At 39.7% G+C, this 65499-nt stretch overlaps 3 protein-coding genes, 2 long non-coding RNA genes and 1 other non-coding gene across 12 annotated transcripts; 3 read left to right on the top strand and 3 right to left on the bottom strand.

Annotated features, from left to right (window-relative positions):
• Nucleotides 1-9098: 9098 nt before the first annotated feature.
• On the top strand, nucleotides 9099-9207 carry LOC125592156. The gene has a single exon (XR_007328004.1). It is a non-coding gene; the product is annotated as a small nucleolar RNA R71 (small nucleolar RNA).
• Nucleotides 9208-14253: 5046 nt separating this feature from the next.
• On the bottom strand, nucleotides 14254-16165 carry LOC106384708. Its single transcript, XM_013824634.1, has 3 exons — nucleotides 15443-16165; nucleotides 14431-14999; nucleotides 14254-14344 (listed from the first exon to the last, which is right to left on the bottom strand). The coding sequence occupies exons 1-3, from the start codon at nucleotides 16163-16165 to the stop codon at nucleotides 14254-14256; spliced, it is 1383 nt and encodes a 460-aa protein (XP_013680088.1).
• Nucleotides 16166-21060: 4895 nt separating this feature from the next.
• Nucleotides 21061-22869, top strand: LOC106384707 (uncharacterized protein At4g06598-like). The gene is made up of 5 exons (XM_013824633.2): nucleotides 21061-21221; nucleotides 21349-21924; nucleotides 22124-22199; nucleotides 22307-22433; nucleotides 22527-22869. The coding sequence occupies exons 2-5, from the start codon at nucleotides 21359-21361 to the stop codon at nucleotides 22688-22690; spliced, it is 933 nt and encodes a 310-aa protein (XP_013680087.1). The 5' UTR covers nucleotides 21061-21221; nucleotides 21349-21358; the 3' UTR covers nucleotides 22691-22869.
• An 11271-nt stretch (nucleotides 22870-34140) lies between these two features.
• On the top strand, nucleotides 34141-36999 carry LOC106389891. 7 transcript variants are annotated; one of them, XR_007327470.1, is made up of 11 exons: nucleotides 34154-34478; nucleotides 34569-34628; nucleotides 34729-34864; nucleotides 34931-35028; nucleotides 35397-35519; nucleotides 35625-35839; nucleotides 36023-36071; nucleotides 36193-36280; nucleotides 36384-36465; nucleotides 36561-36668; nucleotides 36749-36999. It is a non-coding gene; the product is annotated as an uncharacterized LOC106389891 (long non-coding RNA). The 7 variants fall into 7 exon arrangements; XR_007327471.1 differs by having other exon boundaries at nucleotides 34163-34478; nucleotides 36193-36465; XR_007327475.1 differs by having other exon boundaries at nucleotides 34165-34478; nucleotides 36193-36465; nucleotides 36663-36668.
• A 3780-nt stretch (nucleotides 37000-40779) lies between these two features.
• Nucleotides 40780-42176, bottom strand: LOC106386147. Its single transcript, XR_007327476.1, has 3 exons — nucleotides 42041-42176; nucleotides 41680-41962; nucleotides 40780-41310 (listed from the first exon to the last, which is right to left on the bottom strand). It is a non-coding gene; the product is annotated as an uncharacterized LOC106386147 (long non-coding RNA).
• Nucleotides 42177-46585: 4409 nt separating this feature from the next.
• On the bottom strand, nucleotides 46586-50150 carry LOC106384704 (uncharacterized protein At3g43530-like). The gene is made up of 4 exons (XM_048765717.1): nucleotides 49597-50150; nucleotides 48809-49507; nucleotides 48573-48734; nucleotides 46586-48489 (listed from the first exon to the last, which is right to left on the bottom strand). The coding sequence occupies exons 1-4, from the start codon at nucleotides 49762-49764 to the stop codon at nucleotides 46684-46686; spliced, it is 2835 nt and encodes a 944-aa protein (XP_048621674.1). The 5' UTR covers nucleotides 49765-50150; the 3' UTR covers nucleotides 46586-46683.
• Between the last annotated feature and the right edge of the window lie 15349 nt (nucleotides 50151-65499).

A 65499-nucleotide genomic window follows, 5' to 3' on the forward strand; every position in this document is an offset into this window, starting at 1 on the left:
TGCAGCCGCACAAGATGGTAATTTTCAGATATTTCTATTGGCTTTTGTGATCGTTGATGGTGAAAATGATGAATCTTGGGAGTGGTTTTTCACAAAATTGGCGAGTTGTGTATCTGGTCAGTATCCTCTGGTGATAGTTGATACACTAAAAATGAATCCTTGCTACTGTCAAGTTAACAGTGGTAATTATAATATTTGAGACTCAATCCAGAGGACCAGTTTACTCTTTACTCTTATGAGTTCAATATTAAGCTGGGAAACAAGTGGAGTTTTAAAATCAGTGGTGACGCAAGTAACTAGAATACCTAGAGATTCAAATTTGATTTAAATGAAAGCCGGCTTAGGGTTGTTCATCGGGTGTCAATGCGGAGCTAAATAACTATTCAAGTGCAATGGGGTGCGGTCTAGAACTCGGATCACTCGGCTAGAACAATCCACTATCGTGGACTTGTTCCCTTTGCTGATCGGTCTTGATACCTAAGCTCTCACTTGGAACAGGACGCGATAGCAAGCCTTAGAGATCAGGTCCGATTAGTTCACTTAATACCCTAATATCTACTCTCGCTGATTAGGGATATGAAGCTCATTCAATATATGTCGATTTATCTCCTAAGCGGTTAGCTAGGTGATTAAACTAGAGATCGAACATTAAGTGATCAATTCAATGCAAGCAGTAAGAACAATATGAATGAAGAACAATCAAAATCACTTATTTGCGTTTAGTTCATGCGATCGACACCCTAAAACCCTAAGCAAGCTTAGCCGACTACTCAATCATAAAGCAAGATGACACATACATGATTTCTGAATAATACTGCATATAAAATAGAGTAGAAAGACAAGGGTTCAGGATGATCTTCTCGTGAAAATGAGAGATGAAGCCGTCTCCCTTACAAGTTGCTCGATCCAAAAATCGTTCTAGGTCTCTTGTAAAACTAGCGTCCTTCATTAGAAATGATAGGATATGATTTTTATATGGAGGCCCCAGTGGTAAAGAGAAAAGGACAGAAAATCTAGGGCAAACCCCTGAAATCTTGGAGGTTTCCTTAATAGTCGGGAACAGTCAGTCGCTTGCTCTCTTTGGGAACAACCTTCGGATTGATCTGACTGGCGATTCTGCGTTAGATATTCCAAAATTGCATCTTCCTTCATGGCACTCTCTTCTTTACTCTTTCACCTGCTCCAAACCTGGAATGATATCGAATAAGCACGAATTATGACTGAGAATTAACCCAAAGAACACATATAATGGTATTAAAAACACCATATATCAATTCCCCCAGACTTAAATCCTTGTTTGTCCTCGAACAAGGCCAAGCCTCAAGAATAGGGAGAAAGGTTTGAAAGAGTGGAAACTCGCTTGACCCCAATAACCATACTCTTACCAAACATCTTTGAACCATACAAACTATAGACTCAGACCACACACCCTTACCAGAACACCCGCGATCGCTGTTCGAAAATCAACTTCATACTCTGTATCTCATACCTGAAAAAGGGTACACTATCGAGACAAAACTCCTTAAATTCAATTAAGAACAGCGTGAGCTTCTCATCACAGGCACTACTCAGGGTAGACGGGCTAGGTAAGGAACAGACTATTTCATGGTGGAGCTAAAAGTGTTTATGGGCTACCAAATTTAAGTGGATGCAGGATATCGCGCAAAATAGTAGGAGAGGACGAATCCATTGATGTCCACAGCCCTTACTCGTTTCTGCTTCACGGGTGCAGTTGTTCTCTCCTTCGGATCAACCGTGGGACAGTTCTTCAGTCCTTGACTTCCTTTGCCTACTCCTCAAAAATTGGTACCAATTCCTTGCCCAACCTTCCCAGTGGTGTGTATTTTTCGGATTCGCCTTCCCCATCTCCATCACCATAAAATAGATAAAAATATATATTCAGAACTTTTTTTTTTTAACAAGGTGATTGGGTTGCGAGGGTGAAGCAACAGGGTGAATGTTTTGCAGCCACTGGTGGTATATTCTTTTGTTTCTCAGTAGTCGTCATTGTTCCTCTGGTTAGAACATACGCCCATAGACTGTTCTCTTGTTAGAGCATGGTCTCATCGACTGTTCTCTTCATGTTTGATCTCTCTTCTCTGAGTGTATGGCATTAACGAGTAAGAGGCTGCGTCGATCCTTTCCTCTCTGATCCTATTGCACATATCTGCACATATGACATTGAAAAACAGAGCGCATGAGGGTAAAAATGAAGGCTTAGGCGCAAGGTGGGAACTAGCTAAAGATGAGCCAGCCACTCATGATCAGCAAGATTGGCAAAAGGAGTAAGAAGTCCTGAGTGTAAGTCTCGTTTCCGTGATCTAGTGCCCATAACAAGAAGAATTTCAGTCAAGATTAAGTTCAAGTTAGGTGGAGTTGAGTCTACCCAGTGTAACCTGATCGGTTGAGAGCTTCTGGAGAATCAAATGAGATAAGGCAGGGGTGTTCCAGGGCCAGGTGTGGGTCTTTCATTACTGTTAAGGTCACTGGATAAGAGTGTTAGGGCACGAGGTGGTTAAAAGATTATCACAACACAAGGTCCTAATTCCCACAAGAGTTTTAACTGACTCGATCCTAAACTGATTCAATAAAACATCCAAATGACATAAGGACTGACTCAGAAATAAAAACATAGAGTATTAGCACATAACAAGTGCTTCCCCCAGACTTAATTTACACCATCCCTGGTGTGAAACCAAATCGAGGTCAGCCAAATAACAACACAAAGCATAAAAATAAAGAGTTCAGATGGATGGAACAATGGATAGAGAATAGTCCTTGCGGACTCAGTCGGACTCGCCGCTCTCGGCCGGATCAAAAGAACGCATGTTGCGCGAGCGATGAACCTTCTCAGTTGAAGGGCCTGTTCCCATAGGCGCCTTTCCTGGACGGTGCGATCGTGGAGTCTGCTCTGCTGGTGACTGGCGCTGGTTACTTCCGCCAATGCAGCCGCCGGTAACGAGATGGAGGATCCTCCGCATGAGACTGTTGTTCTTCCGCTACGAGTCAACCATCCAGCGTCGGTAAGCCTGGTCATCTGTCACATCCGCCAGCTCTCCGAGGTCGTATGATGGGTCAGCTTCTGGGGTAATGTCCTCGACATCCTCCATATCCGCGTCAGGTGCAGCAGCACTAGGATCAGTGCATAGGAGCTTGGGCAGTGGGAGGAAACGTATGTTGTCGAACACGCTGAGCCTGGTGATCTCGGGGTGAGGCCGCTTGGTGAACAGCTGGGTACCCTCCTTGTCGAAGAAGCTGTAGGTATCCTCATCTCGCATGATGTGGCACGCCATAAGGTACTTGATGTCGAGGTACTGAATCTCCGTGTTCACCTTGTATTTGCTGAGATCAATGCTGAAATGCTTGAAGAGCGGCGTGAGCAAGCTACCGCTTCTGTCCTTCATGTTCGTGTTGTGCATCAGACAGAGCCTCCTCTCGCAAAGCATGGTGATGAAATGAAAGCTTGGGTTCGCTTTGACCTTCTAAATTTGAATGCCAGACCCTGAAGCGCGGATCTCTTCCTCAATACTTGCATACAGGGTTTGCAGCTCCCCGTTTGTCACTTTGGAAGTCTGATCCTTGGCGAACAGGAGGTTTGAAATGATCTTTGCAATGACTCTAAGTGCCGGGTTCCTGATCTGCGACTGGTAGGCTTTGCCGGGTGTGAAGTTCCCAGTCGCGATGAAGTCCCAGAAGGTGTTTGATGGGGCGAACTTTTTTGCCACTGCTACCCCTCTCGGCTCATTCGGGATCTCATAGATTTCATTGAGTTTGTCGAGGGACAGTGAGCAATACTCTCCATCAGCCATGAATGAGCAGGGGCAGTTGGCGTAGGAAGGAGCAGAGAAGTCCTCATAGCTGATAGTGGCAGTGGCGATGAGTTGTTCTTGGGTCCGGGACACTTACCTGGAACAGGCGATGAGTTGTTCTACTAGAAGAACAGTCCTTCGGTTGTTCTGACTGAAGTGTTTGGTTTTTCTTGTTTTTGACCTGCAAACTTAATCTGAAAAGAAATAAAATAGACTATAGAAAACAATATATACACTCACCAGTGGGTTGACTCCCACCAAGTGCTTAGTTAAAGTCATTAGCTTGACTTGGCTCAGCCGATCAGGTTGATGGGGGATAGCTTAGGGGAATTTCTTCACCCTCTGCGATAGTGGAGTCAGCATGGTAATGCTTGATGCGCTGACCATTGACAACGAACTCGTCTCCCTTTCGGTCCAGCAACACAATTGCTCCGTAAAGTTGGACTTCCTTAACGGTGAAGGATCCGGACCATCTAGACTTCAGCTTGCCTGGGAACAGCCTAAGTCTGGAGTTGAAGAGAAAGACCTTATCATTTGGTTTGAAACGTCTGGCAATGATTCTCTTGTTATGGTAGGCTTTGGTCTTCTCCTTATAAATTTTGGAACTCTCATAGGCGAGGTGTCTTATCTCTTCCAGCTCATGGACTTAGATCATGTGCCTCTCAGTTGCTGGCTTGATGTCAAAATTCAGTAACTTGACCCCCCATGCAGCCTTATATTCGAGCTTGATAGGAAGATGACAATCCTTACCGTAGACCAGGTGATAGGGAGTGGTTCCTAGCGGCGTTTTGTAGGCTGTTCTTAGGCCCAGATAGCATCGTCCAGCTTAAGCGACCAGTCCTTGCGCGAGGTATTGACAGTTTTCTAGAGAATGTTCTTGACCTCCCTGTTGGAAACTTCAACTTGTCCACTCGTCTGGGGATGATAAGCGGTAGCCACCTTGTGTTTCACACCATTTTTCTTCAACAGGCCCTGAAATGCCTTGTTGATGAAGTGTGTTCCGCCATCGCTAATGACCACTCGAGGCACCCCAAATCTCGGAAAGATGATGGAGCTGAACATCTTAGTCACCACTTTTGCATCATTAGTGGGACTCGCCACTGCTTCTACCCACTTGGAGACATAGTCAACGACGACCAGGATGTACTCGTTTTTGAAGGATGGAGGGAATGGTCCCATGAAATCTACTCCCCAACAGTCGAACACCTCAACTTCTAAAATGTAATTCTGAGGCACCTCATTCCTTTTGCTGATGTTCCCCAGTTGCTGGCATGCATCGCATCGAGCTATGTAGGTGTGAGCATCTCTGAACATAGTTGGCCACCAGAAACCTGCCTGGAGGATTTTGGAAACCGTTTTGAATGTGGCGAAGTGCTCTGCGTAAGAGGAACCATGGCAATGATGTAGAATCCCTGGAATATCTGCCTCTGGAACACACCTCTTCAATATGACATCCTTGCAATGTTTGTACAAGTACGGTTCATCCCAAACATACTTCTTCACCTCTCTTAAGAATTTCCTCTTCTCGTTTCCAGTGAACTTAAGTGGTTCCTTTTCAGCAGCTAGGAAGTTTGCAATCTCAGTAAAATAGGGGAGGTGAGAGTACTGCTTTTGGATCGCGGATACTGGTTGTTCCGGTACGCGAGAACAATCGGATGTTATGCTCAGGGGTTGTTCCGCGAAGCGCAGACCAATCGCGTTGACGTGTTCTACTGTGTGTTCTTCATCGAGAGTTGTGTTGTCCTCAATATTCATTCTGGACAAGTGGTCTGCAACCCCATTCTCGACTCCCTTTTTGTCTTTTATTACGAGATCAAATTCTTGGAGAAGAAGAATCCACCTCAACAACCTCGGTTTTGCATCTTTCTTTGTGAGCAAGTACTTAAAAGCAGCATGGTCTGTGTGCACAATCACCTTCGATCCCACCAGGTAGGATCTGAATTTCTCGAAAGCAAAAACAATAGCCAGGAGTTCATTCTCAGTCGTAGCATATCTGCATTGAGCTTCATCCATGGTTTTGCTTGCGTAATAGATCACATGAAGTTTCTTATCCTTGCGCTGCCCAAGGACTGCTCAAACTGCAAAGTCGCTAGCATCAGTCATGATCTCACAGGGGAGATCCCAGTCTGGTGGTTGTACATCAGGTGTGCTGACTAGAGATCCTTTGATCGTATGGAACACAGCTAAACACTCGCTGTCGAAATCAAACTTGATCTCCTTGCAGAGCAGTCTGGTGAGTGGTCTAGCTATTTTTGAGAAATCCTAGATGAACGTCCTGTAAAACCCCGCGTGACCCAAGAAGCTTCTGATAGCTTTCACAGTTGTTGGTAGTTGCAAGCTCATCATCACCTCGATCTTTGCCTTATCCACCTCAATGCCTTTCTCGGAGATCTTATGCCCTAGAACAATCCCATCTCTGACCATGAAGTGGCACTTCTCCCAATTGAGCAGCAGATGTTTCTCCTCACACATTTTGAGTACCCTGCACAAGTTTGACAAACATACACTAAAGGAGCTTCCATAGACATTGAAATCGTCCATGAAAACCTCCATAATGTCTTCAATCAGGTCAGTAAAGATCGACATCATGCAGCGCTGAAATGTTGCTGGCGCATTGCACAGGCCGAATGACATTCTCCTGTACGCATACGTTCCGTATGGGCATGTGAACGTCTATCTTCTCCTGATCGTCTTGATGGATAGGGATCTAAAAGAAACCTGAATAACCATCTAAAAAGCAGTAATATGGGTGGTTAGCCAATCTCTCAAGCATTTGATCAATGAAGGGAAGTGGAAAGTGATCATTTCTAGTGGCTGCATTTAATTTTCTGAAATCAATGCACATGTGATGTCCTGTCACTGTTCTAGTAGGGATCAATTCATTCTTTTCATTTGTGATAACAGTGATCCCACCTTTCTTAGGTACTACATGAACAGGTCTAACCCACTTACTATCAGATATGTCATAGATCACACCCGCTTCAAGAAGTTTCATTATCTCTTTCTTAACAACATCTTTTAGATTCGGGTTTAACTTCCTCTGATGTTCAACATAAGTCATTGATTCATCTTCTAGGTGTATTCTATGCATGCATAAATCAGGTGAGATGTCAGGTATGTCAGCTAGTGAATATCCTAATGCCTTACGATACTTTCTAAGCTCACACAAAAGCAATGCAGTTTCTACATTATTAAGTTCAGCGTTCACAATGACTGGGTAAGTGGAGTTCGGACCTAAGAAAGCGTACATGAGCCCCTTGGGAAGGGGTTTTAGCACAACCTTGGGAGCCTTCAACTCGCTCCAGGGATCATCAGGTAGGTTCGGCAGAACAGGCGAGTTCGGTAAAGGGGTCGCTCCAGTTGGAATGTTCTCGTCCTTGTTGCTTTCTTCCCCCAGATTTAGACTCACCACCATTCTTCCCATACTCCTTGCGGAGTCAAGCATCTTAGCATACCCGTCTGCGTCAATGTTCTCGATACTCCGCTCGGCCTCAGCTCTTACTAGTGCGAGCTCGAGTGGATCTTCTGTAAGAATCTCCTCGATCATCCCGTCGCAAGGTTGCAGCGGATCAATCCCTTCATCCACTTCGAAGGTTTGTCCATCCAGCATCGGTTTCTTCAGCAGCTCATCCATCTCGAACTGCATGACTATGTCCCCCAGATTGAGATCAATCTTCCCTTGCCGCACATCAATGATGGCTCCAACAGTACATAGGAACGGTCTTCCTAAGATGAGAGGATCTTTGGATTCCTCTTCAAGCTCTAGAACTACGAAGTCTGCTGGAACAGAGGTGTTCCCGACTTTTACTTGGAGATCCTTTAAAATACCAACCGAGGACTTAACTGATCTATCCGCGAACACCAAGGACATCTTAGTTGGTTTGAAATGCGTGTATCCCAGACATCGTGCCACAGAGTAGGGCATGAGGTTCACGCTGGATCCCAAATCAACCAAAGAGCTTGAGAAAACTGTCTTCCCGATCTGGATAGAGAGGACGAACTTGCCAGGATCTCCTCGCTTCTTTATCTGCCTGTTCTGAAGCACTGCGCTGCATTCCTTAGAGACGGTCATGAATTCGCTCTCCTCTGATATTTTTCCTGAGATCAATCCCTTCATAAAGCTGCGCATGGAGGGCATCATCTGGATTGCATCCATCAAAGGGAGTCAGACGGTTAGGTCCTCCAGCATCTTTCTGCACTTCATCTCCTCTCGGTCCTTACGAGTGGCCTTTGCTGGAACAGGGTAAGGGACGTTAGGAGTATATTCGCGAGGAGGAACAGGCTCTGGGATCTGGCAAATTGGTTCCAACTGTTGGTTCCCTTTCCTTCTCAGCTGCCGGGGTATCGGCTGGTGGTTGTTCCGACTCTTTCTGCTTCCCCTTCTCAGCCGCAGTGAACCTATTTTTTACCGGCTCAGACAGTTGCTTTCCACTTCTCAACTCGACTGCATTGCACTCCTTAGAGTTTTTGTCAGTTTTCCCAGGTAGAGTACCTTGTTGCCTCTTGACGCTCTCAGCAGTCTGAGCAATCTGAATGTCCATCTGTCTCATATGACTTGCGACATTGTTGTATTTGGTGCTCAAATCGCTGAACATATGGTTCATTCTGGTATTGATCTCGGTAGTAACCTGGTTTAGAGCCTTCCCTTGGAGCTGTTGTCCTTGGAGCAGCTGCTGCAACATAGCTTTTGTCTCATCTTACGGAACATCGACAGGAGCAGAGGTAGCTGGCTGAGTGTTCTGGTGTTTCTGCATCTGAGGTGGATTGTTCTGCGGTTGGCTTAGAACATAGGTCCGGGGTTGGTAGTTCTTCTGATACCCGACATACTGACCTTGGTTACTCTATGCAGGATCAGCTGGTTTGTCTTGCTTAGGCCAGAAAAGCTGTGGGTTGTTCCTCACGTTAGGGTTTGGGTGGTAGTTTTTGAGATGCCATCCTTGCCCATTCACGTAGCTCACCTCTTGCTGATCGTCTCCTGATATTTCAGCATCAAACCCCAGGTCACCGGCACTCTTCTCAGGAGCTGTTTCTTCCATTATGAACACTTGGCTTTGGTTTCCCTTAAGCAGTTGGTCCACCTTTGCAGCGAGATCATCTATGCTGTTCACACTCTTCGAGCGGTCATGCTCCTTGTTCTTGTTTAGTGAACTTGAAGCCATGTTCTCAATCAGCTCGAACGCACCACGTGTGGTTTGAGTCATGAAGTCTCCATTACTCGAAGAATCAAGGGTGTTTCGAAACTCATAGCTCACTCCATCATAGAACACCTCCAATATATAGTCATCGTCAAACCCATGGTGCGGGCACTCTCTCTGGTACTCCTTGTACCTCTCCCAAGCTTCATGAAAAGGTTCATCGGACTTCTGCTTGAAATTGGAGATCATGTACCGTTGAGCCGCAGTTTTAGACTTCGTGTAGAAGTGGCTCAGGAACGCTGATCGGACCTTGTCCCATGAGGTAAGAGAACTGGTCGGCAGAGATTGGAGCCAGCGAGAAGCTTTTCCTTCAAGAGAAAATGGGAACAGCGTGCTTTTGACATAGTTTTGACATAGTCTGGTGGCACTCCGTTAGAGCGAGAGAAATTGCAGATTCTCTCAAAGGCTTCGATGTGGTCCATCGGGATGTCACTAGTGAGACCGCTGAACGTGCTCTTCTGTACCAGACTTATCAGTGCAGGTTTGATCTCATAATCTTGCTGAGTGCAAGGAGGAGGGTTGATGGGGGGAGCGGTTAGAAGCGAAGTTCCGCGGAAGGTTCCGCTCCCCAATAGGAGCACCACGCTCTTCTCGCACGGCGTTCTCAGCTGCTTCTTGAGCAGCTTGTTGCTGATTTTGGATGGTCTGCTGCATCTGCAACATCTGTTGTTGCTGAGCCTGCATTTGTTGTTGAATGATTGCCAATGCCGCAGTGAGGTCATCCTGATGGCCGTGATCACCCATGTTGGTGTCGGTTGTTCTCGGTTGTTGACGATTCTGTCTTTCTAATCATGTGAGTTCGTCGTTGGTCAGTTGACGTAGTGGTCCTTGTGCGTTGCTCCGGGTATGTCTCCTGGTCATGCACTTGGATCATCTGTTCCAACAATGAATTAAAAGCAAGTTAGATATCTCAGACTAAATATTAAATCGAAAAATAAAGGTAAAAGCCTGGTCCCCGTTGCAACGGCGCCAAAACTTGATACACTAAAAATGAATCCTTGCTACTGTCAAGTTAACAGTGGTAATTGTAATATTTGAGATTCAATCCAGAGGACCAGTTTACTCCTTACTCTTATGAGTTCAATATTAAGCTGGGAAACATGTGGGGTTTTAAAATCAGTGGTGACGCAAGTAACTAGAATACCTAGAGATTCAAATTCGATTTAAATGAAAGCCGGCTTAGGGTTGTTCATCGGGTGTCAATGCGGAACCAAATAAGTATTCAAGTGCAATGAGGTGCGGTCCAAAACTCGGATCACTCGGCTAGAACAATCCACTATCGTGGACTCGTTCCCTTTGCTGATCGGTCTTGATACCTAAGCTCTCACTTGGAACAGGACGTGATAGCAAGCCTTAGAGATCAGGTCCGATTAGTTCACTTAATACCCTAATATCTACTCTCGCTGATTAGGGATATGAAGCTCATTCAATATATGTCGATTTATCTCCTAAGCTAGGTGATTAAACTAGAGATCGAACATTAAGTGATCAATTCAATGCAAGCAATAAGAACAATATGAATGAAGAACAATTAAAATCACTTATATGCGTTTAGTTCATGCGATCGATACCCTAAAACCCTAAACAAGCTTAGCCGACTACTCAATCATAAAGCAAGATGACACAGACATGATTTCTGAATAATACTGCATATAAAATAGAGTAGAAAGACAAGGGTTCAGGATGATCTTCTCGTGAAAATGAGAGATGAAGCCGTCTCCCCTACAAGTTGCTCGATCCAAAAATCGTTCTAGGTCTCTTGTAAAACTAGCCTCCTTCATTAGAAATGATAGCATAGACATTTTATATGGAGGCGCCAGTGGTAAAGAGAAAAGGAGAGAAAATCTAGGGCAAACCCCTGAAATCTTGGAGGTTTCCTTAATAGTCGGGAACAGTCAGTCGCTTGCTCTCTTTGGGAATAACCTTCGGATTGATCTGACTGGCTGTTCTGCGTTAGATATTCCAAAATGGCATATTCCTTCATGGCACTCTCTTCTTTACTCTTTCACCTGCTCCAAACCTGAAATGATATCGAATAAGCATGAATTAGGACTGAGAATTAACTCAAAGAACACATATAATGGTATTAAAAACACCATATGTCAATAATCTCTGACCGGCACATGGGCATTAAGAATGTGTGTGATAAGGTGTTTCCGTGGGCTACCCGAGGAATATGTTATTATCACCTTCAACAGAACATTGTGAAAAAGTATAAAGGGAAGCATATCTTGTACTTGGTGAAAGGTGCTGCTTATGCTCATACACTTTACGATTTTCACCGGTAGATGGATGAGATAAGGAGTGCAAACCCGGAACTTGCAACCTACTTGGAGAATGCCGACGTGACCCTATGGTCAAGGGTTCATTGTCAGGGAGACCGGTACAACATAAAAACTAGCAACATCGCTGAATCTATTAATTCCGCACTGAAGCGAGCTAGTGGATTTTTGATTCATTTCCTGTTGGAATTCATAAGGGATAAGCTATCAAGGTGGTTTTGGAAAAGGAGAGAAGATGCTTTGAGTCTCACAACTCAACATAGTCGGGGGGGGTTTAATACTTGCTTGTTGTTCGATCGGAGATAGCAGATACAATGTATGTCCAACAAATTGATTGATGGCGATTCTTTGTGCAAGGTGGCAAAAAGGACTGTGTTGTTGATTTGGAACATCGAAAGTGTGATTGTGGTGTCTATGGTGTCGAGAAGATACCTTGCTCTCATGCTATAGCAGCTGGATCATATGATGGTTTGCATATCTCCACACTTGTATGTCCAGTCTACTTAAAAGATACTTTGTTTGCAGGATACTCATTGAATATATATCCTTGTGCTGGACAACAAGTTGAGGCACACACATGCTTTCCTCCGGAAGTAAAGCGTGGTCTGGGGAGATAGAAGAAATCAAGATGGCAATCTTGGTTGGAGCTATCTAGGATGAGAGGACACACGCCCCGGAAGCAACACAGCGTTTATAGGTGATCGGTTTGCAAAGAACCTGGCCATACGCGTCCACATTGTAAGAACTGACGTGGACGACCTTCTCGTAAGTCGTCAGAAGACTTAACTTCTGGATGACCTTCTGATTAGTCGTCCAGATGACTTAACTTCTGGACAACCTTCTGGTTAGTCGTCCAGATGACTTAACTTCTGGACGACCTTCTAGTAAGTCGTCCAGAAGACTTAACTCCTGGACGACCTTCTGATTAGTCGTCCAGAAGACTATCTATCTGCGTATCTGTTTTGACTTTGTGTTATGAACTTTTCTGTATTGTAATTTATCTGCTTTTGTTATGACTTTGTGTTATGAATCTGCTTCTGTTATGACTTTGTGTTATGAATATGTGTTATGAACTTAATTGCAACTTAAAAAGCCAACAACTCCACCATTAGATTAGATTATCCGAAAGGTTACAACACTACCAAACTAATTTCCTACGAAATGATAGTTTGGTACGAGGATAGGTTACAAAAAACTACATCCTATCCTGACCCTGTTACAACAACATTTCCTTCCTAATCTGTCATACAAAAGACATTTCATCCCACAAGTTCAAGTACAAATAAAACATCATTAACCTTGCTGGTCATAAGTTGCAAGGTTCTCATCATTGTCTTCGTTCTCTTTTGCATGGCCTTCAGGAGTCTCCTTAAATATATCCAACGCCATCTTCTCCCTTATAGCCTTCGAGTTCTTGTTACAAAGCGCTGGAGGAAATGACATCCCAAGAGCATGACATTCGATGTACTTCAGAGCGAACACGCCACAATAACCAGCTCAGCACTGAGGTACTCCAACAGTAACTCTCTCATATGTGTATGGCTCCAGTGTGTGTTTGACACGTTCTTCGTCGGAGCCAGTGCACTCAACGAGCAGATAAGGGACCATGTTGACAAAAGGCTCCATGAGCACATCGAGTTCTGCAGCTCTAATATGTGTTAAAATGCTGTCCTAGACCACTATGTGCCTCTTAGGGATCGATATCCAAATAAGAATCCAATGCTCGTTCCTGAAGTTCACTGGCGCATAAATATCATCCACATCCAACCCCGAAACCTTCATAGATGGGCAAAATGATGGTAGAATGCCTGCGTGATAATTCCACGCCCCACCAGGGAGTCTTCTTCCTAAGCCGTTGATCTCGCCCTCGTCGCTCTTAAATTTCGGGTAATGGTGGGACCACTGATGAGAAAATACATGATCAAGAAGGCACAGTCTCTCACTCCTTAAATGATGTGGATTATCTTGGTACCGTTGCCTCAGTACATTAATAAAAGCATCCATATGCTGCATATAAAACAATACAAGTAAGAGATACTTATCATACAATAGAAGACTAATTGGTAAGTTGTATGTTAAGTCTTCTAGAGAAGACATACTACTGGTAAAGGGGAAACTAGAAGACATAGCAGGAGACTTACACCGTCATTCTAAGGGGGTTCGGAGGGTGAAATAAAACCGACTTGGACATCTACGTGGTTTTTTGGCCATATGTGTTTTAAAATAACTGCAAACACAAAATGTAAATAAGCCGGATATTTTTGTATAATAAAGGAAGCCATTATGGGACATTCTCACTTACGGATCAAGTTTCACCCAGTCAGTGAGCACCTTCGATATCTTCTTGTCAAAGGGTGCAAAAGGATCATAGCCTTGGCCAACCCTTTTGTTTGGAATGATCACTTTGGCAGTGTTGTTTCCCTTAAAAGGAGTTTTCTGTGAGGCAGCAAGTTTCCTTGGTCGCTCACTCTTTCCACGGACATGTGCCATAGCAGCATTCATCTTTCTCTGCCTTCTAGTTTCCCCCTTCTGTAAATCTGAATCAGTGGGTTCTTCTTTGTCCAATACAAGAACGCTAGGTTCACCACTCTGTTCTGGAGGTTCATATGCTATCACAAGACTCAGGTCTTTCGAGGAACTCGGTTCTTGGGGGTCATTCTGTCATGCTTTCGCCCCATTTTGTCATGTTTTCTCTCCATTCACACTCTCACTCTGCAATTTCGATGTACAAAATGTGTTTATAAAAGCTTAACCAAATATCCAATTGAAAGGATGAAACAAAATCCATACATAAGCAAATGATCCAAGCACACTGGAAACAAACACACATGTTCCGACATACAAAAAACAAAGCACATCATTCCTTATTCCTAGCACTTTTTCTAGTCAATCTCTTCTCTGTGATTTTGGGAGAGGTTTTGGTACTAACCCCGGGTTCGTGCACACGTTTTTCCGGATTTGAAGTTGTCATTTGAAGTTCATTAGATGCAGTCCCTTTTTGGTGATTCCCACCTTCTTCTCCACAGCTTCTATCCTATCCCCCAGCAACTTGATCTCCCTAAGGCACATCCAAAACCCATCCCTTATGACATCAGCTATGCCCTTGAAGCTTTTTTCAATCTGCTCCTTGGTCATCCCACCAACAGGCGTAGAAGCCTCTGAACGAGCATCTGCACGGGTTCGTGCACACGCTTTTCCGGATTTGAAGTTGTCATTTGAAGTTCATTAGATGCAGTCCCTTTTTTGGTGATTCCCACCTTCTTCTCCACAGCTTCTATCCTATCCCCCAGAAACTTGATCTCCCTAAGGCACATCCCAAACCCATCCCTCATGACATCAGATATGCCCTTGAAGCTTTTTTCAATCTGCTCCTTGGTCATCCCACCAACAGACGTAGAAGCCTCTGAACGAGCATCTGCACGTGCCTCAGCAGAAGGCAGTTTACTCGCCTCAACAGATGCCGCTTTACGAGCTTTCTTCCAAGGTACTGCACTTTCCTCCTTCACACCACTCTCTGTCTCCACTGCACTCTCTTCCTTCTTCACTATCGGTTTAGTACCGGTGACTTCCCAGCAATTCATGGTCCAGTTCCAATCATCTTTCGCATTAAACATGACTTTGATTATGTTCTCCGCGACCGGGTCCTCCACATCAAAGTCCCATCGTGGAAACATCTCAGCATAGTCCTTGCAGACGAAGTTGATCACGCTAGTCTGCAAAAATAAAAGATATTAACTCAGATAACAAAGACTGAAATCATCCAGAAAAGACTTCACAGAAGACTTCAAAGTAAGTCGTCTGGTAAGTCTTCCAGAGAAGACTTCGCTGAAGACTTAAAGTAAAGTCGTCTGATAAGTCTTCCAGAGAAGACTTCGCAGAAGACCCAAAGTAAGTCGTCTGGTAAGTCTTCCATAGAAGACTTCGCAGAAGACTTAAAGTAAAGTCGCCCAGACGACATAACTTTAAGTCTTCTACGAGGTCTTGTCTGGAAGACTTACCATACGACTTTCTTTAAAGTCTTCTGCAAAGTCTTAGGGAGTGAAGTTTAATACCTGTCTGCTAATGGCCTATTTAAAAAATCTGCGTCCTTTGCCACCATTGTAAGCCAGCAACAGCGGAGACGGTCTGTGTGGTAGGGGATACCCAATATTAGCACCAAATTCTGGCAGATCAAAGTACGCCCACACTGGAGAACTTGAACAAACCCATCAATAGTGTATGAATTTGAATCCAAATTTACACCCTTCACAGACTCCATCAGCACCTTAAACGCCACTCTCCCCCAAGAATAATTCTCAAATCTTTCTAAATCCATCACTAGCCTTGCAAGACTAGCCCGTGTAGCGGTTGAGTACTTTCTCCCTTCAATGAGCCGCATGCGATCTTCCCAAGACCACTCATCGCATCTCCCAAATGCTGCTTTTATATGCTCAGTAGTTGGCCCAGCATCGACATCAACACCCATCATCTCCCAGAAAGCAGCCATCTCCTTAGTAACCTCAACCCTTGGATTTTCCAGGTCCTCGATGTAATCGCAGTTCAGACCAGTGAGGTGTTCAAACTCCAACAGTGAAAACCTCACCGTTGAACACCTCACTGGTTGTGGACCAACGAGACTCCAGGTTTCATACTTCTTCTTGATGTTAAGCTGGAAACTGAACATATAATGAACAAGCCTTGAAACCCAACCAAAATTCAGCTCCTTGAACTTGATGAACACTCCCAACTTTGACTCCTTCAGCTCATCATATTCGTCAGCGTTTAGAGCTCGCCTTAGTGCAGTAAATAGCTTCGAGTCATCAGTGTGATAAGAAATCTTCAGTGCAGGGGGCTCTTCCCCTAATGTATACATCCGCTGCGGGAGTGCTGGTAAATCCATTTTCCGTCAGGCAAAACAATCAAAAACAAGCATCTCAAACACATAACAAGCGCACTATTCTAAATACAAATACTGGAAGACTTGCATGTAAATTTTAGTGAGAAGACTACTGAGACGACTTCCAGGAAGTCTTCTACGAAGTCTTACACTCTGGACGACTTCCAACGACGACTTAGGTCGTCTGGAAGACTTCCAGGAAGTCTTCTACGAAGTCTTACACTCTGGAAGACTTACACTATGGAAGACTTCCAGGAAGTCGTCTGAGTAGTCTTTCTGAATAAATACAAAAACTGTTTCTTTAAAAGATGGATGACTTACAATCGGAGAAGATATGGTCTCCAACGACACCAGCGGTTACAGATCTGGAAAAATCGACGGGAAAAGAAGAATCAAGACTACAATTTTTAGGGTTTTACGGCGGCTAAACGCCTTAAGACAAGAGAAATAACTTACCGGCGGCGGAGTTCAACGAGACGCGGTTTCAGATCTGAAACAAAGGAAGCAGATGGTCAGTTTAAACTACTAAAAACTCTACGCCATGAAAGAGAAACAAGATTTGTCGTAAGAGGAGAGGTTACCGGCGGTGAGAACGATGGAATACGCGAGATTACCGGCGGTGAGAAATCTGAGAAAATAACCGTCTTCGAAATCGCCTCTAGAGAGAAACGGCGCTAGGGTTTTGGAAAGTTATGAAAAAATGAAAAAATGGTATTTATATGTCCGGTAAATGATCCGGTTAAGTTTAAAAGTAAATTGGTAAAATAAAGGATTCGGTCCGATACGGACGACTTCCCTGTAAGTCGTCCATCTAAAATTATTCACCAAACGACTTCTATGGAAGTCGTCTAGACCCTAAACATAATCCCTAAACTTAATTAATTAACGAAACACTTCATAAAATCAAATTAAACTTCAAAAATGTTTGCTATATACAAAAATAAACACGTATAGGTAAAATTTGAATTTTCAAAAAAACATTCAAGCTTTCCAAAATCTAACCCTAAGAATACATACAATACTACAACATATGTTGCCAAACCCTAGACCAAAGAATACTATGATTCACTACCTACACTCATTATGTTGAAAACAATTCAATTTTGTTATATTTTAATTTATATCACTTAAAACTGTTTATAATTACATGATTTTAATTTTTCGCTTATCAAAATATTTTTTAAAACATTTATAAATTAGTTTTAAGATCAGCTACACCAGAAGACTTACTTTGAAGTCGTCTAGACGACTTCTAGCATCTCAGACGACTCAGGCGACTTAATGAGGCTATATTCGTAAAAATGGCTTCTGTTTTTTTATTTAGTCACAAGAGGCTGGCTGTAATTTCACAAGGCTTTTAGGTTAGTTTTGCATTTGATTCAAGTTTGGGTATAGGTTTGTGTTTAAAATCAAGTTATGAGTCATATTTGGCAAATCCCCCATTTTTATTTCATATGTAAAAATATGATTTACTAGACGTGTTAATTATAGTAGCTACATATTCTATATAGATTATAACATTTATATCGGTTATAAATAAATTAATATGTTAAGTTGTATGAGTTATACAAGTTTTACCCAGTCAAATGAAAAAAAAAATTAAATAAGAAAGATTGTGTAGCTGTAATTGAAGAAGGAAAAAATGATTATGTGGTTAAGATTAAAAGAAAAGAGAAAAAAAAATATGGATGTAATCTTGTGGCCAAGATTAAATCGTAGAGAAAATGATCTAATGGCCATGGTTGATACTTCATTAATGACATTTTAGTAAATATCATATCATATTCTCTTATTTCCTTATGATCCGATTCAGATTTAAACAAAGAGAAAAAGATCTGATAGCTTCTATTGCTCTTTCGTTAAGGGTAACATAATAATTTTCTAATTATTGTCTCCCATAGATTAAAATAGGTGGTTGTAGATTTTTTTTTGTCCCATGTCCCATCTAATCTATTAAAATAGGAGTACAAATTTGAATTACCCCTTAAACTTACAACTTATTTACAATCATATGCCACTGAAATAAATAATAAATCTAATGTTAAGTATTTATTGTATTTTCCTTATTTATTTAAAATTAAAACTATTACTTCCTATAATCTAGCTAACCAAACAGTTACCATATATTGATACTCTTGCAATCAATTAAAGATAAATTTCTATTATTGTTATTGTTTTTATGTTGTAGTTAAATATACTCCTAATTTTTATTGTAAAATATTGACAAACACACACATTCTCTTTATTTAAATCCAGTATAACAATGTAAAACGTTAGATAGACCAAAATACTTGAAGAATGAGTAATGGTTATTTACGTTGTTGTTGTTTTAGTACACTCAGGGCCTGACTGGTTCAACCGCAGCGGTTGCGGTTGCGGCTGCGGGAGTTTGCGGATGCGGGTGGTTGCTGTTTCTAGCGGTTTTAAGAGATTTATACGACTGGTTCTGCGGTTAGAAATTGGTGCGTTTGCGGGATACTTATGACTGGTTAACTACCAAACGCAACAGCGGTTAAATAATAAATTAACAATATTTACATTTTATATCATTATAAAATATCAAAAATAATAATATTATAATAGATATAAAATTTATATTTAGAAAGTTATAGTTTAAACTTTTTAAAAATTATAGAAAATATTTTCATTTTAAAGTTTTATAATATTAATTAAAATATAATAGATATATTTTAGTATTTTTATAATTCTAATTTAAAATTTTTATTTAATATTTTTATTTTTGTATTTAAATTGTTTTAGAAAAAAAAAAAAAATTTATCCTCCCGCAACCGCAAACGCTAGCTGGAACCAGCTTTTGAATTTATGAGGTTTAGAGCGATTTGGAGCGATTTGGAGCGGTTTGGAGCGGTTTGAGCGATTGTTGCAAAACGCCAACAACCTCTACCAACCGCAAAAGCTGCGGTTGCGGGTGGTAGCGGGAAAACCAGTCATACCCTCAGTCTCATGCACTTAATCATGATGATGATTTGAATTTTTGTGGAAATATATCGTAACTATATGTAATTTGACATATGCAGTAATAATAATTATTATGCAGTTGAATAGAGAAAAATACAATATTATTTTAAAACTACATACTTATATTTTTTCATTATTTATTAGTAATAAATTTAGGTATCTATTTAATAAATTTAGAATATAATATTGTTTGAAAGCTATGTAGTTATATTTTTCATTATTTATTAGTAATATCTAAAAAGCAAAAACCACATGAAGGAGTTATTTACATAATATATAATTAAAATATAAATTAGTATGTAAATATATTAGACATATGCAGTAATAATACTTATTATGCAGTTGAATAGAGAAAAATACAATATTTTATTAAAACTACGTACTTATATTTTTCATTATTTATTAGTAATAAATTTAGGTATTTATTAAATACGTTGTTTGAAAGCTATGTAGTAATAATAATTTAGAATACAATATTGTAAATATATTAGACATATGCACTAATAACAATTATTATGCAGTTGAATAGAGAAAAATACAATATTATTTAAAAAACTACATACTTATATTTTTCATTATTTATTAGTAATAAATTTAGGTATCTATTTAATAAATTTAGAATACAATATCCAAATAACTAATGTATCTAAAACTTTAAATATTTGTACAAAAAATAACCATATTATTCGAGTCGGTTGATATATTTTGTATCCAAACTAAAAATACCTAAAAATAATCAAATAATCAAAAGTAATCATATTATCCGTTTTGGTATGGATTCGATTATGATGTATAGAAACCTAAAATATTCAAATAACCAATATACATTTAGTTATATAGTGATACATCTAAAATATACGATACTAATTATGAAAAATAAATATCAATTTTAAATTAAAAATAATCAAAACCTGCACGGGTGTGCGGGTCAATCTCTAGTAAGAGATTAATGTCCCTCTGGACAACCCACTGACTGTCTTGGTTGAGGCTCTTTGGTCTGGTCTACCCAATTTTTTGGTTGGCCCATCTTTGGCTAAACCTCATTTTGGGCGAAGATTTGTTTTTCTTTCTTAGTGTCCAAACACAAGTCTTCATGTCATTTTTTCGATCCCGACATCTTCTTCTTTCAATTCGCCAAAGTGCTAGACAAAAACTGACAATGCCTTTTTAAGTGACATGGTCCTTGCTCTGGTCATGGATCCCTAAGGTACAAACACGTAATCATCTTCCTTGGTCGTGGTCAGGTTAGAATCATTTTCTAGCTTCACTATTACTGTACTGCAGCTAGAACACAGGCTGTGTGGTCCCTATATCCATCACGCTATCATCGTCTTTTTCTTTAAGCAAGGCGAGCTTGTCAGCCAATTGCTTAGCCTCATCGATCCAATTATAGAGTTCCTTTAAATTTTATTTTGATCTTATATTATATAATACATATGGTATATAGGATACAATAAAACAAGGCTATTTTACAAATATGATAAAATATACTCTTTCCATCTCACATTAAATGGAGTCGTGGAGTAAAATTTAGTTACAAAATAAATATTGTTTTAGAATTTTAATACAAATTTTTTTAACTTTATTTTTCAATTAACTTTTCTAATTAGTTGAAATATAGTTAGTTATATACGTAATGATACTTCTATTTAGAAAATAAACAAAATTAAATATATATTTTAATATGTATGCACAAATCTAAAACAATACTTAGATTGAAATGGATGGAGTAACAAGAATGAATTATAACTAGTATTGTGTACCGTACGTGATGAGGCAATGGTGAAGAACGCTATTTTGGGACATGACAACAAGAAGAAACAGAGTAGTAAACTAAATAAAGAAAATAACAAGAACGATTGTTTTCACGAAAAGCACGCTATAGAAACCATCAACATGGATTGTTTTGATCTGGCATCTCTCTCTATTTAGCGATTGGGATTAGTTCATTGTCTTTTCGCATTCTAAGAAAGAAGGGGTAATTGACACTAACACAGGAGGAGATTACATCGCGGGATATACCATTTTCCTCCACGTCGGAGGTTTGGTACAAAACGTCTCCTAAGTATTGTCCTTTAAGGTATATATGTCCTAACAAACTTCATTCAAGAATAGGAAAAAGATCAAAATAATGGTTTCTGCACTTTTTCGTTGACCATGATCAAGACATTCTTTGTTTTTTTAATACATGTAATTCTCCCTTCAAGATTTTGAAGAATGGAAGGTTCAGGCAGTTTATCCAACGCAGGAAATTTTGGATCTGTTGGAAGACAATCACAAGCTTCCCAAATGAACAGGGAGAATAGTATTTCTCCTCCAAGTAATATGCACCATCACAGTGCTTCTTTAAATAATCTTCTCATAGATGAGCAACCACCTTGGCTCGATGATCTCCTAAGCGAGCCAGCGTCACCTAAGATCAACAAAGGTCATAGGCGTTCAGCTAGTGACACATCTGCCTACTTGAACTCAGCTTTTATGCCTTTTAGAGAAGATGACCTTCTGAATAGTCATTTTTCTGGGCCATCTGGGCTAGTGCAGAACATTAATCGGCATGATGATTTGTGGCAGCCTAACTCTTACGACAACCACGGTAAATTGGGATGGGAGTTTTCTAACAAAAATGGAACTAATTTCCAAACACATGTGTCCTGGGGAGCTGTAAATAAAGCAGGTACCTCTGCCTCGAAATCAGCTGAAACACAAGTAAGTAAAATGAAAGAAGGCTCTTTCACAAAACCAGACGGTCCTGGATCAAAAACTGACTCTAAACGTATCAAACAGTAAGGGGTCTTATTCTTGTACATATATACATACAACTTAGTACTAGTAGACATATATTTCATTTACCACAAATCTGCTTGCTTTTTTCCTGATGCGGGTTATAGTCATCCACAAACAAAATTGGTTGGGTTTAAACGTTCGATTGCTTGTACTCTAATCACCTATTATTGTATTATGTAATTCTCACTTAAACTGCAGCCAAAATGCTCACCGGGCACGTCTAAGGAGGCTTGAGTACATATCAGATTTGGAAAGAACCATCCAAGTGCTACAAGTAAGATTTAAAAATGAACATATTCCATATAGTCTTTAATTTCATGAACATCAGTAAACGCTATGTACATCTATGTACATTATACATAATGAATTTTTTTCCAACAGGCTCAAGGATGTGAAATGTCATCTGCCATTCACTACTTGGATCAACAGCTAGTCATGCTTAGCATGGAAAATAGAGCATTAAAACAACGTCTGGATAGTTTAGCAGAAATCCAAAAGCTTAAACATGGTAAGTAATCTTCAATCAACAATAAAGTTTCTCACTAAAATCCCAAAATATATTTTTTTCTTGCGAAATTGTAATTTTGGGTGGTTGATACAGTGGAGCAACAATTCCTTGAAAGAGAGATAGGAAATCTGAAGTTTCGAAAGCACCAACAACAACCACAACAAAATCAGAAACAAATGCAGCAGAACCGATACGACAACTACCGCCCACCCGCCACACAGGAACCCGAGTCCCAGTTTGCAGCCTTGGCAATATGATTTAGGAAATTCTGGATCCAGTTCCAGTTAAATTTCTCACTATGCTCTATAATAAGATCTTATAAATCTTTTTCTCAATGTTCATATACGATAGGTAACCCAGTAAAGTTTGCAGTCTTGAATGAATGCCTGAGAAAAGTATAGTAGTAACATATATTATAATGTGGATGTTCAAGTTCTTCTCTTTTTATTTAATTATTTTTATTGAAGATGTGTAAGAGAATTTCGTCTATGAAACAGCTCTACCATGTTAATTGTGTTGTAATATATATATATATATATATATATATATATATTGAAGCCCTTTCTCGAAAAAAAAATACATATATATATTATTTATAATATGATTTGTCTACACTTTTAAATCGGCCAATTCTTATATCAAACGAGGACCGCGGTCCCGATCAGTAAATAAACACGTACCATGTACTAAAACATACATCAACAAAAAATATATTCAAATTTCATACATGTACAAAGATATTTAGCTTATTTCATACATTGACCGTCTCTCTGTTAGTCAAATGATAACGGATGCTGACGTGATTTTTACATTTTAATTAATTAATAAAAAATAACACAAATCATTTGTCGTTGGGTGGAGTCGAAACCGGGTTCAAGCAATATTGAAACAAACACTGAACCATTGAGCCAAACCAGATTATTGGTTATGTTATCTATTGTGGCTTATTTATATCTAATATGTTATGTTCTTATATTTTTAATTATCTAACATTAGTTCTACAAATAAATAAATTCTAAGTAATTGTGTTTAATTACCTTAATTATTATTATTGTGTTCTAAAAATATCAAAATTTCAAAATATAACTTTTAAAAATCAAAAGGCATTTTTCGAAATTTAAAAAGAAAATATGAAAACATATTTTTTGAAAAATTGAAAAAAAAATTCAAAAATTATTATAAAAGGTTTGAATCTGAAAACATATATTCAAAAATAATTTTAGATTTAATTATATATTTTTTTATTTAAATAAATTTAAACAATTATTTAAATATAAATAATTATTTAAATAAATATAGCTCTATAAATATAAATAATTATTTAAATAAATAAAAATAAAATAAAAATATTTTTAAAGACATTTTTGAATTATCTGTTTTCAAATTCAATTTTTTTAAATAATAATTTGTTAGAAATTGTTTTTCAATTGTTTTTTTCATATTTTCTTTTAAAATTTTTAAAATGTTTTTTTTTTTCAAAGTTTTATTTGTATTTTAAAATTTTAAAATTTTTTAGAGCAAAATAACAATTATTTTGGTAAATTAACACAATTTCTTAGAATTTATATATGTTTTGTGGAACTAATTCTAGATAATTAGAAATATATGAACGAAATATATTAGATATAAGTAAGACACAATAGATAATTCATTCATTAACCTTGTGTGGCACGGTGGTTGAGTGCATGGTACATAATGGGTTGAACTCAGGTTCGATACCCCCTAACATCCAATTAAATTATTTTTTTTACATATATGATAGCATCCGTTACCATTTATTTAACGGAGATACGGTCAATGTATGGATAGACCTAAATATCTTTGTACATATATGAAATTTGAATATATTTTGTGTTGATGTATGTTGTAGCATATTGTACGTGTTTATGTACTGATCGGGACCGCGGCCCTCTGTTGATGTATGAATTGGCCGATTTTCTGATAATTAGAAATATGTAAACATAACATATTAGATATAAATAGGACACAATAGATAACATAACTAATAATCTGGTTTGGCACAATGGTTCAGCGTTTGTTTCAATATCGTTCGAACCCGGTTTCGACTCCACCCAACGACAAATGATTTGTATTATTTTTTATTAATTAATTAAAATGTAAAAGCCATGTCAGCATCCGTTAAAGCCACATCAGCATCCGTTATCATTTGACTAACAGAGAGACGGTCAATGTATGAAATAAGCTAAATATATTTGTACATGTATGAAATTTGAATATATTTTGTGTTGATGTATGTTTTAGCACATGGTACGTGTTTATATACTGATCGGGACCGCGACCCTCTGTTGATGTATGAATTGACCGATTTCCCCCTATTTAGAGTATAAGCAGTGGGAGTTTCTTCCTCTAATTTCTCAGTAAAATAACTAATTAAATAATGCAAAAAAGAGAGACAAAATAGAAAAGAAGAAAGACGTCGCTCAGGAAAGAAACTTTAAATAAGTTTTGAAAGATTAATATGCTATGTATCTCTTTTTGTTTGGTACATCACATTAAAAATAAATACAAAACTAAATAAAATAAAAATCTATATCTCTATATAAAGTACGGATTACTTCTCTCCTATCGTGTCCACCTAGAATTTCAACTCACTAATTCGTGCATCCTAGAGCCGCCACGTGTCCTAATCTCTAAAACACATCGTTTCATTTAATTTGGTAAACAATATTTGTGGACTTTCATACAAATTGGGTTTTATGTTTTGCTTAATAAAGTTCATTCCCTACAAGAAAAAGAAGTGATACATATTAAACAAAACTTTATCGGGAACGAGTGTTTCCTATCATTTTTCGACAATCCTAATTTCATCGGAGTTTGGGTCTAGAAAATCACCATTTGTTGGAAAATTTTCGGTAAGTTACGATAACATATATTGTCGGAAATTTTCATTAGGAAATTATCTGAATGTACCGATGACTTTTTGAGTAATCCACCTCCGATTAGTTTTCGGCAGCTGAAAATATTTATACAAAAAACAATTATTTTAATTAAATTATAACAAATATTAAAAATCTTCATATATTTCATTGCATAATAAATGTAAAAATTCAATAACAAAAAAATCAAAAGGAAAGAACGGATCTCCTGTTGATAATAAATTTGATAAAATTGGTGGTGTATGATGCAACGGTGGTGGTAGCGGATGAGAAGTGAGCGGAATTGAAGTAGTGGTAGACAGAGTTGTAGCGGTGGTCGTGCAAGGAGTTGCGGTGGTTGGATGCAAAGAAAGAGGCGTGGCGGTGCAAGGAGTTGCGGCAGCAGCGGTGAAGAAGTTGGGGGTAGCAGCGGTGAAGGAGTTACGGCAGTAGCAGTGAAGAAGTTGGGGGTAGCAGCGGTGAAGGAGTTGCGGTAGCAGCGGCGAAGGAGTTGCGGTAGCAGCGGTGAAAGATGTACGGACAGTGGTGGTGCAAGGATTTGCAGCAGTTACGGTGGAACCAAGAGTTTCACGGTGGTTCTTTTGCACAAGAAAGTACATCTAAAAAGAAAAGAGAGAAATATTGGAAAGAAGAAAAAGAAAGATATGAAATTAAATAGATAGTGCTGACAACTCTTCTCCACCATTCGTTTGATATATAGATAAAAGTAAAGACGATTAATAAAAAATAATTTTATGCTCAAACACAACCATTTTGTCAAGAATCTTTTTTCCATTATACGTTCCAGTTTGATCAAATTAAAACAAAAAAATTATATGTATATTGTCGATTGCAAAACAGTAAATCTAGTTAGATTGATAAATCTATTTAATCACTAAACCAAAAAAACTATTTATATTTCTGTTTGTTTTTAAGATTGGAGACGATAATTCAATTATTCTAAAGCTCTTTTTTTAAAAAAAAAAGTTAGTTGTAAATTAATTTAATTTTTACCTAAAAATTCGAATGAACAAGATAAACAACTATTTTGATCTTATCTAACGTTTAATTAACTTTTATTCGTATAGCTTGCTTTCTTGAATATAATTTTTCAGTTATGGAAATTAAATAATATTAGTACAAATAATTTTAGTTCGTTCATAATAAATAAAAAAAATTTTATTTACCTACCATAATATATTTGTGTAACCGGTTCATTGTATATTTAAAATATATTTAAATTCATATGAAACCAAAACTTAATTTAAAATTATAGAAAACAACATAACCTCCATTAGTACAGTTTAATATAGACTCAAATTTTTGTAAAATGAGACAACATGAAGACCATTTAAAACGTTCACAGTATATCAATACTACAACTTTATAACATAGAGACAACTATTTTTTTGGACAACATAAACAAGAATTGTAAACAAGAAAAATATATCTTATTACATATAATATCTCCTGACTTAAAACTTTCTAAAAGACAAAAAATCATTATCATACTCATTTCTTTCAAATGAAATCTTAAAAAACAAACCACAAAATTATACAAAAATAATAATCTAGTTCACAAGTAAAATATATCCCGCCCCAGTATTAATTCAATAAAGGCTATAGACTCATTTTATGAACTGATCCGCTGCTTATGCTCTTATATACTTGAGACATTTACACTTACTTTCACTTCTTATTTTAATTTTAGGACAATTTTAACTATTAACGCACTTTTGTTTCTTCTAACATATTTTCTCTTCTTCACCTTCTTAAAAACTCATGTAACCAATTCTACCTACAAAAATAAAATCTAACAAATATTTAACTAAATTACAAAACTCTAGTTAACCACAAATTTGTTCTCTTTTTCTCTCTCCTATCTCTTCTGCTATAGTTGCAAAAGCTTGATTTGTGAAAATATGAATGAAGATGATATAGAAGACAAAGAGAAATAGAAGCTGAGCAGCATATTCATCAGTTGTATCATTTGACTTGAAGTTTGTGTGTTCTCCGCCACCGTTCTCCGCGGCTGCATATTCGTTCTCCCGCGGCTGCACATTCGTTCTTCGGTGTCTCTACCATCGTTCTCCGGCGTCTCTGCCACAGCAGTCTGGCGTCTTCGCCAGAGGATCCAGATATGTTTCTGGGACATCCATCCTCTGGCGCATTCACCGTTGTTGTATCCGTCTCTATCTCACTTTCATGATTCTTACAACATTACTAGAGTGTACTTACAAACCTTTCTTGTTTATATTTAAGTAAAAGATATTTGATGCTTGAACTAGTTAACTAGTTCAACTCCATTTTACTTTAATCTTTACTTATTGTTTCTTTAATGTGTTATTTAGTTTGGTAATAATAAGTTTCTTGTTTTTGTATACATAAAATTAATGTTTTATCATCCAAAATGAAACGAAAATGACTTAAGGATTCTAGTTATCATAGATTTTGGAATTTTTTTGTTTTTTTTTACAACAAAAGGCTAAGACGAAGCTAGCGTGATTCCTGATCTAAGAGCCAGTTTGGGGGAATTGAGTCAACATAAACCATAGCAGAATGCTGATTTCTAGCACCTCGTGCCAGCTTATCCGCCATTGTGTTTTGTGCCCTCGGAATATGTTGAATAGTAAAGGGGTGAAAAAATTTCTTACATCGCAGAAACTCCTCCATGTGTGTAGTGAATGCCGGCCATTATGTAGGTGTAGACACCATCTTCACCAGTTGAGAGCAGTCAGTTGCAAACACCACTTCTGAGATTTGTAGGGTCTTCATGCGCTCTATCGTCCATATCAAAGCTTCACATTCAGCAAGTAAAGGCGATAGAATCTTGCGAATAGCCATTGCACCCATCATAGTATCAGTTGATCAACCTTTTTGTAAACTCATCCTTGTCATGCACAAGAATCATGTTCCCTCCATGCCCCATCAATGTAACACTTATCTATCGCCAAAGCATCATGGTTCTCCACAATATGTGGGGGAGCCCGATTTATTAAATTTTTGGTCTAAGATTCAGCCCACAAAACACTTTCAATTTCCGCAGTCCGGAGAAGATCTAAAGGATCCTTTATCTGATTTTTATAAATCTTAGCATTCCGATTCTTCCAAATATACCATAAAATCCATGGAAAATAGCTCAAATCTAATTCTTTTGGTCTCCGCCAAAAGAGATAGTCCATATTTGTAAAAAGAGATGGGGTCGGAAAAATCCTAGGGCATGATGGGATATTAGATAAAGCACAAATTTGAAGTGATAATGGACATTCAAAAAATACATGATTAAATTTTCATATTAAATTGCGAGGCCTTTTTTCTCTCCTAAGCACTCTTTCCAAGTAAAACTTTATGCGGTCCCTCCGTTGATTACACCCCTTTATCCAACGGTTTATTCCCCTTTTCAGCCTATTATTCTCTGTTCTACTCTGCTCCTTTTCAAAAAGATTACCCTTTTCAGAAATATCCATCAGTCAATAGACAGCTTCGCCGCTTGAACAATACTCCTGACCGGATCCTCGCCGGGTTCAGCCCCCGACGACGTCGGCGGGCCAGCCAGGTTCGCCTGTGCCGGTGCTTTGCACTCCCTCCCCTGAGGATTTCCCTAGCCCCTCCTTCTGCTCATTGAGAACTGAGAAGAGATATGGCGATAGAAAGAGAGACCTAAAGTTTGGTTGTTATAACCTTGGTTCTTAACTCCTAGCAACAACGATCCAGAGCATTTATTACCAAGCATTTATCTCAAGCCCCATTTACTATCACGAGAGAGTCCTATCAGAAATCCAGCTTAAAGATTTAGGTTGTTATAACCTCGTACAAGATCTAGCTGCATTAACTGCTAAGCCAATCCAACCACAAAGATTCAAAGTACTCCATTATGAAATGGAGAGAAGGTACAGTCGCTCAGAGAAAGGAAAATGGCAGGCGCCATCTGAGCTCCCAACAAAGAAACCTCCGGTGCGGATACCGGCAAATGACAATGAAGACCTAATAGAAGCTATCAGACTCACTATTATTGGACGGCTAACTAACCCACAGATCAAGAAACCCATTCGAGCGGTTCTCGAATTTATGACCCAGATCTGGAACCTTGAAGGTAGAGTGGTGGGTAGAGCCTTAGGTTTGGACAAATTCCAACTTAAGTTCGAATCAGAAGCCGAGCTCCTCCAAGTTCTTGACAACGGACCCTATCACTCTAAGAGGTGGATGTTGATTATGCAACGTTGGGAACCAACTGTGTCAGACCGATTCCCATCAAAGATCTCTTTTAACGTAAGGATCCACGGCATACCACTCCATTACTGGCATGAAGGAGCGATCCTTACAATTAGTAAAGAACTTGGAAGCTGTTATGTTAAAGACATCAAGGAGGCTAAGATCTGGGTTGAGGTCAATGGCCTTAAACCCCTGGTGATGCAAATGGAGATAGAACTGCCTACTGAGGATAATGATGTAATGGAAGTCGAATTTGAGTATATTAAGATTGAGAAGAATTGTTTTACATGCTTCTCCTTGTTCCATGAGGAGGTGGACTGCCCTCGTAGACACCCAAATGCACTCCCCCCGAAGGAAAGGGCCCTTGGTATTACGCAGAGTATTGCGCTTCAAAGGATCGAGGCTGAGAAAAGGAGGCATGATGATAGACGCGGTTACAGCTGACCTGAAGACTTACGAGTCTCATCCAGAGGGTACTATGGTAGCTATGCTCAAAGAGGGAGAAACAATACAAAAGACAGGAACTACCATATCCAAAGAGAGGACCATCACAGAGAGCAATCTATTCTTTCAAGAACTGCTCGGTCAAGCTCTCACCACCCAAGAAGTAAAGCGCCTTCCCTACAATACAGAGTGGTAGATAAGAGTAGAGCTAGTGCTGGATCATCTGCGCCCCTTCAAAATCCTGTCAGACAATATGAAGATAGCGCGAACAGAGTAGTCCGCTATCCTCAGGCTGAGAAAGATCTCCCTTCTGAAAATACCCAAGAGGTACCCTCAAGGAGAGGCTAGGAGAACCATCCCGAAATGAAGTCTCTAACTCGGGATCAAAGGACAGAAGATCAGCGCTAGAAAGGTTACAAGAACCAAATGCGGTTGATAATCACCCAGTGAGAGTATCACCTAGCTTTGAGTCAGGTAGACTGCAACTAGCCGGTTTAGATGTTGAAAATGATGACCTCTCGGAAGAAGACATCGAAGAGCAACCTCTGGAAATAGAAAGGGTACCGGCCTCACTTTGGCTTGGAGAAGGAGTAGATGTCAGTTCTAGAAGGGGAACGATACCAATCTCGAACCAACGCAAAATGACTAACAAGAGAAAGGTAGCCAAGACCCCCATAAGAAAGCGTGTAGTAAGAAGCCCACTCTTGGGTCTTAACCAGAAGAAGACCAGTACAGTGCGTGCAGCTACTGCTACTAGGAAAAAGCTAATGGTGGAGAAGGACCCGAAGTTACCTTGTAATAAGGCAGGCCCTAGTACACAACGAAAGAAGAATGGCCAACCAAATACGGTGCTCATACCGGGAAGTACTCGAGGTGGGGCGGTTTTTCGGCCCCATCTAAAACCTCTTCCTTAGCTTTACTAAGCTGGAATTGTCAAGGACTTGGCAGCGTCCAGACAATCCGGCGTATTAAGGAGATCCATAAAACTATGGCTCCTAATGTAATGTTCTTAATGGAAACAAAACAAGATGATGAGTTTATCAATAAGAAACTTCAAGGTCTGCGCTTTTCCCATTATTTCTCAGTTCCTCCCATTGGTTTAAGCGGAGGATTATCTCTCTTTTGGAACGAAGACACTGAGATCACAATTCTTGAGTCCTCTCCCAATTTAATTGACACGAGAATTGTGTATAAAGGGACTGCATCTTTCGTCTCATTTGTGTACGGAGCACCGGCTGCGTAGAACATAGCTGAATTCTGGAACAAACTAAGTGCGGTCGGACAGGGTCGAGATGATCCATGGCTACTGACAGGGGACTTTAACGACATCCTCAACAACACCGAGAAGATAGGAGGCCCGGTCAGGCCAGAAGGTTCTTTCACTACTTTCAGATCCTTTGTGGCCCAAAACGGATTATGGGATCTCAAGCATTCCGGAGAATCTCTATCTTGGAGAGGTAACAGATATACCCATTTTATCAGATCCAGACTCGACAGAGCAATGGGTAACTGCTCGTGCTCTGAGGCTTTTCCAATGGGAAGATGCCGATATCTGAGATTTGAAGGGTCCAATCATCGTCCTCTCATGTCTTACTTCAACTCTGAGAAAGCAAAACGGAAAGTTATGTCCCATTTTAACAGAGCATTAACGGAACAGGAGGAGGTGACAGAACTGATTGATACAGCTTGGCATTCCTCTCCTCTCGATTCCGTGATACATAAGCTAAATGCGTGCATAAGGAGAATTATAAAGTGGGCAAAGGAAAAACAGAGCCAGAGCAATATGGAAATCCAACAGAACCAAAGGGACTTGGAAGCAGCTCTATCGAACGCAACGCCTGATCCTGCACTCATCGACAAGATCAACCTGGAATTACGCAAAGCTTACCTGGCCGATGAGCAGTTTTGGCAACAGAGAAGTAGAATTCAGTGTCTCAAACAGGGTGATAGGAATACCGGTTTTTCCATGCTGCTACTAGGACCAGGCAAACAATAAACTCCATTCCCGTCATAGAGGACTCTAAGAGAGGCGTTGTCTATGAAGTAAAAGACATTGGTCGAGTGATCTCTAGCTATTTCACTCAGTTGTTCACTTCCAATGGCAACACAAACTTCGATCAGATTAAGGGACTACTTCCTAGAAAAGTAACTCCTGAGATGAATGCATCACTAATTTTGATACCGAGTGGTTCAGAGATTCGAGACGCTGTGAATTCTATTAACGGAAGTAAGGCTCCGGGACCAGACGGATTCTCAGCCACCTTCTACCAGTCCTATTGGAATATAGTAGGACCTGATGTTATTAGAGATGTACGGAGCTTCTTCCCGACGAACATCTTGAACCCGCAGCAGAACGAGACCCATATTAGGCTCATTCCGAAGGTTACAGGGCCGCGCTCAGTTGCAGATTACCGGCCGATTGCCCTGTGTAACACTCATTATAAGATCATAGCGAAGATCTTAACTCGAAGACTCAAACCACTGCTGCCTTGCCTTGTTTCAAACACGCAATCAGCCTTCGTAGCGGGACGAGCGATCACGGAAAACGTCCTCATCACAAACGAAACCCTCCATTACTTGAGCACGTCAGAGGCTAAGAAGTACTGCTCCATGGCCGTGAAAACGGACATGAGCAAAGTTTACGACATAATCGAATGGAGCTTTGTCAAAGAAGTTCTATCTCTGCTCGGTTTCGATCCGCTTTGGATAACATGGATTATGAGCTGCATTGAATCTGTGTCGTACTCGTTTCTGATTAATGGATCACCCCAAGGGCTTGTCAAGCCTTCCCGCAGCCTTAGACAAGGCGACCCTCTGTCACCACACATCTTCATACTTTGCACGGAGGTTTTAGCGGCCCTTTGCGCAAGAGGCCAAGCAGATGGATCTCTTTCGGGCATACGAGTTTGTCGTAACAGTCCCTTTATTAATCACCTACTCTTCGCCGACGATACCATGTTCTTTTGCAAGACCAAGCCATCATGTGTCACAGCGTTGATGAAGATTCTCTCTATCTATGAAGTTGTATCTGGTCTGAAGATCAATACTCAGAAGTCTGCTATTACATTCTCTGCTAAAACACCAGCGACAGTTCGTGCTCGGGTTAAAGAGACAACGTCGATTGCAATGGAGGGAGGTATCGGAAAGTACTTGGGGCTGCCGGAACAGTTTGGTCGCCGAAAACGCGACATCTTTGTGTCCATCTTGGATAGGATAAGGCAGAAATCACACAGCTGGACAGCGAGGTTTCTATCAGGTGCTGGCGAACAAGTCATGCTGAAATCAGTCCTCTCGGCAATGCCCTGTTATGCTATGTCGTGCTTTAAGCTCCCGAATTCTTTATGTATGCAAATCCAATCGATACTCACCCGCTTTTGGTGGGACTCGATCCCCGGGAAGAAGAAGATGTGTTGGGTATCATGGGAGACAATGGCTCTGCCAAAATATGCTGGCGGCTTGGGATTCAGAGATATACAAACCTCCAACGATGCGCTGCTTGCAAAAATTAGCTGGAGGATACTCAAAGAGCCACAATCTTTACTCGCCCAAGTGCTTTTGGGAAAATACTCTCAGCACACGTCATTCTTGGACTGTTCTGCACTAGCGAATGCATCACACGGATGGCGGAGCATCCTAGCAGGGAGAGACTTACTGAAAAATGGTTTAAGCTGGGCGGTGGGGGATGGAGAGAAGATAAGCGTGTGGAACGACCCTTGGCTATCTTCTCAAACACCAACCTGACCGATAGGCCCTGCTATGCTGGAAAGCTCTTCCCTAAAGGTAAAAGATCTCTTATGCCCACTCACAAATAAATGGGAAGTGGAGAAGATTAGAAGCATTATCCCTCAGTATGAGGACACTATTTTGAGAATAAAAACAAGTTCCACACAAGCTCAGGATACTCTGTTCTGGCTACCGGAGAAATCGGGAGATTATTCTACCAAAACTGGTTATGGCGTCGGAGTGACATTTGATAACCCGTTGAGGAATGTAGATGAGCCAGTTAAGTGGCTGAAGCACATTTGGAACGTTAAACACTATAATAAAAAAGGGTATTGATAGCACGGATTTTCAAACTGCTATAGTTGATTAATTTTTCGATTTGGGAACGTATTCATAGCATTAACTTAATGCTATCATGAAAAATTAGCAAGCTGAAAAAGAAAAACACAGATACCGCCTATACTTACTAAAATTTCGACAACCGCGAAGAACTTAATTAGTTCCCTCCTTACTTTAAGACTTAGACTACATAAGGAGAAAAAAATCAGTCTTCACATAGAAAAAAAAATATTAGAGTCACGGAGAGAACTCTCTCTCGAGAACAAACCCTAATACCGTCACCGTTACCCTATCTCCCACTGACGAAACTCTCTGTCGACACCTTGTAGCCCGATTTCGTGCTCTGTAACTCAAACTCAGTTGAAAAGAGGAGGATGACCTGAAGTTGTGAACAGATCCAAGCTCAGTTGAATCAGACGAGGAAAAAACCCGACTCTCCACCATCCGCGAGGTCCTCGCTCTCTCTCTCTCTATATATATATATCTCTATCTATATCTCTCCCTCACTCCCTCTGTTTTGAATCTGACGGCATTTTGACAGAGGCGAACACAGTTCCGGCGGAGAAGACTGAGGAATAGGACGACGGCGGTGAAGATATAGGTTAGTTTCGTGTTATCTTTCTCCCACTCTATTAATTGGACTGAATATTTTCTAGGGTTTGTGATTTCTGATCTTTGTTTCCTCATATGTATCTGAGCAGATTATGGTTGAGTATGTTCCAGAGCAGCCCGAGTTTGAAGATGGTTTTAACGTTGAGTTCAAGCAAATCTTTGAGAAGTTTAACTTCAGGGAACCTGTCTGATTATCTCTGTTTAAGAGACAGTTTTAGTATCGTGGTAGGCATTAGCTTATGATTATAAAAAGTGACTCAATTGTGTTAATAAAAAGTTCCTGTCTTGCAGGTTGAAGTTTATAAGTTAAATGAAGAAGTTTTACGGTTGGAGCAGATTGTATCTTAATGGAGGCTTTTCAGAATTTGAATATACTCCTTCTCTTTCTGGTATGACTTGCATATATCTCTTTTTCTTATTGATTTTCTTGTGTGCGGTTGTTTAGTACACCTTAATTAAGCCATTGGGAGATTGGGTTTTGTTTAGGACCTAACTATAGTTTCTCTCAGTTTTTTCTCTCTCCAGGTCAAGATTCTGAACCATCATTCACGCTATACTCTTTTTGCGTTGTCAATTTGAACTGAAGTTGATATCGTATATGTTTAAATATTGTCTGAATGGAATATTTTGAAAACCACGTTAAGCTTTGTTTCTAGATTAATTTAATGTCCTCGTGTTAGTGGAGTCTAGTTTATTAGAATATACAATATTGATAGGCTTGGATCACTGAAACTTAACCTCACATCCTTTTCTTCAGCTTGCGAGGTTTTGAGATGCATCGCTTTGTGTTAAGAGAAGATCTACACATCAGATCCAGACTCTCTGATTCATCATCTGCAATGGCTCTTGGGTTACTTCAGATCCTGGTTATCAAGAAGAAGTAAGTACACATCTCTTAAACTTATAAACTATGAAGTGAATGTATTATCCATTCTTAATTCAGAAGCTTAGACAGCTGAACCTTTTTGATTGTTTTTTTAAATAGTATTCATGATCGTTCAATCATTTTACCCGTGGTGTACATGATACTGCTCATTGGACACCAAACTCTGGAGACAAGACCCTTCAATACGATGAAGAGAAAATGCAGAAACGGTTGGAATCATGTTCCTCTAGCACAAGCGCAGTGACTGGTGAAATGGCTTTACATTTGGTAAATGGCACAGACTTATGTGATTTGTATTTCAGAATCCCGATCAGGTTTATGTTTTCTTCACTCTTACAATATTGATCATCTATTTTGGTTTATGTTAAAAAAGGATCATACTTTATGAACATAAGCAATTTGTTGGCATGTGTGATTATGTAGTGGTTTTGTGAGAACATAATTGCTAGTAATGTTCCTTTCATCGTTGTTTATTGATTCCTTCTGGTCAATTACAGATGCTTCTTGGTCCCAATGGCTGTGTGGAAAATGGTACCCCTTCTAAAGGTCTGTCTCCTCTCTCTCATTAAAAGTCTATTAAAGTAATTTAGCTGATCTTAGTCAGGGAAATGTCTGATCTTTCGATACTGCTTGTGTGTGTGTGACACCTCATTATATTTGCTTGCAGATTTTAGTCGGTGTACTGAATCCAAACCAGTGGAATTGTCTGTGTAAAAACCTTAAGAATTTTTGTATTTCTGAATCCTAATCATCAGGTTTATCTTTCTTCCTCTCATCTATTTTGGTTTTATGTTAAAAAAGGATCATATACTTTATGAACATAAGCAAAATTTGTTTTTGTCCCCACTGCTAAGACAGATCAGTTAACCGGAGTCTGGTTATCCTTTCCTCTCTGCCTTGCATAACGGGAGCCTAATTCCAGCTATCTTGCAGCGTTCTGGTATTATATATATTTTTTTTGTAAAAACATAAATGTTAATGGTACTCCGTTCTTCTTTTTTTTGTTCATATTTTCGTAATCATGTTGTCTCACAGACCTTTATTTGGATTCACGGCTCTAGCTATAGAAGATTTGTCTAATTCGATATGAATACGTTGTTCGTGTGTATTTAGCTCTTTAGTTATTGCTGATTCCAGTTGCAGGTAGGTATAAAGTGAATGTGGGTGATTCATTATTAATTCAAAAGCTCAGACAGCTGAACCGTTTTGATTGTTTTTTATAGCTTCTTGGATTACAATTTGGGATATTATTAAAGTGCATCCACTACGCTTTCTCTGAGAGACACATGCTAAGGCCAAGAAGGAAAATAGGAGCTCAAGGTTTTGATTTAGTTCTCATGTTTTCTTGTCTTTTTATATTTAGTTCTGATATTGTAACGATGTTTGTGTAAGATTTAATGAAAATGTTTACATGTTTGTGGTACTGATATAAAAGTACATTTTGGTTTATTAATGAAATATAAATTGAATATTATTTTTTTACGTAAATCTAATTTACAACCAAACATGTTTCTATGAACAAGCTCTAATAGCAGATAATTGATAATAGACATAGCACTGATACATTACTATAACAGAACATACGATAACGTTCAAAACAAAAGCCATCATAAGATTTGACTAACCATAGCAAGTTTAAAACAAAGCTATCATATGCTCTCTATATAATAGCATTATGGGGGACCTAAGATAGCTGGGACAGATTTAGCGGTTTCAATAACGCTAACAAAAACATATTATAGCTGTTTTCTTACGCTAAGAAAGGACATTTTTCTTGTAGTGAAAACAAGTCCCAAGCTGAAGGAGTTTCTATGGCGGCTGGTGAAGAGAGCAATACCAGTCAGCTCCAATCTGGAAAAGAGAGGAATCGCACGTTTAAACTGCAAGAGATGCGGTGCTTATGAGGATGAACTTCATGTCTTCCTCACATGCCCAGTAGCGGAGGAAGTATGGAACATCACTCCCATTGCACTACGGCCGTCCAATTGTGTCCCTTCCATCGCTGAATTGATTAAGCAAGGTGAGTGCTTTACCCCATTGCCGCCGTTAGGCTTTACCTCTCCACTTTGGCCTTGGGTTGTTCGGAACTTGTGGAAGGCGAGGAATAAACTTGCGTTCGAAAACAAAGCTTTCTTAGCACAGAAGATATGTCTGAAGAGTATAAAAGATGCCAAAGAATGGAGTGATGCACAGGTTTCAGGTGTTATAAAAGGCTCCCCCGTAGCCGTTACCACCAATCTCACCAATGTACTGTCTGTTCCCCCCCCCCCCCCCCCCCCCCACGCTGCTTCAAAACGGAGAGCTTGTATGCAATGTAGATGCGGCTTGGGATGAGAAAACAGGGAATTGTGGGGTAGGTGGAATCTTCTCTGGTCAAGTTACTCAGTCCTGGCCAACGTTTCGGAAGCTCACGGGCATGTTTCATCAGCACTTATGGCCGAATCCATTGCTGTCCATCGCGCGGTCTCTCGTGCCGCATATTCAAACGTCCAATCCCTGGCGGTTCTCTCTGACTCCTTATCCCTGATCAAGCTATTGAAGTCAGGTCGGAATCAACCTGAACTGTTCGGTATCATGTTTGATATCTATCACCTTATCCCTCTCTTTGATGTAATTTCCTTTAGTTTTATTTTTCGCAACTACAATTCGGAAGCTAACTTGGTAGCAAAGTCAGCCCTTGCTAGTTATGTAATGAACTCTCCTCCGGGGGAGTAAACTCCTTTATGATATGAAATGTTTGTTTGTACAAAAAAAAAAAAAAAAAAAAAACACATGATTAATCGATTCTTCTTCAGCCCCACACATTTGACATTGCATATCACATTTAATTCCCCGTGAGTGAAGATTCCTGTACACCGGTAAACAGCCAGAAATTCTTTGCCAAACAAAATGTTTCAATTTTGGTGAGCATTGTAACTTCCAAGAGTGCGCCAATAATGGTTTTGTATCCGGTCCCATATCCCTATACTGAGTACCCTTATCAGGATATAATTTCTCTGTCCGATAGCCTGATTTTACCGTGTATCTACCATGATCCGTAAAATGCCAGCCATATGAATCTGGCTTAGGGTGACGATTAATGGCTAAAATCCGTATAGTACTCACATCGTCCTGATGGACATATGCGTTGAGTAATTCCAGGTTCCAAAAAAGATCAACTGGATTAATTAAATCCTCGACCTTAAGTAATGGATTCAAGAATTGATTTGAGAATTTTGGGATTGCTGACTTCAGGCGAGGAGCGGGGATCAAAGGATCATTCCAGACTGAAATGGTTGAAACTGTTTCCACTCTTTTGATTAGCCTTTTATTAGATCTAGCTGATGTGATACTCCTCCACCAATATGAGGGAGAATATGATCTGATAAGATCCAAAGGATCTGAGTTTCGGTAATATTATCTACCTTTAAAAACCCTTGCAAACAAAGAATTTGGTTTGTCGATTAATCTCCACAACTGTTTTGCTAATAAAGCCGTATTAAAATTCTGAATATCTCTAAAACCAATGCCCCCTTCTGCTTTATCCTTACACAATTTGTCCCATGAAAACCAATGCATGCCTTTTGTATTGCCGCTGCCACTCCACCAAAAGTGAGCAATTGTGCTCGTAAGTTTCTTAGTAACCGTTTTTGGTAAACGGAAGCAAGACATAACATGAGTTGGCATGGGGGATTCTACTGCTTTTATTAAGACTTCCTTCCCGCCCTTCGTGAGAAATCGGAGAGTCCAATTATTGACCTTATTATTAACCTTTTCATTGAGAAAACCCAAACATTGTGTTTTAGAACCACCAAGACTTTCTGGGATTACCAAGTATGTTCCCATGCCACCTATTGTAGTAATACCCAATACCTGTTGTACCTCTAATCGTACTGAATCTGGTACCTTATGTCCAAACTGTAGGGACGATTTCAAAAAATTGATCTGCTGTCCAGACGCTCTTTCATAATCTTTCAAAATCTTTACAATGACCTCACATTCTTGCCTATTGGCTTTGCAGAAAAAGAAACTATCATCAGCAAATAATAAATGTGAAATTGCCGGACTGCCGCGCACAATTTTTAGCCCAGTTAGTAACTTTTATTCTTCTTTTTTCCGAATATTTTCTATTAGTGCTTCAGTGCACAAAATAAATAAATAAAGCGGCAAAGGATAACCCTGTCGAAATCCTCTATTTGGTATAATATGTCTTTTTGGCTGACCATTAATTAAAACTTTGTAATGTACCGAAGAGATGCAATACATTATCCGAGATATCCATCGTCGTGCGAAACCCAACTTTAATAAACATACAACTAGCGCTGGATTTCATTCATTTTAAAATAATAAATAGTTCTTAACATTTGATCAAACACGTTAAGGTGTTTAGATTTTTCGAAAACCTTTTGCCATACTCGGAATCTTATCTCACCGAGTTTTGCAAAATTAAAATATAGTTACTATTCCTAACGATTAGGCAAATTCGGTTATCATATTTTGTATAATTGTATTGTCTATGTTTCTATTGACCGAGATTGCTTTAAATTCCAAGGATTGTAGTCCAGGTTAATAGTTAAAGAATTAACCTGGATAGAAACAAAAGAGGTTGTGTTTTCCATATATTGTATCTAGCAAATCGTTTGGTTTGTTTTTACTAAATCTATTTTATTAAAACTGAAGTATAAGACAATCTATATTATTAAAGCATAATCTCTTATAAGATTTTGTCCTTGTTTTTGAGATAATTACCATGCTATTTATGAGTGAGTTACATAATTGGATACTTTTCTCTTTTTCTTTACACAATAAAACATTTATTGCTTGAAGCACATAAATGCTGGTTTCGATGCTGATTTCAGACCATTATACCCTTGGTCATTTAGTAAACTAGTTGGATTTTGGTTGGGAAATCGAAACAGGTAAGTAGCCTCTTTTGTTAGTATAGTTTAGACATTAAATATTGTTTGGTTTATAGGTTAGTGAGATTGATTATTAACCACATGATTTTATACTATTTTTTTTATGTAAGGATGGTTATAGCTTCTTTGTTTTTGAACAAAAGAGACTCTTGCGGAGGATGATAGAGGATGTATTAATTTAATTATCTTTTTCTATTTGTTTTATTGTTATTATTCATTGATCTCTCTATCTTTATTTATTTGTATTTTAAATTAAAAAATACATAAATAAATATGATTGCTATAATCAATTGTAATTTTTTTGTTTCTACATTTTAACATCTATTTTAATATATTTTAATAATTAACATGACAAATGATGAACAAAGTGTCTTGTGAGTGGATTTGAACACATAATTAGGCTGATTACAAAAGACAAGTAAAAAATTGTACACTAGCGTCTAAGAATTGGTTGCGCCTAACAAAAGCCGGTTGAGGCTACAAAAGAAAGTTTTAGTACATACATTACAAAATTGAGCATGAGGTAAAAGAGATTGTTAATCAGCACCTAAAAAGTAACTTGATCAAGACAGCTGAGATCACTATGTGCGTCTTGTTCGGGTATTGCGGACAGAGCGTCTATGGATGTGGTTGTTTGGGATTTGTGCACAGGGGGTTTGTGGATGTGGTTATCAGCAAAAAAAACGAGGTGTGGATGTGGCTGCTAGGGGTATGGGAAGTGTGGAAGTTGGGGTTGGGGTTGGGGTCAGGAGAGAGGTAGTACTCAGAGTCGTGCGAGTATGTAAAGCCATTTTCCATTTCTATGTTTGAGTACTCCAGCCACAAGAGCTTCTTCTTCTTTCAGTGTCCACTTATGCTTTGGGGCTCCCATTTTCACAGCTTTTTCTCTGTCAAGAGATGAAACCATCACAAAATGAATACTTTAGAAACATGAAATTAAGATGTAGAAGAGACGGTTAAGAGAATTCAACTTCTTCAATTTTATTAATGACTTAGATAATCAACAGAAAACACACACACCAAACATGCAAACACACTTACAAAAAAAAAATTACATTTGCTCAAAATATAAAACCAATAGGTTGCCGTTTACATATCTAAATCCAAATATGAAATATCATTGAAAATTAAATCTGATCCACAAAAGATTCAAACTTTGAATAGCCAGATGATGAAAATTACATAAACTAAGTATGAATCTCAAAATAAATCAAATTTCAAAATAAAAACTCAGATAAGAAAGGGAGATATGTTACTGTCAGATGCAGAGTTCTTGAGTTGTTCAAGAGTAGAGATGCTTAGAGATCAGACGGGGAAAGCTTGCCACGTTCTCTCTGGATGAGACCACACTTGACTCTGCTTTCCGTAGAAGAGAACGAACACTGCCGACCATCCACGAAGATCTTGAGCTCGGAATCCATGGCTGTCTCACCGGCCATCGAGGAGGAGCTTGACCACGGCGACGCGAAGGGACGTCTTGGAGAGGCCCTCCTGGCGGAGCAGCCTCTGAGCAAAAAGTTGGAGGCCGAGGAAGAGGAGCTGGAACATGAAAAAGGAGGAAGATCAGTGTTGGTACTCGAATGAGGAATGAAAAATCGACTAAGCTAGAGGTTCCACCATGGCTTGATAGAAACGCGAGTGACAAGGGTGTTTTGTTTGAGATTTTAGTTATCGGACGCAATGAGTGAGAGAAATTTAGATTTGGATTCTAGGAAAATTAGGGTTTTCACCTTCGCTTTTGGATTTTAAACGCGTGTTATGATTGGTTTCTTTTAGTTTACTATTAGTCTGGTTTGGTCGAGGGGGGGAGTTTAACTCCAAATGCCCTTATTGAAAAAAATTCATTCTTCTTGTCCCTTCTCTTTTCCCATTAGCCTTTTGTCTTTGAATTCCCTATACTAACCTTTCTTTCTTTAATATATTTCTTCTCCACCTCATTAATTCATTTAATTTTTCAATTAAATACACTCAACCAAACACAACAACCAAATGGGGTCCACAAACAACCTTAACCAATCAGATTTACCTTGGCCCACATGTCTTCATGTTTCCTCTCCTCTCTCCTCTGTAAGCGTGAAGAGCTCTTCTTCCTCATCCTTCATTGGCGATTTTGAAGCTTTAACATCAGGTAATTCTTGTCCGTTTTTCATGAAATTTTGTGTGAAATATCTTTTAAATGTTTGTGTAAACCATGGGTAACCTAAAAAAGTAAGAATTGATGAAAATTTGAAAGAGAAAAAATGAATTTAAAAACTGTGTATATGAATTTCGGGTTTAATTTATGTCCGTTTTTGATTAAATTTTTGCTGGAATACTTATAAAAATAAGTGTATATATCGGCTAGTGTAACAAAAGAAAGGTTGAATGCAAATTTTAAGAGATTTAAAAGGATTTTGTAAACTGTATTTATTGGTTTTAGGGTATATTTTATGTACGTTTTGAGCCCGTTTTGATGATTTCTTCGGTGTAATTTCATTAATATGAATTATATAACATGGGTAATGCAAAATCCGAACAAAATCGGACTAAAAACTTGATTAATTAGTGCAAGGATAATTTCTGGGTATTACTAAGATAACCCGTTTTACTAAGGCAACGTGGTATTACTGATACTACTGGTATTACTATGTTTACAAATATTACTAGTATTACTGGTTTTACTATATATATAGTATTGAAAAAAATTAGTATTAGTAAGAATGCTAACAGTAAAATATTACGTGAGAATTAAATTTAAACTTCTTAATAATGCTAATTCTAATTATAATTCATTTTATTTCAGGAAAATGCAAAATCCGCATTGTACAATCATTTGTTTTGATTATGGAGGATATTATATTAAAGATGGGGTTGAAATGAAATGGATTTCGGGAGATGGTGACGGGAAAGATGAAATTCACACTATTGTGTTGAAGAAATCAGTGGATGAGATCACACGCTCTGTTTTGGTTGAGCGTATTTGCAGAAAGATAAAGGTAGATGACTATAAGATGGAAGCGAAGATTAGTTACTTTCCAATGGTAATGTATTCGAACAAGCCATCATATATCTGGGAAGATGAAGACGTTTTTTGTTATCTAATGCAAGTAAATCAAGAGAATTGTAGAAGTGTTCTACATGTGGAGTTCAACAAAAGGGATGATGACACTGATTTCTATGGCAGTCTATCGGATAGAGAGGCTACTGAAAGAGGGGCTACTGATAGAGAGGCCACTGATAGAGAGGCTACTGAAAGAGGGGCTACTGATAGAGAGGCTACTGATACAGAAGCTATTGATACAGAGGCTATTGAGACAGAGGGTGGTGATGAAGAAGGTACTGAGAAGGATGCAACTGATAATGAAGGTACTGGTGGTGTGCTTACACTTTACGAAGACATTGAGATGCATGAGAATGCCACCGAAAGAGAAGCAGGACCCTCAGTTGAAGTCACACCAGTTGTCTATAAGGAGTGGGATGATGGTATGGATTTGGTTTTAGATCAAGAATTTAGAACCAAGGAGGAAGCGCAAACTCATATTCAGGCGGCGTCACATGTGAAGTGTTTTGAGTATGAGGTAATTAAGTCGGATACTAAGAGATATGTGATAAAATGCCGAGGAGCCAAAGAAGGCTGCAAGTGGTTTGTGCGTGTTGCAAAGTTAACGAATTCAGATCTTTGGTCAGTTAGAAGTTACATCAAGCAGCATAGATGTTCTGTTGTTACCACAAGAACACTGCCTAATAGAAGGAGAGGCACACAACAAATCGTTGCATCTATCCTGGCCCAAGATTATCCTGGAAGTTTTGACACACCACGTCCCAATGCTCTGATCGATTTGGTTCATCAGAGAGTTGCTGTGGAAGTATCATACACAACGGCATATAGAGGAAGAAGACTAGCTGCTAATAAAGTGCGCGGAACTCCTGAAGAGAGTTATTCTTTATTATATTGTTATATGCACATGCTGGAGCAGGTGAATCCTGACACAATAACTCGTGTGGTTGTGGATGAGGGCAAAAAATTTAAGTATCTGTTTTGGGCTTTGGGAGCTAGCATAGAAGGATTCCGCGCGATGAGAAAAGTCCTTGTTGTGGATGCAACACACCTGAAGACTGTTTATGGTGGAGTGTTATTTGTTGCGACTGCTCAGGATCCCAATCATCACCACTACCCAATTGCGTTTGGTGTTGCTGATGGTGAGAAATATGAGAGTTGGCTATGGTTTATGGAACAGTTGAAATCAGTGATATCGGATCTCCCTGGATTGGTGTTTCTTTCGGACAGAAACAAAGGCTTGATCAAGGCAGTACATCAAGTGTTCCCTCAGGCCGCTCATGGTTATTGTATATGGCATCTGTCTCAAAATGTTAAAGGCTACGTCCGTAACAACAGAGAAACATGTGCATTTAAGTTTATGGAGTGCGCACACGCTTATACAGAGGCGGAGTTCTTGGTCCTTTATGACGCTTTTGGCAGGAAATATCCTAGTGCAGCGGAGTATCTTGACAGAAGTTGTGAACAAAAGAAATGGGCTAGATGTTACTTTGAAGGAGTTAGGTACAATGTTGACACCACCAATTCAGCAGAATCTTTTAACGGTGTTATTAAGGACGCAAGAAAGTTCACCTTACTTCCAATGTTTGATTTTATCATTGGAAAAATTGCTGAATGGTTTAACAAGCACAGGAAAGAGGCAGCTGAAATGCCACCCGCACTGAAGCTTGTGCCTATAGTGGAGGAGGAAATGACTAAAAGATGTGTTGATGCAGGGTTTCTTCGGGTTGATGAGTTAAACAGCTTCCATCTCGAGTACAGTGTGCATGGTAGTGACGGGAAGCGTTATACCGTGGACATGGCTATGAACACGTGCACCTGTGGGCAATTTGATAAAGACAAATATCCATGTGTTCATGCAGTAGCTGCTGCCACATTCATGACTGAGAAAGCGGGAAAGGAACTCCATCTATCTGAGTATTGTTCTAAGTACTATTTGGTAGAGCAATGGGCTTTGGCTTATCACCGGACAATATATCCTGTTCCTCATATGTCTGATTGGGTTATACCAGAAGAAATTAGAGCAAAGAAAGTACTTCCTCCAGAATTTGAAGTCAAGAAAGGAAAACCACAACAAACAAGGAAACCATCAGCAGGAGAAGCGCGTGGAAGAGGAAAAAGAGGCAGAGGGAGTGGAAGAGGGAGAGCCACAAGCACAGACACAGGGAGAGCCAGAGGAAGAGGTATGGCAGCGTATTTTGAATGTGGAAGTGGTTCTGGTTCAGGTGTTTGATTGTTGAAATTTGTTTCATTGTGCTATTCCGACTACTAGGACTACTGGAATTACTATATGTTATTTGGACTACTAGAACTACTGGAATTACTATGTGTTATTTGAACTACTAGGACTACTTTGAATTACTATATGTTATTTGGACTACTAGAACTACTAGAGAATTACTATGTGTTATTTGAACTACTAGGAATACTGGGTTTACTATGTGTTATTTGGACCACATATATATTAGTATGAGTATTTATGTTTAGTATGTAGAATCGATATATATTTTATGATTATTATCAATTTGTAGACTAGTTACTTACTAAATATATATTAAGACTATTTTTTATGATTATTTCAGCAGTTTAAGAAAAATCTTTTCATTTTTTCAAAAAACTCTCTTAACTTTCATTGTTATTGTATGAATGGTTAGACAATAGTAAGGAAAATCTAAAAAAATACGTATTTATGGCAAATGCTTCCTGAAAATGTCTTCTTTAATAATTATTATAGTGTAAAAGCATCAGTTTTACTACAAAAAAGCTCATTTTCTCAGGGTTTTACTAGATAAACCTAAAAATTGCCAAAAGATTACTATGTGTAAGGTAGTATTACTAAGTCCTTGAAACTTACCAAGAATTACTAAGTGTAATCAAAATATAATATCAAAATATATGACGGCTGCACGTTTTACATGTGCATTTTTATCCATGCACGTTTTACATGTGGTTTGCATTTTACTTATTTTATAAAATGGAGTATTTTTCAAAAATTTTAAAAAGTAATTTTTTTAAAAAATTATGAAGTATTTTTCCAAAATTTTGACCAAAGTTTCCACTGTAATTTTGAGTTACCACACCTGTTTAAAAAGCATAAAACATCCAGAAACTTAACATAACATCCAGAAGCAGAAACATAACATCCTAACAAGTTCAAGAGAAGCATTTTAGGCAGAAACATAACATCCTAACTTGAATAATACATATACATAACATAAGCATTTTAGGTTTTTGTTTTAAGCTTCTTCTTTGGCACTTCTAGCTCATCAGTCTTTCCCTCAGTGAAAGGAGACTGCACCCACCGTGATGGTTCACTTTTTCTCTTCTCCGGCAGCGGCGTACATGGCTTCAATGTAGCCTCAGTCTTCTTCGGCCTGTCTTTCTTCTTAGGTGCACCATCAGCTTTAGCTTTCTTTTTTTCAGCTCTAGCTTTCTTTTTTTCAGCTTCAGCTCTCATTTTTGCTAGTCTCTCAGCTCTGGGAATGCCATACGGCACTGCTATGACCTTGACCTTAGGCTTGCGCTTAGTCTTTAATTCTACCTCAACTGACTTCTCAGCTAGCTCAGTCTGTTTCTTAGCGGGACTCTCCACAAGATTATCTTTAATTTCCTCAGCTTTTTCCTCCTCTTCCTCCACATCTAGATCGACATCAGATTCAACTGACTTCTCAGCTAGCTCAGCATGTTTCTCAGAGGGACTCTCCACAGGATTATCTTCACTTTCCTCTGCTTTTTCCTCCTCTTCATCCACATCTTGATCCTCTTTCTCAGCTAACTCAGCATCTTTCTCAGTAACCTCAGCCTCTTTCTCAACAATCTCAGTCTGAATAGCTTCTTGCTCTGTCTGAGTATCTTCTACCTCAACCTCTTTCTCAGCTAGCTCAGCAATCCCTGTTACCACAACAATCTCTGGTGATATAGAGATTGCTTTCCTCGCATCTGCTGCCTTAGTTCTACCACGTGGTGTAATGACTATTACTCCGGTAGAGGTAGGAGTTCCCTTGGATTCTACTTTCTCAGCCTCTTTCTCTTCTTGAACCTCTTTCTCAGCCTCTTTCTCACCCTCTTCCTCACCCTCTTTCTCTTCTTGAACCTCTTTCTCAGCCTCTTTCTCACCCTCTTTCTCTTCTTGAACCTCTTTCTCAGCCTCTTTTTCACCCTCTTTCTCTTCTTGAACCTCTTTCTCAGCCTCTTCCTCACCCTCTTTCTCAACCTCTTCCTCAGCCTCAGACTCATCATCAATTGTCCTCCAAAATTCTTCTGCTTGCACTCTCACTCTTTCCTGAAGCCTTAACAGAGAACTTTCTCCATCTGATTCCTCCACGTATTCTTCGCCTTTCTCAACAGAGTCACTGTTTTCTTTGTCTTTTTCAGGTTCGTGGTCTTTCTCTTCTTCACCCTTCTCATTGTTTTCTTTCTCACCATCCTTACTGTTTTTCCCACCCGAGACCACATCCTTTTCCTCGCCAGACTCACTGTTTTCCTTGTCTTCCTTAGCCTTCTCACTGTTTTCCTTCCCTTCAGCTCTACCATAATCTCTATCATCCCATCCAAAATCCATATCTTCACCATAGTTCCTCTCCTCATTTTTGTTGCTCTCAATAGAAGTCAGCTTTTCTTCTATTTTCTTAGCCCTTCTTCTAAGTTGGCGCTGATTCTTTTCAAATTTACTCATCCTCACATCCATATCACCCAGCTTTGCCTCCACCACTGATTTAAGACCAGAAAACCCTTCACTTATGGCCCCCAAAATCTTTTCTTCCAGAGCTTTCAAGCTCTCCAACCCAGATTTAGAAGACGAATCTTCTAAAAACGTCACCTTTTCTTTGTCCTTCTTCTTTTTAAACACTCGTGCAGCAACATCTAAGTCGTATAGCTTTTTCCAAAATATCTTCTTATGCTTCACATTTAGCCAGTGGTTCCAAGTATCACTTGTGCTTCCCTCACAATGATACTCTCGCTCCTCATCAATTATACGAGCCAGCATGATTTCCTCACCCACAGTTGGCACCAACACACTGTTAATAACCTGGAAAAAAAACAGAAAAGGAAAATCAGTTTAAATTTTATTATATTCTTCTAGTTTCTACTACAAAGTATATATACATATACCTTTGTGTGTCCAAGTGCAGCATATATATCTTCCAAAGGATAGCCCTTCATGCTACTCTTTGTAAAGCGGCTCTTGCACATCCTAGGACAATCTTCAGAAGGTGTGTCTGCAGATAGTCGAAATGTTTTCCCCAGCTTAGGAATACACTCAAAAGCCAAAATCTACACAAATATTGTAGCGCTGTCAGATTTACGGTTATAAAACAACTCATATTTGACTAGATTGTATGCTTTACCTCTAATGGAATTATGAATCCAGGAAAGCCGCATGCCGGGTGCACTTCACCCTTCAGAAGCTCCATCATATGCTTAATGTTCTTTATTGCATCTTCAAATGTCAAACGACCCCATGGAAATGTTCTGCAAACATCCAAATCTTCCACGATCCTTAAGATGAACGGGTCTACTGGTCCGGAATCCTTTGCCTGTCCTCTGATAACCCGACCAAGGAAGAACAAGACAGCCATCTTCAATCTATCATTGCATGGCGTCTTCATAGACAACAGCTTCTGCTCCACATCTGTTATGGTGATCTTCTTTAGTCCACCGAAGTAATAATCCACAAACTTCGTACTCCCGAGCTTCAAATATTTCCTTGGATACTCATGGCAGTCTAAGCCCGAGATGAGGGCATGCTCCCTCATAGAATAGCGGATGGGAACACCATTCAGACTAAACCATGCAACATCTTCTTCTTCAGTCGAAATGGTGCGCAAGAGTAACATCCACATTCCTTGGAGCTTCAGGTATTGTTCATCAGGCATGTGGAAGAAGTGACGAAATTGAGGATGGGTTGTGAACCATTTAACCTCCTCCTTAAGCTTCTTAATCACGTCCACTGTATTCTTCACAAAGCACTTGGTTTGAATCTTGCAAGTCTTCGTGAACTCTGTGCTCTTGAAGTATAATTCAAGGGGCTGTGGTGGTTGCCTTGCCTGCAATCATAATATATATGTATTAGTCATTTGTTACTACTAAAACTAGTATACTTTCACACTGACAATGAAACGAGTGCAAAAACTACCTTAGATGATACATCAGACATGTCATCACTTTCTGAATCAACAGAGAGAGAAACTACAGTCGTTTCTCTTGCCGGCTCATTCCCAGCTGAGACCGCCTTTCTAGCTCTAGTTCTACTGGAGACTCCAACGCACGTAGTAGATGGATTCTTTCTTTTTCGGCCCTTCATTTCCTGTACAAGAAGTTAGAAACGCTGTTAAGAACACAACAAGTCACCGTCAATTACTCCAAATGCAAACCGCATAGCAAACATCAATTATTACATCTCAACAATGCAATACTCAGAGGAAACTACTCACTTACGAAAGGAACGAAGATGGAGACTAGAATTTCGTCGGAGAAAGAAGAAGAAACGAAGCGGTTCTCGATTCTAGAGAGTTGAGACCCGAGAAATAAGAGGGAGAGAGGACGTCTACGGAGAGATTAATGGATTCTTGATTTAGACGAAGGAGGACGACGAAGAAAGCCACAACGCACGGAGGCTAGGGTTTCGTCGCAATCGCAAGAGAGAAGCCGGAGAGGAACGAGACGGGATTTAGATTTAGGTGGAGAGGGAGAGAGACAAAACGCTTCGTTTAGAGTATAGGATCCAGTTCAGTTTGGTTGGGTCGGGTAGAGCAGGTCGGGTTGGTAATAAGTTGGTTTCATTAAGGTCCCTAGCGTCTTTAACCACGTTTTACCCGATTTTATATTTAAAAAAAAATAAAAAATATATTCTTTTTTATTACAGGGTGAATTCAGCATTTCTAATGGAGAGGGAGGGGCATTTCGAGTTAAACTCCGTTGAGGGGTGATAAAGTCATTGAACAACAAGAAAGTGTGTGTCAAGTGTAATGCGTCTTTTGTTGCAATTGAAAAGTGAAAAAGTATCTATAAGAATAATTTTCTCGCTATTTATATACGAATGCAACAAAATCAATTAATTTAACAAATTCAGTTAATATATCTTGGTTTTGAACCGTAATTTTGTGTGCCATCAATACTATTTTCCTATTTCGACGTAATTGATATTTTGCTTATTTTGTGCCATCAAATATTTACTATTCTATTGCATTTATAAAACTCATTAATGTGAACTCTACGATATTTCTAAAGTGAGTGACCTATATTAATATAAACTTAATAGGTAAAAACCCGCCCTACGGGTGGGTATGTAAATGACTGAATAATATAAAATATCTTAAATTGTAATGAAAATTTGAAAATGTAATTTTATTAACAATCAAAAATTCTCATGCTCTTTCAATTCAAGTCAAGGGTGGTAGCATCAATCGTCGGTGTGGTTGTTTCAACAACAACATCTACAGGATCAGAGCCAGTTGATACCCAGCCTTGTCCTCTGTATTTTTTGAGATTGTGTTTTCGGCGTCGTGAACAACTGCATAAGGTAGAGCTTCCCAATCTGCAGCCATCAAGGGTTTGTTAGCGTTCAGAACATTACGGTCTTTGATTTCAGGCATGTGAGACACATCTTCAGTGGAATTGTGCACTTGTACTATATGGCTTATATCAACTGTTCGAGGATTCCAACACACTACATTTTTCACCAGTAGGCAATGTCAAATACAAATGAACGCATGTGTAGAGAACTCTCAAGTCTCACAAGACAAAAAATATATAGTTATAAGTGCCACAATCGCTAAATCAGTATCTACATAAATTGATAATGTAACTGACCTAGAAGTCGTGATCCTCGCAACGAAGAATACCTAGTCAACATAATTTAGGAAAAAAATTATGGATGCTTGTATAGATTAACACACTAATCTTAAGATTTCACAAAAACTAATCAAACAATCTCCTTCACCGGAAGATATAAAATCAAAGAGGCGACACATGTCCGATGGTAGGAGATGATTGACGGCAGCACTGGTTGAAGATGAGTTTCTCACAAAAGAAAAAATTAAAACACTACTGCTGGGATTACCTTGTCGAGTAATAGCATGTCGACACACATTAGCTACATTTTCTGTACATATTATGACATCACCCGCAATTTCTTATGTCATCTTTGTCCTGTATTTGACAATCTTGGCTCTGTCATTAATAGGCTTGGTGGTGCCCGAGCAGCAACAGCCTTTAAGAATATTTTGAGAGATACTTCAGCTTCTTAGCAGACTCATTGGCTTTCTGAATCACATCTGCCATAGTTTCTTACCTGTAATGCATGTTTCAATTCAGAACTTAACAATCAAAGCGTAATAATAGGTACTCTTTGGGTGATATCAGGAAGGCGAATTAACAAATGACAGTTAGCAGCATTCAAACTTATAGATTCATGTGAAAGTGAAATCGACCATGGGATATATAACGTTGGAAAAAATAGTAGCTTCTAGTAGTAACATAGGAAGCACAGACATACAAAACCATAGCTTCTAATACATTGCATATTTCAATTAAAAACTTAAGAATCAAAGTGTAACAAAGAAATTTTCTAGATGATATCATCAAAGCGCATTAAAATTAAAACTATCAGTGTTCACACCGTAGCTTCTAATAGCAACATGGGAAGTGTCAAGGATACGATAGTATCATGAGAATATATCTATCATATATACTTAAGGAATGTATAGTTATTGGCTTAACCTAGCTCTCACGCTAACCTTTGTATAAATACTTGTGTACATGCTTCTCATAATAATAACACAACATTCTTATATGGTATCAGAGCAGTCTACGATACCCTAAATATTTTTCTTTTTCTTTTCTTTTGCCGTCAGCTTCTTCTTCCTCAAAACACAAACCATGGCTGCACACACTGCGGAAATTATCACCGCCGACAAACAAACCCTTCTCAACGTCAACATGTCAAACGTGACAAAACTCACCACCAGCAACTACCTCATGTGGAGTTTGCAGGTGCACGCCTTGTTAGACGGTTATAACTTGGCCGGTTACCTTGATGGAACCACTCCCCCACCACCTGATACGATCATCACTGATGGTGTTCCCGCTCCCAATCCCGCACTTGCAATTTGGAAGCGTCAAGACAAGCTCATCTTCAGCGGTCTTCTTGGGGCAATCACTATGACCATTCAGCCCATTCTGTCCAGATCTGCTTCAGCAGCCGACATCTGGAGAACCCTTGCTGCAACGTATGCAAATCCGAGCCGTGGCCATCTGCAACAAATCAGGCTCCAACTGAAACAATGGGAAAAAGGCACTAAGACGATCGATGAGTTCATCCAGGGCCTGACCACAAAGATTGATCAACTGGCGCTGTTTGGCAAGCCTATGGATCTTGAAGATCAAATCGCTAAGGTGATTGAGGGTCTTCCAGAGGACTACAAATCAGTTGCAGATCAGATTGAGGGAAGAGACGTTGCTCCAACCTTCACTGAAGTTCATGAAAAACTTCTCAATCATGAAGTAAAGTTACTGGCGAACTCAACTGCGGCTGCTATCATCTCAACACCAGTAACAGCTAACACAGCCAACACGCGCGGACGTGGCTATCAGGGACGCTCATCAACTCAGCACTGGAACCAAAACAAAGGTTCTGATCACTACTCTGCATCAAGACAGGACCAATGTGGAGGCAGAGGATATCAGGGTAAGTGTCAACTCTGTGGCACTCATGGCCACAGTGCGCGTCGATGCTACCAGCTACTCAACCGTCAGCTCACGCCAAACAACCAAGTCTCCACACCAACCTTTCCACCATGGCAGCCAAAGGCAAATATAGCAACTGGAACTGCTCAAACCGACAACATGTGGCTCATGGACAGCGGCGCAACACATCACATGACCAGTGATCTCCACAACCTCTCGCTTCACAATCCGTATCACGGCAATGACCTGGTTCAGATAGGAGATGGCTCAGGACTCTCCATCACTCATACTGGTTCAGTATCACTTTCTTCTCCCTCTCGCGCTTTTCGTTTAACTGATGTTCTATGTGTCCCTAATATTCACAAAAACCTCATCTCTGTTTATCGGTTGTGTAATGCTAATAAGGTTTCTGTTGAATTCTTTCAGGTGAAGGATCTGAGCTCGGGGGTCCCGTTGCTCCAAGGCAAAACTAGAGGCGAGCTGTATGAGTGGCCATTTTCACCGTCAACCCTTACATCCTTCTTTGCCAATACCTCAACCAAAATCTCACCCAAAGAATGGCATGACAGACTTGGCCACCCAGCAGTCCCTGTTTTAAAATCTATTATTTCTTCTTTTCAACTTCCGTGTTCTCAAGTTGTTTCTCAAACATTGTCTTGTTCTGATTGCTCTATCAATAAAAGTCACAAACTTCCATTTTTCCAAACCTCTATTACCTCAAACCGACCACTTGAATATCTTTTTGCTGATGTCTGGACGTCCCCGGTTGTCTCAGTCGACAATTTCAAATACTACTTGGTGATTGTAGATCACTACACCAGATATTCGTGGCTATATGCAATGAAAAATAAATCAGATGTTCGAGACATTTTCATACCATTCAAAAGCCTTGTTGAAAACAAGTTCAATACAAGGATTGGTACGTTCTTCTTCTCAGACAACGGGGGCGAGTTCTTAGCCCTTCGGTCCTTTCTTGCAACAGCCGGAATCTCTCATCTCACCTCACCGCCTCACACACCCGAACACAATGGACTTTCAGAAAGGAAACACAGACACGTTGTCGAAACCGGCTTGTCGCTTCTCACACACGCTGGCATGCCTTCTTCCTATTGGACTTACGCCTTCGCGACTGCAATATACCTAATCAATCGGCTCCCAACACCAGTTCTGAATATGACGTCTCCATTTCACAAACTTTTTGGAGAAATTCCCAACTACGGAAAGCTACGGACCTTCGGCAGTCTTTGCTTTCCTTGGCTCTGACCGTACACTCATCACAAACTGGAGAACCGTTCAACTCCCTGCGTCTTCTTAGGCTACTCCCTCACACAGAGTGCTTACATCTGTCTGCAGCCAGCCTCAGGTCGAATTTACATCTCCAGACATGTCAAGTTCGATGAGAGCTCCTTTCCCTTCAACACTTTAAGTAAACCGGCTGATCCAAGCTCAACCTAACCACCCACAAATTCCTTTCCTCCTGCAGAACAAATCCCAGTCCCAGCGCCACTCGTACAGCAGCCGACAGTCGCGCCTCAAGAGCCTCAGGTACAACCGATCTCTGATTCTAACCAGACTGTTTTGCAGGAAAGTGATACAACGGAGTCCTCTGCAACTCAACCTGAGAGACAAGATGATTCCCAAACCAGAAATAATCCTCCCCTCACACCCAATCAACCAGAAACCAGCCACCAAACTCCACCTTCATCATCAAACCCTACCGTTACCACTACATCTCAACCCATCATCCCTCCGGCTCCACCCACACACAACTATCACCCAATGCAGACCCGTCGCAAAAACAACATAACCAAACCCACAACCAAATATATCCTATCCGCATCCCTGAACCCTGACATACCACCTGAACCACTGACACTTGCTCAAGCTCTTAAAGATAAGCGATGGAGAGGATCTATGTCTCATGAGATCGATGCTTTTGCTCAAAACCAAACATTCGATTTGGTACCGCGACCACAAAATGTTCATGTTATCGGCTGCAGATGGCTTCACAAGAATAAATTTAAAGCTAACGGTACTCATGAAAGGTGCAAATCACGCTTAGTAGCAAAAGGGAACACTCAGAAACCTGGTCGTGACTACACTGACACTTACAGTCCTGTGATCAAGTCTACAACTCTTCGTCTTGTCCTCGATGTTGTGGTCACTCGATCATGGTCCATTCGGCAACTAGATGTGAACAATGCTTTCCTACAAGGCACACTCACTGATGAGGTTTACATGGAGCAACCACCAGGCTTTGTCGACACAGACAATCCATCCTTCGTTTGTCGTCTTAAAAAGGCCATCTACGGCTTGAAACAAGCTCCTCGAGCCTGGTACACAGAGTTGAAAAATTATCTTCTCACTGTCGGTTTTGCTAACTCTCTTGCAGACACCTCGCTGTTCATTCTTCGGCATGGCTCATCATGCATCTACCTGCTCGTATATGTAGATGACATACTTGTGACCGGTAATGATGAAGCAATGATTCAACGTATACTTCGCCAACTTGCTGAGCGTTTTTCTATAAAAGATCCAGAAGATCTCAACTACTTCTTAGTCATTGAAGCACATCGATCTCCTGCTGGTCTTCATCTTTCCCAAAGGAAATATATTCTCGACCTACTACACAAACATGGGATGCTCGAAGCAAAACCAGTAAGCACACCTATGGCCTCTTCTCCGAAGCTCACTCTCCTCTCTGGCACATCGCTCTCTGATCAGACCGCTTATCGTCAACTAATTGGTGGTTTACAATATCTGGCCTTAACGAGATTGGACATATCTTATGCGGTTAATCGCCTGTCTCAGTTTATGCACAGACCCACAGACTTGCATCTTCAGGCTGCTAAGCGAGTTCTCAGGTATCTGGCCGGTACCAGCACTCATGGTGTCTTCTTCTCCGCCAAAAACTCCCTTACACTTCATGCATTCTCCGACGCTGATTGGGCTGGAGACTCAGACGATTATATCTCCACCAACGCTTTCATCATTTACCTTGGTAGCCATCCGATTTCATGGTCAGCCAAGAAGCAAAAGAGTGTCGCAAGATCATCAACCGAAGCAGAGTACAGATCCGTCGCTAACACTGCGTCTGAACTCCGCTGGATCTGTAACTTACTCACTGAAATGGGCATTACATTACCAGCTACTCCGGTTATCTACTATGACAACGTAGGTGCCACGTTTCTTTGTGCAAATCCTGTCTTCCACTCACGGATGAAACACGTCGCCTTAGATTACCACTTTATCCGAGGTCAAATCCAGAATGGCATTCTCAGAGTAGCTCATGTCAACACTAAAGATCAACTTGCAGATGCCTTAACCAAACCACTTCATCGGAGCAGATTTACTGAGCTTAGAGACAAGATCGGAGTGTCTACCGTCCCTCCGTCTTGCGGGGGCGTGTCAAGGATACGATAGTATCATGAGAATATATCTATCATATATACTTAAGGAATGTATAGTTATTGGCTTAACCTAGCTCTCACGCTAACCTTTGTATAAATACTTGTGTACATGCTTCTCATAATAATAACACAACATTCTTATAGGAAGCACATATATGACAATTACTCAAGATATAGAAAACTACCTCAAATCTTTAATGGTAGAATCTTCCACGGACTTTTTGCTTTTATAGAAGACAACCTTCGGCGGTGGAGACAACCAATCGTCATCACCTGCTACTTCAATCACTTCTTTTTTTTTTTTTTGAATGAATGTTAAATTTATTCATCAAAAAAGCCTTATTACAACAAGTGCATCCTGTTTAGTATTAAAGAGCAACAACTACAACTCTGATCTACTTCAACTACAGGAAAATGAGGCTATCTACATTCTAGTAGTAAACCAAAACTGCATAAGATCTTCCATCCCCTTTATCCCTTTCATACGTATCAAACTTATTTTGTTTCTTATCCCTTTATCAATCAACCGATTCAGTACAGGCAACGGCAACATCTTATCACCATGTCTGATCTTGTTTCTTTCTCTCCATACTGCATAAAGAACAGCTTGGAACCAGGGGCGGACCCACGTTATAGAATAGGGGGTCATCTGACACATGTTTAATTTTATATCTTTGTGTTTGTATAACAACTAATGAAAAAGTCTGTAGCTGAGTTGGTCTTTTCCTTTACAGCTGACACACCTTTTCCCGGTTCAATTCCAGCCTCTTACATTTTGATTGTTTATTTTTTTCTATATGAATTATGTGACACCCCTTAAAAGCAAAATTGGGTCCGCCACTACTTGGAACGCATATCGGATGCAAAACAAACTCTTCCTCTCCCTAGTTACATCAATAATAATCTCCATGATCTCTGACCAGACATTGGTGTAAGAGCTTCTGAGAATGCCTTTTGCAATGTACTCCCAGACTTGGCCTGTGTAAGAACACTCGAAGAATAGGTGATTTCTTGATTCAGGTGGTGTCAATGCCTTGGCTCCACTTAGCAATTCTGTCCAGTGTAGACATTCTATCTCGCATAGAAATCCATGTCACAAACGCATATTTTGGGGTAGCTTAAGCAAACCAGACACCTCGAGCCCAAGTACAAGAAGGCTTAATCTCTCTTAGCAACATCCAAGTCTCTTGAGTAGAAAACTTCCGACGGAACCCTGATTTTCTTCTCCAAAGACTTATATCTCTGTTTGGTTCCTCTCTATTACCCTCAACTCATCTTCTATCTTATTGAGTATACACGTTCCGTGTCTTCTTCTTCTTCGAGAACTCAACACTGCCTCCTCCACTGTCGCTCTCTTACCCACTCCCAAGTCAACAATACCACAATCACCCAATAAGTCTGCAAGCAAACCCTTATTAGACCAATTATCGAACCAGAGTGAAGTATGTCTTCAATTCCCCAACTTCTTTTTTTTTAAAATTGTTTAGCCAAATATCTCTCAACTTCAACATCTTACGCCACATCCAAGATCCCACTTGTGTGTTAATACTTACTTCCCAGAAGCTCTTTCCTTTAAGTAAATTTGATCGAATCCACTTATCCCATAACGAGACTCCAGCAAGCATTCTCCAAATCAGCTTGAGACCATACACTCTGTTTACTTCTCTTAAGTCCCTAATCCCCAATCCACCTTCACTCTTCATTCTACAAATCTTCGTCCAAGCTACTTTAGCCTTAGTAGCCTTCAGCACTGGCCCTGTCCATAAGAAAGCCGGACATATTTGTTCCACCTCCTTGATGCACTTACTAGGCAATCTGAACACAGCAATCCAGAAATTGATGATACTGATAAGCACCGAATTGATTAGCTGGAGACGACCAGCATATGACAAGAAACGACACGTCCAAGTGCTAATCTTGCTTCTAATTTGCTCAAGTAGGGGAGTATAATCTTGCTTGCTCATCGCTTTGGTCATAAGAGGAAGTCCCAAGTAGCGTACAGGAAGCTCTCCTTCAGCAAAATTGAAATTCTCCAATATATTACTCTTCTCAGCCTCTGGGATTCCTACCATGTAAATGGTTGATTTCTCAAGACTTATGCTTAGTCCGGACCAGTCTTCAAACTCCTCAAATACTGAAAGACCACCCTGTACAGACTCCTTCGAACCTTCCACAAACACCATTAAATCATCTGCGAAACAGAGATGGGTGAGGGAGAGCTTATGGCAACCCGGATGAAGCTTGAATTTCCTCTCTTCCACTGCTTTATCAATTTTCCATGATAGAACATTCATACACAGTACAAATAAATACGGTGAGAGAGAGCAGCCCTGGCGAAGACCTCTAGAGCTTTGAAAATAACCCGCAAGGTCCCCATTCACTTGCACCGAAAATGATGGTGTTGTAATACAGAGCTCGATCCAATGAATGAACCGCACTGGGAATCCTAATGCACTCAAGATCTTCAAGACAAACGACCATTGTACCGAATCGAATGCTTTAGAAATGTCGATTTTCATAACACCATTGAGAAACCTTTTCTTTATGATTGTCTTTGACGAGTTCAGAGGCAAGCAGAACATTCTCCATAAGGAGTCTCCCTTGCACAAACACTGACTGATTCTCTAAGATTATCCTCGGTAGCAGCTTCTTCAATCTGTTAGCCAATATTTTCGAGATTACCTGATAAAGAACATTACAGCACGCGATCGGTCTGTAATCTTTCATCTCAAGAGAGTCTAGCTTCTTAGGGATCAAAGCCACTATAGTGGAGTTCACACCTTTAGGGAGAAAACCAAATCTGAAGACAGACTGCACAGCTACAGCAAAATCATCTGCTATTATCGGCCAGGTAGTTTTAAAGAACTCTGCTGGATAACCATCTGGGCCAAGAGACTTGTTATTAGGCATAGCAAAAAGTACTTCAATCACTTTCATCTCTCTCCTCCGTTATATTCCTTCTCAGTGAACTTGAAAAGTTTGACCCGGTACACCGCAAAGCCCTCTTACCGCTAGGAGTAGAAGCCATACTCAACGAAGACGACTCGCACGAAGATGACGTATCTGAAGAGTACGATGCGTTCATGGAGATACCGTTTCTCCTCAGAGGCGAACTCTGCGACGTTTTCTTCGCGGGAGACGCCGTAAAGGTTAGGTTTTTCGTTTTATCAGCAGCAACAGACTTCTTCACCGGTTTCTGCTGCAGCTTGTTACCGGCGGGACTAAGAACTGATCGAAACTCTCGGTCGGAGGAATCCACAGAGTGTACTATTGGTTCGACGCGTTCACAGAAGGTACTCTTGGTTTAGCGCGTTCACAGAAGGTTAGGTTGCTCGCCACCGGGCCGAGTTCGTTGGACAAATGTTAAAGCCAACACAAAAGCGAAGCCCATAACTTTACCTTTTAATGAAACGGTGAGTTTCATTCTCCTTGGACACGTGTCGGCTTCTCAAGATTTGAATTAGTGACGTGTCCGCCTACGTGGAAAGCCTAGGAGGGAAGCAAACCCAACTTTATATATAAAGATTAATCTATAATTGTTTACCTTTTAGTATACAAACGCTTCTATATCTATTTCCTATGTTTAAAAATCGTGTTAATATTATAGTTTAACCGGAAACTAAAAAAAAAAATCTTCTCGCCTTATAAATGTTAAAATTAATTTAAACAAAAATATTTAATGTAAATAAAGTCAATAACTGAATCTATATTACTGCTTATCTCCATTAATTGATATCCAATTAATTTGTTTCAAATTTTGAAACTACTTATCTACTTATTTCAAATTAATAAAACAAAACCCAAAGATTTATTTTTGTCTGTTCAAAACTCAATGTTTAAAAAGATTTGGATGTAAACAAAGCCAAAACATTATTTATTTTTATTTTTTTTATTCAAGGCCAATATGATTAAATTAGTAAATATAATATGTATTTTAAATTGATTTTTGAGAAAACAAAGAATAATATAGAAAATTCTATTAGTTTTTGATAATTATTAATATTACACTGCTAACTTACTAAAAATAGCAACTGATAATAAGAATTTTTAAAAATAAACTAAAACATAGGGAATTATAAAATTTATCAATTTGTAATAAATAACGTCGTAAATTTTAAATCGTGGATCATAACCTCGCTTTAAAACATGAATAACATATTATAAAAAATTATTAATCTAGAATAAGATACTTAAAATATCTAAACTCTCAAGTATAATCATAAAAACGCAAAAGTTTAAGTATGAATATGATCTCGGACTTTTAAAAAATGTATACAATTATTATATAAAATTATAAATCGAACAAATTCTCCCGCTTTGAAAGCGTGGGTCAAAATCTAGTACTCACTTATTTTAAGTGATTTCTAACATCCTATTCCTTTATTTTTAACTAATTTAAACCACTTTGTTTATTGTTTTTCCCAAATAATTTGATTTCATTTATTACATAGTAAAAAATATAACTTACCTATTTTTAAGTGTTTTTATTATATTTTTTACATTCATTTTTCACTCTTCCTAATTATTTTATTAATTATATTTGCCATAATAATTCGAGAACATTTATTTTACGTAACCAAAATAATTTCACAAGTTCGAATGAAACAGATTCATTCATGACAAGAATTCAACCGATTAATAGTTTTTTATTTTATTATTTATAGAATTAGTTAGACATGGGCATCTAGGTATACGTTCGGGTACGGATCGGTTTTTAAGTATTGGATTTTGAGTTTAAAATTAAACTTTGTTCGGATATTATAAATTTTCGGAGGGGTTCGGACTTATGTGTTTCGAAAATGTCATTTAATACCCAAATGTCATTTAATAATTTATAAAAAGATAAAATTTAATACCCGCACAAGCGTGCAGGTCAAACTCTAGTGATTGATTAATGGCCATGTTTTAAAATTAGATATCTTCAATATCCAGCGATTTTAAAAAATAACTTCTTAACAAATTTCTGACATATTATGAATGCTAAGAAAATGGATTGGTTAAGGAATACTGGAAATATTATTAGAAGAAAAACAATATTCATATGCTAAAATCAAAGGAGTCAAGGGTCTTTTCGCGGGTTCAATGCCTCAGGAGTCACATTCCCGTTAACCTTTGTTGAGAAATTCTCATGAACGTGGTCGCTATCACGACCGTTTTGATCGCAATGTTCACTTGGGAAAGGAGCTGCGACCTCTCAAATATGGAAATGCTGAGAACGCTTACAACAATCGATCTGGATTCGAAGCTCCACGCCGTGGCCATGTCCCAGAGAGATACTCTCGTAGATCAGATGAGAATAGATGGGGTCGCTCTGGCTCTCGGCATAGCTACCGTTATGCTCTGTATGAGCATAAGAAATCTCAGACATGGCGTCAAAAGAACAAACAAGTGGAGCTTGATGGGGTTAAATCTTCGACCAAGAGTGGAGTTTCAGATCATAAATATGTCTCACGAAGCCTGGGATTACCATCTTCAACGTCGAACAATGATCAAATGGACCAGATACATGAGAAACGTTCAAGTGGTAGAAAGTTAGCAAGTACCATTATCACACCTTCTCGTGATGAGTATGCTAAAGACGACAACGTTACGTTCCGTAATAAGGTTTCAGCACGAGCCATCAATTTCTCTCCTACGGAGAATGTTGTGTCTAATGATCAGGAAGATGGTCAAATTATTGGAGCATTGCAAGATATGGACATTAGAGGTTCGGCTATCATTGTGGCTCCACAACAAGAAGCATGGATGGACTGTGATGTTCAAAGTGATGACTTACTTGGAGACGAGTTAAAGGCAACGGAGGAGATGTCCTCTTCACATCAGGTTGTTCAACGTTCTAGTGATGCTGTTAAAAGAATCAAAGTTAAAGGATCAACATCAAGCAAAGGTACCTCACGCTCTAAAGTTCCAATTGGGCTACCAAGTAAAAAGGCTAAGTTCTTCCGTCGGGGATCTCCAAGGAAACGACATGCCGTTACAGTTGGTTTACCTCCTTCTGGGGAAACCGATGAACATGGTCAAAAGCGTCTCAGTAGCTGGAAGAAATCTAGAGCTAGTTCGCGTCGTGGTAATGGTTCGGAGGGGTACAAAAACCCCACAAAATTATCCATGAGGGCGCTCAGTTGGAACTGTCAAAGGATTGGCAGCGACCTCACAGCTCGACGCCTTATGGAGATGTGTCAGAAGCATCGCCCAAGACTTGTGTTCCTTTCTGACACGAAGAACAGAAGGCTATTGTTGCAAAACATTCAGGCCGACTTAAGATTTGATCGTTTGTTTACTGTTGAGCCACTTGGACTCAGCGGAGGTTTCGCTTTATTTTCTATGGATGAATTTCAAACAAATGTTTTATTTCCAAATAATAGAATGATTGACGTTGAGGCAGTCATCGATGGAATAAAAGTTTTTATGATGTTTTTTATGGTGACCCTGTGTTAGAACAAAGAGATCAAATTTGGGAACGTCTTACACGTTTTCCAACAACAAGAACTGGACATTGGTTTATGATAAGAGATTTTAATGAAACTACTGGTCACAATTGTAGGTCCTAAAATCTACACTAAGAATTTCATAGTGATCGGAAGTTTAATCAAGGGAAGATAAATGATGTAGGCAACAATATCTTTAGAACACAACGATGTAATCAGTTTCCGGTAGGCAAAAATGTACTTTTATTGATGAATAAGATCAAATACAATGAATAAAGCAAGATCGAATGTTACAATGAGATCGTTAAGAGAAAAGATCTAAAGATGGATGAAAACAAGGTCGAAGTATGGGTGTAGCTCTCTCTAGGATTTTCAACGTGTCCCTTCCTTATGCGTCGACCTCTTCTTATAGCGGGCTGCTCTCATGATGCTCGCAACCATTCCGTGATCTCCGTAATCGTTCCGCGATCTCCGGATCTTCGAAGTCTCCGTTTGGAGCTCGAGTGCTCGTTGTGGGCTTTAACTCTTCGCAGCCCATTTAATTGATCGTGGCCCATTAACATATTGAACAAAATTGGGTCCAACATTTGTCCCCCAGCCTCTTTTTGGTTTGAACGAAACAAAAAGAGGTTGTTTGCTTTAATCCTGATTTTGTCGCTTGGTAATCGGTACGATTTTGGTTTGAATTTAACGATAAACTTTTGAGGTCGTTGTTCGGCGCGTTTTTATTCTTGCGCGTAACGGCTATATCAGCCGCCGCTAGGGCGAGTCCTAGGTCATCATTATCTTTCTCGAAAATGGCGATGGAGCCGTTGGGGTGACTATAAAAACGCAAGGGATTTCCTTTCTTGTTTCAATTTCGATTCCGCTTCTTCATCTCTTTTGCTATTGCTTTGAGATTTCTTGATCACTGAACCTAAGATGTCTTTGTCGTTCAGCTTTCCTCGCCCAACGACTACGACCGACGATCTCGAGGATCTCTACACAGGATCTCAACACAGTGTACAGAGTCGACCGCGCCGTCCTGCTTGACTTGGCTTCCGCGTCTGAGACTCTTGAAACTGTTCGAGGGGGATATTGCGGAGCCTATCTCTCTTTCTTCCAATCTTGTGGTCTTACATTCCCGATCCCGGAGCCTGTCCTCGAGATCTTGGCGGAGCTTGGTTTATCGTTCACTCAAATCCTCCCGAATTTTCTTAGGCATCTTATAGCGCTTTTAGTTAGAGCTAGAGAGGAAGGTCTTTCCTTCGGTCTTAGTGAGTTCCGTCACCTTGTTCTAGTGAAGCGGAACATGCAGAGTCCCAAAACTTTCCTCGTGTCTCCGCATCCGGGTCGCCATGTTATTGAGGACGTCCCCTACTGCGACAAGAAGTGGCGTGAGCAATTTCTTGTTTTTAAGGTGGATCGAGCATCCATGGGCGACTTTGATTTTTCTCGACTTCCCCGGAATTGGGCTGAGAATATAGGTTAGTTCCTTCTCGATCTTAATGTCGATCTTTTTCCTTTGGGGAATTTGCGATTCAATTCTTCGTTTTCCCTTAATTGTTTCAGTTCATTCCGGAAGTTCTTTGATGCCAGACGAGATTCGTAGTTTGATCGGGGTTCTCCGGAGAGACCGTTCGAACTGGTCATCATTTGACCAGTCCCGAATCCGAGCTGCTTTCGCCATGCCAGAGGGGACAAACAGGCCCCAACCGGTCATTGGCAGCTATGAAGATGAGGCGGAGCGTTCTCAGGAAGTCATTGCGACTTCTTCGATCCAAGCTCATTCTTTGGATTGATTGGCTATGCAGATTATGAGGAGGTCGTCGTTTCATACTTCCGAGTCAGCGTTGAGGGGAAGAGCCTCTGATAGACCTCCCTTGATTTTGATTCAGGATACTAATGATGAAGATGTTCCTGGGGAGCAAAGATCTTCTGTCTTGTTGAGCCCCGGCTCAAAAGACAAAGTCGTTGCCGCGACCCTTAAGCGACGTCGATCGTCAAAGGCGGCCTTGCCCGGTTCGTTTTGTTCTAGACGAGAATCGACCGTCAGAGGTCTTGCTTCTTGGGGTGATGATCCTTTGTTTGCGGCTCAGGACGACCTGATCTCTCTCGCCGGCCGCATGAGATCCGCGGGTTTCCGTCTCCCGTCCCTTACTTCTCTGACCAAGAAGGAGGCCTACGCCAGAGTGGCGGTCGCGAGCTCTAAGGTCCATTTCTTGCTTTCTTTCCTTCTAGAAGATGTTTTGAGGTTCTTATTTGTCAGCTTTGTCTTTTTTAGGTTATGGAAGCCTTCAACGAGTATGTTCTAGCGATGGAGGATCGCGTTGAGGTTTATCGCAATGACAAGGAGATTGAGAGCATCGGTTCTGAGATCAAGAGGCTTTAGGCGGACAAGGGATGCTAAAAAGATCGAGGCCTTGAACGATGACTGAAGGAGGACTTGCCAGGAGAACGCGACTCTCGCGGCCCAGGTCGTCACTCAGAGGGCCAAAATTGCAGCGCTCGAGGTCGATAGGGATCGAGATATCC

The sequence above is a fragment of the Brassica napus genome, chromosome C8 (assembly GCF_020379485.1).
Source record: "Brassica napus cultivar Da-Ae chromosome C8, Da-Ae, whole genome shotgun sequence".
Lineage (NCBI taxonomy): Eukaryota > Viridiplantae > Streptophyta > Magnoliopsida > Brassicales > Brassicaceae > Brassica > Brassica napus.

What these genes read in the sequence shown, in the direction of transcription:
- LOC106384708 (XM_013824634.1), bottom strand. Translation starts at nt 16,165, where the DNA reads ATGGATTTACCAGCACTCCCGCAGCGGATGTATACATTAGGGGAAGAG. An exon ending in CTTTGATCTGCCAGAATTTG is followed by an intron (nt 15,000 to 15,442) that starts GTGCTAATATTG and finishes TTATTTTTGCAG; the next exon opens with ACTAGCGTGATCAACTTCGT. An exon ending in GTTCAGAGGCTTCTACGCCT is followed by an intron (nt 14,345 to 14,430) that starts GTTGGTGGGATG and finishes GATGTGCCTTAG; the next exon opens with GGAGATCAAGTTGCTGGGGG.
- LOC106384707 (XM_013824633.2), top strand. Translation starts at nt 21,359, where the DNA reads ATGGAAGGTTCAGGCAGTTTATCCAACGCAGGAAATTTTGGATCTGTT. An exon ending in GACTCTAAACGTATCAAACA is followed by an intron (nt 21,925 to 22,123) that starts GTAAGGGGTCTT and finishes CTTAAACTGCAG; the next exon opens with CCAAAATGCTCACCGGGCAC. An exon ending in AATCCAAAAGCTTAAACATG is followed by an intron (nt 22,434 to 22,526) that starts GTAAGTAATCTT and finishes TGGTTGATACAG; the next exon opens with TGGAGCAACAATTCCTTGAA.
- LOC106384704 (XM_048765717.1), bottom strand. Translation starts at nt 49,764, where the DNA reads ATGAAGGGCCGAAAAAGAAAGAATCCATCTACTACGTGCGTTGGAGTC. An exon ending in GATTCATAATTCCATTAGAG is followed by an intron (nt 48,735 to 48,808) that starts GTAAAGCATACA and finishes ATATTTGTGTAG; the next exon opens with ATTTTGGCTTTTGAGTGTAT. An exon ending in CTGCACTTGGACACACAAAG is followed by an intron (nt 48,490 to 48,572) that starts GTATATGTATAT and finishes TTTTTTTTCCAG; the next exon opens with GTTATTAACAGTGTGTTGGT.